Source organism: Eptesicus fuscus, chromosome 15 (assembly GCF_027574615.1).
Source record: "Eptesicus fuscus isolate TK198812 chromosome 15, DD_ASM_mEF_20220401, whole genome shotgun sequence".
Lineage (NCBI taxonomy): Eukaryota > Metazoa > Chordata > Mammalia > Chiroptera > Vespertilionidae > Eptesicus > Eptesicus fuscus.
The window spans coordinates 4,029,769-4,101,857 of record NC_072487.1 but is presented as its reverse complement, the minus strand read 5'-3'; the positions used below and the strand labels follow the sequence as shown (position 1 = coordinate 4,101,857).

The following is a 72,089-nucleotide window of genomic DNA, read 5'->3' as shown; positions in this document are numbered from 1 at the left end:
TGAAGAAGGTGCTGCAGTGACTGGTGGGAAACCTTTTAAGCCTGGGAAAGCGGGAAGGTATTGACTAGTCATACCAGCTCCTGCGAGACTCATTGGACCTGTACCTGGCGATGTACCTGGACCAGGTGCAGCTCTTCCTCCTCCAAGCCAGGCTCTATTTCTACCTGGGGATCTGGCCAGAGAAGTCTTTTTGTCTTGTCTTGGAGGTGCTTGACATCTTCCAGCACATTCATACCCTCGACCCTAGGCAGCACGGGGTCGTGGGTTACCTGGTGCAGCACACTAGAGCACATTGAGCACGAGAAGGAGGATGTGGGCGTGGAGGTGAAGCTCCGTTCCCATGAGAAGCACAGGGGTGTCTGCTACTCCATCGGGCTCGTTATGAAGCATAAGAGGTATGGCTATAACTGTGTTATCTATGGCTAGGACCCACCTGATGATGGGACATGAGAGGATTCAAAACATGAACGTCCACAGCCTGCCTCACGGCCATCATCAGCCTTTCTACAATGTTCTGGTGGAGGATGGTTCTTGCCGATATGCAGCCCAAGAAAACTTGGAATATAATGTGGAGCCTCAAGAAATCTCGCACCCTGACGTCGGACGCTATTTCTCAGAGTTTACTGGCACCCACTAGATCCTGAATGCAGAGCTAGAGCTCCAATACCCAGAGGATCTGGAGTCTGTCTACGAAACGGTGCAGAACATTTACAGTGCAAAGAAAGAGAACATAAAGTCCAGTAGAGGACATTGTGCCTTTGCTGTTGTTGCTGCCTTCCAGGAGAACAGGACTCCAGGAGTCCCCGGACCCCTTTGGACACGACCACCAGGAAGCCACTTGGCCTGGATTGCTGGTTGCCTCCCACCAGTTTAAGTGGCCCATGCTCTCCTCAGCTGCAAAGACAATGTCGCTCTATGCCTCCACTAGTGAATCCTTGGGAAGGCACTGTTCAGTCTGCTTGTCTGTGGTGACAGTCTGTCCTCATGAGGGCTCACAGTCAACACTCGTCTAATCATTCCTTAATTCCCTGCTCAGGAGTCTGTCTCGCACTTATCTCAGACATTTCATTTGCTGGGCGATGGGCTCATAAGTTTGCAACGATTTCTCCCTGATTTCTCTGTGGCCCAGCTGCAGTCCTGAGTCAGGGTCATTGGTCTTTTCAGACTGAATTTAGCTGCTTATTCAGAGGTGAAGCTAAGTGAACTTGGCAGCATTTTGGAGATGAGCTAAGTAGTGCTAATCAGAGTCATTTGCATTTATTTTTTCTAATGTGTGAAACTGATTTCAGGCACTTGTCTTCATCTGTATTTGAGTTAGAAGAATAATACAATTTTCCGTCTTGGACTTACGCTCCTATTGCTATGAATCATTAGTTTTCCACTTTGTTACATGGAATTCTTTGAGGAAATGCATAATAATGGCCTTGGTGATGGATTTTTCCATGTTCATCTACTGTTCCTCCTTTTAAAGTAACTTCTTTTATGTTAACATTCTCCAGTAGCATGAGTAGATCTTAAATCAGTGATGGCTTCTCTTCATAGTCGGAAGTACAATCTGATGTTAAAATGTTTGCTTTTAGATATTATACTTCGAGCCTAAGAATGTCTTTCTTGCTATGCTAGCAGTCATCAGCTGTGCGGTAATATTACCTGGGGCAAATGGGGAAGTATTTTGGACTTATGTTCCTGACCCTTCATGGGTAAGAGCCCTTGCGTGGGCTGATCCCCAGCCTAATGTAGTCACCAATAATACCAAACACCTTGGTCATCCAGGAGGACCATGGGTGGGGCAAGGAAGTATAATTACCCAGGGGCCTTTAATCACCACCCAGCTTCCCTTTTGTATGACACAAAATCAAACCACTGCTCCTTTGTGTGTAAAATTAAAGAGAAGTTTCTGGCTTGCATGGACACCAAAGGAAGGGACTATCACTACTTACTCCTGGGAGAGGTGCAGAAAATGTAACTAAGACCTTGTCAATACAGAAAGAAATTGACAGCCAGTTTAAAATGGAATTGCCATGGCCTAGAGCAAAGAATATCCTTATATGATATTATTCTACAAGGTCATTATAATTTTTCCCAGATTTGTGTTACCCCCATTACCTGTAATAGTACCTCGCACCATTGGGAATCAATAAAAAATCATTTTTTTGGTGCTTGGAGACAAAGGAAACACATCTCTTGATAGTCTAGAATTACAAAAGCATAATGTACAATTATCCCAAACAAACTTACAAACTAATTCTTTGAATGTCTGGCAGCAATTTAAAAAGGACATGAAAGGATTTAATACCTTCCACTGTGTAAAGGGCCCCCTGGGAAGGCACCTGAGCATTCTATATTGGCCCCTCTTGCCCTTTTGGCCAAGAGGGACCCTCTTCTCAAAATCTAATTGCCCACAGCTGTTGCCTGAGCTTTCTGTTCATGCCGAGGTTGAAGCCTCGTGGTGGCTGGTACCATGGATCTGTCTCTCACCCAGTGGGGTGAGCTGGGCCCTCCCTGGAGAAGAAACCTGGGTTCCCCAAGATATGTGATCAGTGCCAAGTCCCCGCCAGCAGGCAAGGGGATCTCAAGGCAGGTGCTGGGCGTGGAGGCCATGGGGGCATAGGCTACCAAGGAGACAGAACTGAACCTCACATCACCCTGCTTAGCCCCGGAGGATGGCTGGTTAGCCAGAGATGGGTAAGATTCCTCAGGGAAGGAACAACCTAAGACAGGCACAGTCTCAGAGGGAACATCAAGAGAGAACTTGGGGGTCAACAGAGGTGGGGCACAGACCCTCACCCCCCCAACTTTGCAGGGGCCTGAACCCTCACCCCTTCTGAGGGAGGTCTCCTGCCCCCATGGCTGCTTCGCTTCCCATGCCCAGCTCTAATCGGGACCCAGGTAATAGACAGAGACATGGCCGACAGCAGCTGCCCTCTCACTGCAACAAGACTTGTTTGAGTTGTCTTGTACGCATGGTGTGGGAAAGTGGGTTTTTGATATCTAAATCCAGCCTAGCACCAGGAATGCTCAGGGCCTACTCAAGAAGGCAAATAATTCTTTCCACTAATATTTACAGGGTAAAATAAGATTGTTGTTAGAGTATTAAATTTGACAGTAAAATAGTAATCAAGTTTTCAGACTAATTTAAATTGGCTAATTGAAATAAGTGAATATTCTAGAAAAATTAATTGTACTGGACAAAAAGCTGTTCCTAAAGTGTTAACTAAAATTTTTATTGGTAGTTCATCTCATGGTAAAATTGTGTAACATGTAATGAACCTAAAGCAGTCATATTTTAGTGCAAAAAATTAAAATTTAAAAGCTATCAAGACTACATTATAAAATTTCCAAAAGCCTCCTAATATTTAAATAAAAAAGGGGGGGATAGTAGAAGAATATCATGTAAGGAAAAATATCCTGTAAGTAAATTACATCTAGAAAATTTTTCTTTAGGAAATTAACTTTCATTTGTAATGCTAACAACAAGACACCCATGAAAAACACACATGGTGTCAAAACAAGCCAAAGGAAAATCGTTTGGGCAAAAAATGAAAAAGGATCCCAAGTCAAATTTATAGAAAAGATTCCTTTATTAACTTTTGGTCGAGAATATGTTTGTATATTTTCAGAAAACAACTCCAAGACCATGTGGATTCCTACAACAGAGAGGAATTGACAGGACTGCTCTAACCATGAAGACAAAAGAGAAACAATCCAGAGATGGAAGACGCTGATGACGCCTTGCCATACTAGTAGTCAGCCGCTGTGCATCACTGTAGGTTGCCCAGGACCAAACCAGAGAGGGTCGGACCTGCATTACCACCTTTTGTCCACCATCCAGAACTGAAATATAATTGCTGACATGTACAAATAAGGAACTGTTTGACATTGAAATTGGGACTCAAAAGAACTGTTGGCCCAGAAAGAAACTCACTACAGACTGATTCATTTGCCTCTCAGCATAACCATTATTGCTTGTCTCATTTTCGGTTCCTATAAGTGTATTCCCCATGATCTCACTCATCTAGGGGAAATAATGAACAACATAAACTGATGAACAAAAACAGACCCAGAGACAGGGACGCATCGATCAGACTGTCAGGCCTCAGAGGGAAGGTAGGGGAGGGTGGGGGTAAGGGGGAGAGATCAACCAAAGGACTTGTATGCATGCATATAAGCCTAACCAATGGTCATGAACAACAGGGGGGTGGGGGCATGTGTGGGGAGAGGTTTGGGATGGGAATGGGGGGATGAGGACAAATATGTGATACCTTAATCAATAAAGAAATTTTTTAAAAAAGAAATTATACTTCGAGGTCTCCAAAGACCTAAAAATGAGATTTCACTTCTGTAACCAAAAGAAAAATGAACCTTAAAAATGAAAGAGGAGGTCCCATGCCCCCCGTCATTCCTGAGAATCACTTGAAGACCTTTTTGAGTGTGGCAGGGTAGAGCAAATAACACATCTTTCATCTTAGAGTGTCTGATCCATGGGAAAAGAAACGAGTATAGTCTGCTTTCTCGAGCCGCCATGGCCATGACTGCACCAGGTGAAGCCTGCACTCGAGTCCCCTGGGGTATCTGACTGCTCACTCAGCCCGCACTGGCCCTTCTCCCATGTTCTTAGTAACCGAGTGCTGACAGTTCCACTCTGTGTACACATTCCCTCTGAGATTCCACAGCCTGTTTCATGCTTTTTTGTCTCTGGATCTATTTGTATATTAGTTTATTTTCTTCATTAGATTCCACATATGAGTGAGATCATATGATACTTATCCATCTCTGACTGGCTTACTTCGCTTAGCATAATACTCTCCAGGTCCATTCATGCTGTTTCAAATGGGAAGATTTCTTTCTTTTTCACAACAGCATAGTATTCCATCGTGTAGATGTACCACAGTTTTTTTTTATCCACTCATGCTGGAATTTATTCATTGTCTACACTACCATGAAAGTGTAACAGGGAATTCAGAAGGCTGATGGACATTGAGCTTTAGCAAGGGCTAAAAGATATGCACCAATTGTTCTGTCAAGACAATGGTGGCTCAAGCAATTTCCTGACCTAATAATCTCAAAGTAAATATTTACTGACCTTTATGATAGCCTGTCTGCTACCGGATTGCCTGCCTGACTAACGGCAAGATGTGTATTCTAAAATTGAATAAAAGCTAACAGGGTCTAGGCCCCAGTGAAGCCTTTCCACTAGAGAAGGGTTTTCCGCCTGGCCCTCATGATTTCTAAATTCATATTTCTTGTCTAGTGTCTTCATTTGTGCACGGTCCTTTTCCAGATCCTGAAACCTAGCCGTGCTGGTTGCTGCTTCACAACTTATCTGCTGATGACCACTTAGGCCGTTTCCAAATCTTAGCTATTTAAATTGTGCTGCTATGAACATAGGGGTGCATATGTTCTTTCTATTGGTTTTCTTAGGATATATTCCTAGATATGGGATCACTGGGTCAAATGATAGCTCCATTTTTAATTTTTGAGGAAACTCCATGCTGTTTTCCACAGAGGCTGCACCAGTCTGCAGTCCCACCAGCAGTGAATAGGGTTCCCATTTCTCCACATCCTTGCCAGCACTGTCATTTGTTGTTTTACTGGTGGTAGCCATTCTGACAGGTGTGAGGTGATATGTCATTTTTGTGTTAATTTGCACCTCTCTGATGATCAGTAACTTTGAACATTTTGTCATATATCTTAGCCTTCTTTATGTACTTTGGAGAAGTGCCTATTTTAGTCCTTTGCCCATTTTTTAGTTGGATTGTTTGTCTTCTTTTTGTTACATTCTATAAGTTCCCTATATGTTTTGGAAATTAATCCCTTTTCAGATGTATCACTGGCAAATATGTTCTCCCATTCAGTGGGCTCTCTTCACTTTGATGATGGTTTCTTTTGCTGTGCAGAAGCTTTTTATTTTGATGCAGTCCTATTTGTTCATTTTCTCCTTAGTTTCTTTTGCCTTAGGAGATGTATCAGTAAACATATTGGTACTCGAGATATCTGAGATTTTGCTGCCAATGGTTTCTTCTAGGATTTTTATGGTTTCACAACTTATATTTAAGTCTTTTATTGATTTTGAGTTTATTTTTGTGTATGGTGTAAGTTGGTGGCCTACTTTCATGTTTTTGCATGTGTCTGTCCAATTTTCCCAGCACCATTTATTGAAGAAACTGTCTTGGCTCCATTGTATGCTCTTGCCTCCTTTGTCAAATATTAATTGAGCATAATGGTTTGGGTTGATTTCTGGGTTCTCTATTCTATTCCATTGATGTATATGCCTGTTCTGGTGCCAGTACCAAGCTGTTTTTATTACAGTGGGTTTGTATTATAACTTGAAATCTGGTATTGTGATTATTCCAAGTTTGTTCTTCTTTCTCAAGATTGCTGTGGCTATTCGGGGTCTCTTTGGTTCCATATAAATTTTTGGAATGTTTGCTCTAGGTTTATGACATATGCTATCAGTATTTTAATAGGGATTGCATTGAATCTATACATTGGTTTGGGTGGTATGGACATTTTAATGATGTTGATTCTACCAATTGATGAATACAGTATATTCTTCCACTTGTGTATATCTTCCTCTATCTCTTTTCCTAATGTCCTGTAGTTTTCCAAGTACAGGTCTTTTACCTCCTTGGTTAAGTTTATTCGTAAGTATCTTAATTTTTTTTGTGGCAATGGTAAATGCAATTGTTTTCTTTGTTTTTATTTTTCTGAGAGTTCATTATTTATGTATAAAAACGCCATAGATATCTGTATGTTTATTTTGTATTCTACTACATTGCCAAATTCATTTATTAAATCTACTAGTTTTTTTGTGGAGTCTTTAAGGCTTTCTATGTACAATAATATCATGTCATCTGCAAATGATGACAGTTTTACTTTCTCCTTTCCAATTTGGATGCCTTTTCTTTTTTCTTCTTGTCTGATCGCTATGGCTAGGACTTCCAGTATTATGTTGAATAAGAATGGTGAAACTGGGAAATGGTTTTAGTTTTTGCTCATTGAGTATGATGTTGGCTGTAGGTTTGTCATATAAGGCTTTTATTATGTTGCAGTATGATCCCTCTGTTCCCATTTTGCTGAGAGTTTTTATCAAAAAAGGGCTTTGGATTTTGTCAAATGCTTTTTCTGCATCAATTGATGTAATCATGAGAGTTTTGTCCTGCAATCTGTTTATGTGATGTATCACATTTATTGATTTGCAAATATTGTACTTGAATCCCTAGAATAAATCCAACTTAGTCATAGTGTATGATCTTTTTAACATATTTCTGGAACCAATTTGCTAAAATTTTGTTGAGGATTTTAGTATCTATGTTCATCAGGGATATTTACGTATAATTCTCTTTTTTTGTAGCATCTTTATCTAGTTTTGGAATTAGGGTAATTCTGGCCTCATAGAACGAGCTTGGAAGTATTCTTTCCTCTTAAATTATTTGGAATAGTTTGAGGAGTATAGATGTTAATTCTTATTTGAATGTTTGGTAAACTCCCCTGTGAAGCCATCGGGACTGGGGCTTTTTTTGTTTCCTGGAAGTTTTTTGGTTTGTGTTTTTGTTTGTTTGTTTGTTTGTTGTTACTGCTTCCATTTTATCAGTAGTTATCAGCCTATTTCCTAATTTTTCCTGATTGAATTTTGGAACATTGTATTTTTCTAGGAATATTTCCATTTCATCCAGGTTGTCCAGTTTTTTGGAATATAGTCATTCATAATATCTTTTTTACGATCCTTTATATTTCTGTGGTTTCAGTTGTTACTGCACCACTTTTGTTTCTGATTTTATTTATTTGGGTCCTCTCTCTTTGTTTCTTGACGAGTCTGGCTAAAGATTCATCAGTCTTGTTTCTCTTTTCAAAGAACAAGCTCTTGGTTTCACTGATCTTTTGTATTTTTTTTTTTTTTTTGTCTCTATGTCGTTTATTTCTGCTCTGATCTTTATTATTTCCTTCCTTCTACTCACTCTGGGCTTTCCTTTTTGTTCTCTTTCTAATTCTTTAAGTTGTAGGGTTAGATAAATTATTTTAAAATGTTCTTGTTTTTTTGCGATAGGCCTATAGTGCTATGAACTTCCCTCTCAGAACTGCTTTCACTGTGTCCCATACATTTGAAGTTGTGTTCGTTTTCATTTGTTCCCAGGATGGTTTTTAATTCTTCTTTCATCTCTTTGGTAACCCATTCATAGTTTAATAACATGCTATCTAGCCTCCCTGTGTTTGAATGTTTTTGAGGGTTTTTATTGTAGTTGATTTCTAATTTTATTCCATTGTCATCTGAAAAAATGCTTGATATGATTTCAATCTTCTTGAACTTGTAGAGACTTAGTTTGTGTCCTAACATGTGGTCTATCCTTGAAACTGTCCCATATGCACTTGAGAAGAATGTATATTCTGTAGCTTTGGGGTAAAATGTTCTGAAAATATCAATTAATTCTATCTGATCTAGTGTGTCATTTAGGATTGCTGTTTCCTTGTTGATTTTTTTGTCTAGAAGAACTATCCAGTGATGTCAGTGGGGTGTTAAAGTCCCCTACTATGATTTCATTGCTGTTGATATCTCCCTTAAAATCCTCCAGAATGTTTTTATATATTTTGATGTTACTGTATTGGGTGCATATATGTTTACCAGAGTTAATATCCTCTTGTTGTATTTATCCCTTTAGTATTATGAAGTGGTCTTCCTTATCTCTTGTTATGGCCTTCACTTTGAGGTCTATTTTGTAAGATATGAGTATTACTACCCCAGCTTTTTTTCTTTTTTTTCCATTTGCCTGGAAAATTTTTTCCCATCCCTTTACTTTCTTTCTGTGTGAGTCCTTTGTTCTGTGGTGGGTCCCTTATAGACAGCAGATATATGAATCATGTTTTCTTATCCATTCAGCTGCACTATGTCTTTTGATTGGAGCATTTAAGCCATTTACATTGAAGTTTATTATTGATAAGTAATGATTTAGTGTCATTATTATTCTTTATGCCTGTGTTCTTCTCTTTCTATTTCTTCTTCATACAACAGACCCTTTAGCATTTTTTGCAATGCTGATTTGGTGGTAATAAATTCTTTTAGCTTTTTTTTTTGGTCTGCAAAGCTCTTTATTTCACCTTCAATTTTGAATGATAGCCTTGTTGGGTAAAGTAGTCTTGGGTTCAGTCTCTTAGTTTTCATTATCTTATATACTTTGTGCCATTCCCTTCTGGCCTGAAGTGTTTCTTTTGAGAAATCATCTGATAGTCTAATGGTAGTCCCTTGTAGGTAACTTTCTGTTTCTCTCTTGGAGCCTTTAAGAGTCTTTCTTTGCCTTTAATGTTTGCCATTTTAATTAATATGTGCTTAGGTGTTGGTCTTTTGGGGTTCATCTTGATTCGGATTCTGTGTGTTTCCTTAACTTGAGTGACTTTTTCCTTCACCAGGTTAGGGGCATTTTCTGCCATTATTTCTTCAAATAGGTTCTCCATTCTTTCTCAGGTTCTGCTCATTTTGGTACCCCTATAATGAGGATGTTGTTACATTTCATGTTGTCCCAAAGCTCCCTTAGACTCTCCTCATGCTTTTTAATTTTGTTTTTCCATTTGCTGCTCTGAATGGGTATTTTTTTCCATCTTGTCTCCTTTAGCTGATTTGGCCCTCAGTTTATTCTAATCTGCTGTTGAATTCTTCCTGGGTGTTCTTTATTTCAGCTATGTCACTCCTCATTTCAAATTGATTCTTATTTATTATTTCAAGCTCTCTTTGCATGTTGGTGTAGCTCTGATTAAGACCCTTATAATTCTCATTAAGTTGCTTGTAGTTCTCACTGATTGTTTGAGCACCCTTATTACCATTGTTCTGAATTCTTTATCTGACAAATTGTTTACCTCCATTTCATTTAGGTTATTTTCTGTTGATTCCTCATTTCTTTAATTTGGGGGTTGTTTCTTTGTCCCTCCATTTTTTGCTGTTCCTTTGTTTTTGTTTCTATATATTAGATCAGACTACTATACCTCCCAGATTTTGTGGGGTGGTCTTATGTAGTAGGTGTTTTGTGGGACCCAGTGGTGCAGTCTCTTAGATCTCCTGAGCTGGGTGCTCTAGGAAAGCCCCTGACTTGAGTTATTTGGTTTCTCTTGTTGTAGTTGCGTCTTGAATGTTATTGTCTCCTTTGTGGATGGAGTCTCCTCTCAGACTGGCTGACTATGTGGCTCACCCCTGACCATGTCATGCAAGCTGCTGTGGAAGTGCTGACCAAACATAACAAAATACAACACAATAAAACATAAAATAGAAGAAACAAAACCAAAATGTACTCAAGACCTCTAGAGCCCCAACAAAAGCAACCACCAGAGAAGAGAGAATTAGGAAAGAGGAAAGAGAGTAAAAATGATAGGGGGAAAAAAGAAAGAAAGAAAAAATACAAGGAGAAAGCAAAATACAACAAATAAAACACACACAAACAAAATACAATAAGAAAAGGGTGGACAGAATGTATAGATACAGAGTAGAAATAAAGAAAAAGAGAATAAAGAATTAGAGGAAGAGGGAAAGGAAAACAGTTTAAAATAAAGAAGGAAGAAAAGAAATGAAAAGATGGACAAGGGGGGGGGGGGTTGAAAAGGAAAATAGAGGAGAAAGCAGATAGACCTAAAATAAGAAAAAGAAAAAAGATGAAAAAGCAGGAGAAAAGAAAATGGGGGTGGGGGGTGAGTAGTGAAAAAAAGAAACAAGAAAAAAATTTTGAGTAGGAAAAGGGAAGAGGAAAATTAGATATATGACTGAAACAACAGAGACTAGAACAATAACAAATCAATAAAGCAGAGAGGTAAAAAAGATAAATTTTAAAAGGGATAAAAAGAAAGGAAAGAGAAAACATAAAAAAGAAAAGAGAAGGAAAAGGGGAGGGAAAAGTGAAAAGCAAAAAGGGAGAAAGTAAAGTGAAGGGGCGCTTGTTCCGGTGGAGTTCCGTGCCCCTGGGAGCTTGCTCTGGACCCACTCCTCTGCTCTGGCTGCGGGTTCTGGGCTTCCTGCGAGGAGCTCGGTGCTAACCCTGTCCTTCGGCTCTCAGCAGCCTGCCTGAAGCTCCAAGCCATCCGGACCCCGTGGGCGTCTGTCTCCACGGGCCTTGGTGGCCAGCGGGAGGCCCACTGCCCTCTGGAGTCGGTTAGCCACCCCCGGGCCCAGGGCCTGGTCAGCAGAGTTCCTCTGGTTCCCCTGGTTCTGCCCTGCCCGCCCGGCCGTCAGGCAGCTGTCAGCCTCTCACTGGGCTGTCTGTTTCTGACGGGGCTTCAGGCGGGAGGTGCTGCTCGGCTTGCAGGGAATGCGGTGGGCGTGTGTCCTGTCCCGGAGCTGCTCCTCCATGCGGCCCACAGCGTTCCTCTGCCCTCGGCTGGACAGGGTCCTCCCGTGGAGCCCGGCGGGGTCGCTGGAGACCTGCAGTGTGTATCGGTCCTCCCATCGGGGCGATCACCGGTCTGGTGCCCGGGGTGGAGGGGCGGACGGCCCGCCCGATCCAGGCACGAGGGCTCCTGAGGCAGTTCAAACCCTCGAGCTCGGCCCCCGCTTGTTTCCTCTGGAAAGCTCCACAGCAGGGGTGGCGGGCAGGGCTCCGGTGGGCGGCTGTGTCCCCGCGGCGGGGTTCTCTGCCTGCCCTGTGGCTGCTGGGAGCGGCTCCTCCTCCGGGGGAATGGCCAATGTGTGGGCCCGGGTCTGGGCTCCGGTGCTCGGGGTACGGCACCCAGGGTCCCGGGCCTCTGCCTGTGGAGCCCCCGCTCCCTCCTGTCTTGGCCTGCGGCCTCTTGGAGCTGGGTCAGCCCCTCCCACAACCTCGCCCTTCCTGCCGGTCTCCCCGGCTCTCTGCCCTCCTGGCTAAGCCTCCTCCAACGCTGAGCCTCAGTTGTGAATTCCAGGTGGATATTCTCCAAGTTAGTTGCATCTGCAATCTGGCCCTGGGACGAGGTGCCTGACAGGTCTGCCTGTTCGGCCGCCATTCTCTTCTCTCCACTTTTATTCTTGGGCTGGTGGGTGTCCTGGGACATTTGCCAAGTGGGGCACCACGTGGGATGATGGGGTGGGGCATAGGGTGCACAGGCCTGGAACCCGTGACACCACTGTGCTAAGCCCATCCCTCCTCTGTTTCAGGGAAGTGCTCCTTTCCCTCCTCCTGTTTCCCCCAGGATTCCCCCCTCACACCCCCCCCCCCCCCACACACACACACACACACCTTCTGATTCTCCCTAATCAGGAAAGACCTTTTTACGACCTATTAAATCCAGCCCCCCTTCCCAGATGATGGCCATGGCTTTATTTTCTCATCTTCCCGGGGGTGAGAGGAAGTATTTACATCCCATTTCTCTCAAGCAGCAAAACCATCGGTTTCCAAACAGGAGTCCGGATGCCACATTCAGCTGCACCTCGGAGACTCCGGATTCTAGAAACATCTTCCAAAGGGATGGGGGGCTCAGCAATGCTGAGATCCACAAACATTCCAACACTCACGGAATGCTGCTACACGGGATGCAGGGAAGAGGTAGCAGCTGTGCGGACCACAACTGCTCCAGCTGCAGAGAAGAGAGAGAAGACAACTCGGCCACAAGACCGCCCTGTGGAGACCACCTCTGTCCCCTGACCCATGAGGGTGACGCCATGAGGCGCAGACACGCAGTGGGACATGGTACAGAGAAGGAAAGCCTGCAGGTGCTGCGGCATGGAGCCAGTCGCTCGCAGAATGACAAACACCGCGTGATCCACTACGTGAGGGCCCGAGAGCAGTCACCTTCATAGAAGCAGAAAGTCCAGTGGTGAGTGCCCAGGGCTGGGGGGGGGGGGGGAGGCATGCTGTCCAGTGGATATGACGTGTCAGTTAGGCAAGAGGAATAAGTACTAGAGACTGTGCCTGTAGACAATGGCACTGTACGGACAGATCACGAGAATTCTCGTGTTTTCTGTTCTAAGGCTCGTGGCCAATCATGAGAACTCTGTGAAAAGGTATTAGCTTGTAAGAACATGTAATAAATAACTTCAAAATGCAATGGGTATTTCATTTTAAAGAGTGCCTTTATCATTTATGTAAAACGTTTTTGTGCTCATTCAATAGAAGCTTATCTGGCCACTGGATAAAGCTAGCAATAAAACTTCTGGTCCGCAATGTGTTAACATTGGTTAAGTTCTCACGTTAAGTGTGCTTATCAAAATGAAGTTAAAATTTAAAAATAAATGAAGTTGGGGAGGAACCAAGATGGCGGCATAGTTAAACAACTAATCTGCTGCCTCACACAACAATTTCAAAAATACAACTAAAAGACAAAAACGTCTACCACCCAGAACCACGGGAAAGCTGGCTGAGTGGAAGATTTACAACTAAGAAGAGAAAGGAGCACAATCACTGAAAAGCTGAGGTACGGAGGCACGCAAATCGGGCCGGCGGCGGGCGGCTGGGTGCGCGGCTTTTCTTCAACCCGCAGGGAGACAAGCTCCCGATCACTCTGAAATCCAGTTTCTGGGGACACTCGGGGGACCCAGGCACCTACGGGGAGAAGCTGGACTCTCGGCCATCGGGTCGGAAAGTGAGAGTGACTTTTTTTCAGAGGTGCGCCCAGCAATCATTGTTTACTGCGCTGGAGCGCAGGGCGCAGGGACTTGGAAAAGTGGAAAGGCAGAGACAGCTGACGGCAGCCATCGCCGTTGGCCACGCCCCAGCCTAGTGACGCCCTGAGACCCCGCCCCGCACATTCTACAAACCCGCCCAGGCTCCACACAGCGGCTTTTGCATATAAATGGCCTGTTCTGGGGCAGCTCAACCAAATTAACTGCAGCTCCAGTCAGACTGCTCCAAAACCGCCCAAGCAAAGGAGGAGAAAACTAGCCCTTGCTGTAGCTCCTGCTGGGGGACACACAGTACACAAGGGTACACCAAGAGTGACCACCTCAAGTAACTGGGAGGCTGACCCGTTGAACCAATAGGACACCTAGTACACAAAACTACCCTACCAACTTAGGGAAGCAGAGAATATGAGAAGGCAAGGAAACAGATCACAAACCAAAGAAATGGAGGAGAACAAGCGACTAGACATAGAGTTCAAAACCACGGTTATAAGGTTTTTCAAGAATTTCATGGAAAAGACCAATAAATTCAATGAGGACCAACTAGAAATTAAACATACACTGACTGAGATAAAAAATATTATACAGAGACCCAAAAGCAGACTAGAGGATTGCAAGAATCAACTCAAAGATTTGGAATACAAAGAGGTCAAGGACACTCCTCCAGAGAAGCATGAAGAGAAGAGAATTCAGAAAGTTGAAGATAGTGTAAGAAGCCTCTGGGACAACTTCAAGCGAACCAACATCAGAATTATGGGGGTACCAGAAGAAGAGAGAGAGCAAGATGCTGAAAACCTATTTGAAGAAATAATGACAGAAAACTTCCCCCACCTGATGAAAGAAATAGACTTACAAGTCCAGGAAGCGCACAGAACCCCAAACAAAAGGAATCCAAAGAGGACCACACCAAGACACATCATAATTAAAATGCCAAGAGCAAAAGACAAAGAGAGAATCTTACAAGCAGCAAGAGAAAAACAGTTAGTTACCTACAAGGGAGCTCCCATACGATTATCAGCTAATTTCTCAACAGAAACTATGCAGGCCAGACGGGAGTGGCAAGAAATATTTAAAGTGATGAATAGCAGGAACCTACAACCAAGACTACTCTACCCAGCAAAGTTATCATTCAGAATTGAAGGTCAGATAAAGAGCTTCACAGATAAGAAAAAGCTAAAGGAGTTCATCACCACCAAACCAGCATTATATGAAATGCTGAAAGGTATTATTTAAAAAGAGGAAAAAGAAGAAGAAAGATAAAAATTATGAACAACAAATACATACCTATCAACAAGTGAATCTAAAAGTCAAGTGAATTAAAAATCTGAGGAACAGAATAAACTGGTGAACTTAATAGAATCAGGCATAGAATGGGAGTGGATTGATAATTCTCAGGGGGAAAGGGGTGTCTGTGTGGGGAGTATGGGAAGAGACTGGACAAAAATCATACACCTATGGATAAGGACAGCGGGGGGTGGGGGGGAGGTAAGGGCAGAGGGGGGTAGGAACTGGGTGGTGGGGAGATATGTGGGGAAAAAGGAGAAACAATTGTAATCTGAACAATAAAGATTCATTAAAATATATATATATATATATATATTTTAAATAATAATAATAAAAAAAATAAAAATAAATGAAGTTGATTGAATAAATAATACAAATGATAAAGGAAAGTAAAAGCTCGGTCATGGCGATCATCCCGAGAGACAGGACCAGCTGACAGGCCCTGCAAGGCTCCGTCAGGCACGTCTGAGCTTGAGAAGGCCTCGTTGTTTCTGGGCAGTTTTCAGAAGAACGTGTCATGCCTGGTCAGAAGCCTTTCTCCTCCTTCCGGGAGGAGATGACCACCCTCTGCTCTCGGGCATGGGCCCACGTGGCATTGGCCCGGCTCCTAGCCCAGGCCCAGGCCCAGGCTGTGCGGAAACCCCACGCACAACCCCTGCCCTGGCCACCGGGGAAGTCTAGGAGGGCATGTGCCAGCTGCGCAGGAGCCCTGAGAGGAGCTGCCTTCTGACAGCAAGAGCAGGGAGGGACCAGCCCCAGGAGGAAGGCTCTCCAGACCCAGAGTCCGAATCGCGGGCGCCACCTACCGGCGAACCCGCGCCTTGTCAGCGGCTTGAGCCAATGCACTCCCCCTGAGAGTGAGGTTTCTGTCACTTGTGCCCAGGTTTCTGACACACTTTACGAAAAGTAGCATTTTAATTAAGACAGAACATGAGGGCATTTACCATATTTGCTGATAAATTACTAAATGTAATTTAAAAACCAGCTATTTTCTGAGATGTAACCATCATAGTCCCTTGTTCAGTCAGTATCTCTTCCATCAGGTAGCTGGTGACCAGCCTGTCATGATGAATTAAGTTCTGTCCCGCAGTGTGTTCCGGTCACTTAGGGTGCAATGTATGTGCTACGTGTAAGGGGTGTTATTTATGAAGCTTCACAATCCATGTAAAGTGCCCAGGATCCTCAGGAGGAAAAGAAGAAGAAATAAATAAAACCCTTTGCATCTGCAGATGGGAGACATTTTTTTTTTCCTTTTTCTTTTTTGTCTCAAAATGATCTACATGTATTTATTACAACCCAGGAGTTAATTTTTTTAGTATGTGTTAGGATGAGATTCATATGCCCTTATACATAAAGATGTAGTATTCTTCTTATTCTTCTTTTCCTGTAAGTATATTATTTCAAAGTAATGCTCAGATTGGTATATGAAAAAAAAAATTATGAAAATTTAAATCTAGAATTTTTAATTGCATTCATTCAAAAATACTCAAAAAGGTTAATATTATAGTTTCTTAGGAGTCATAAAAACCACTTCTTAAAAATACTGCAATGAGCCCTGGCCAGTGTTGCTCAGTGGTTAGAGCATCAACCCACACACCAAAGGGTCCTGGGTTCAATTCCCAGTCAAGGGCACATTACCTCAGATGCAGGTTCGATCCCCGGCCCCAGTTGGGTGTATGTGGGAGGCAACCAATCAATGTGTCTCTCTCACATCAATGTCTCTCTCTCTCTCTCTCTCTCTCTCTCTCTCTCTCTCTCTCTCTCTCTGTCTTTCTCTCTCTCTCCTCCTCCTCCCCCTCCCTCCCATTCTCTCTAAAAATTAATGGAAAAATATCTTCAGGTGAGGATTAACAAAAAAATGCTGCAATGAACAAATATATACCATCAAAAGTGAATGTATAATTTATTTTTGGAAAAAATAGTTAAAACTAAGGTTTTCCAATAAAGGGGAGAAATAACAATAGGAGATCATACCATTGTTACATGTTAATTACCATGTTCTGTACAATGTGGATGTGCTTATTACCATGTATTCATTAACAATATGAACCTTTTGAGATTTAAAAACCACAAACCCTTGTCAATGTTGTAAATTCATAAATGTTGAAATAAATACCTAGAAATAGGTAAATTTTAAAAACTGAAGCTTTTGACAGTGTTTATAGATCAACCTGAATGTTAGGTAGAAATAGTACATTGACATTACTACTAGTTTCCACTTAATTTCTTCATAGTATGCCTGTCTGGTGTTGCATTCATAAAGGCACTGCCTACAACCACATGGGTACCCCAGAGATGGTGACGAATCACTTACAGAGCCAAGATCATCAACAGGGTATCCTAAATGTCAATAGCATTGATCTGTTTCAAAAAGAATGTTGTTTCCAGCCCTAGCCGGTTTGGCTCAGTGGATAGAGCGTCGGCCTGCCGACTGAAGAGTCCCAGGTTCGATGCCAGTCAAGGGCACATGCCCGGGTTGTGGGCTTGATCCCCGGTGGGGGGTGTGCAGAAGGCAGCCAATCAATGATTCTCTCTCATCATTGATGTTTCTATCTCTCTCTCCCTCTCCCTTCCTCTCTGAAATCAATAAAAAAATATATTTTAAAAAGAGTGAATATGTGTGTGTGTTGTTTCTATAGGGTCCAAAAAATGCCAAACCAGATGATGGGTCAATAGAGTCAGCCCATAACCTTCGGCTCAGAGAGCGCAGCATTCTCCCCAGCACCACTGATGAACTTCCTCAGAGCATTTCTCTTTCATGTGTACCACCTCACTCCAAACAGTCCTACCATTCTTAGTTTTCTGTGTTACAGTCAGAATCATTAGTTTGTTGGTGGCCATTTCTGCAAACAGTCACATGAGACTCATCAGAACCTGAAGGTCCTGCCGTTGAAAAGTCTTTGGGACTGACATCCCTTTTAACTAGAGAGTAAAATCCTGGGAGATAGGAAAACAGTTACAGAGCACAGTGGCCGTTTCTAGCAGAAAGGGCAGACGCAAAATAGCTTTCCTTGCGTGAAGTTGTTCCAGCCACCACCACCGCCTCCAGTTGTCTGAGACCCTGACTCTTCCCGCTGTCGATGGAAGACATTTTCAATGATGTTTCCACTTGTCTGAAGTGAAAAATAACTGGAAATTAAAAGTTAAATTTACATTTTTCTTTATTCTTGTTTTCTGAATACTTCACATGAAAAAACTTTTTTTTTCTAATTGTTGGGTGGGAGGGATAAGGAGTGGAATGGCCTCATGCTGCTGCTCCAAGCTCTGTCTGTAGGTCAATTTTTGCAAGAAAGTCACTTCTTGTCTCCTGTTACCTCAGAACCTTGGTTGCCCATGCAGGTGTAAAAACGCTATGGTTCCCAGGAAAGGAAACAGTCCCAGTTAAAATTTGCAATGAAACTTAAGAATTAAAAATCCACACAGTTTTGGACCAGCCAGCATGGCTCAGTGGTTGAACATCGACCTATGAACCAGGAGGCCAAGGTTTGATTCCCGGTCAGGGCACATGCCCGGGTTGCAGGCTTGATCCATCCCCCAAAGTGGACCTTGGCTGCAGGAGACAGCCAATCAATGATTCTCTCTCATCATTGATGTTTCTATCTCTCTCCCTCTCCCTTCCTCTCTGAAACCAATAAAAATATATATGTTTTTTTTTTAATCCATACAGTTTTGAAGTCTTATAACACACTCATTCTTAACCTTTGTATACCATCTTAAAATCCAGTTTCTTCTGGATCGTGTAAGAACAAAGTTGACACTGTGAAATTTTAACGGTCCCACATATGCTCCCATGTACAGTGGCCCAAGTGCCCACTAAGATCTTCTTCCGTTAACAACCTCCGAGCCTGGAGTCCAACGTCCCCATCAGGGCACACGGGCTCCGGGTAAGGCGGGCAGGGCATGCACTGGTCACAGAAAGCAGACCCATTGCTCCGAGGCCCACTGGAGTTTTTCACACGTATTTGTTGAACTGACTGGTTGTCTCTTTACATCAGTTTTAGAATTTAATTATGGCAACAACTTTGCCTCCTCTGAGGGACATTACGTGTTTTTGTCATGTGGTAACAAGAATAGCATGGCTTATGGTTCTGGTGTGGATTCTCAGCACAGGGACCCAGACAAACTTTAAACTCAGTAATTATTTTGGCCTTTACTGTTGGCATATTGGCATTCTCCTTTTGCTTGGTTTGATTTTATATTTTTAAATTGACTATCCTGTTCAGCATACGTTTTTATATAAACCATCTATGTATTTTTAAAAGGCTATATGAAAACAAATTTTTAATTATTTTTCAGGGAAAATGACCAAACCAATTGGATGGATAACTATACACCTTTGAGACTTTGCCTTAATAATATCTCCTCTTGCCCTAGCTGGTTTGGCTCAGTGGATAGAGCGTCAGCCTGTGGACTGAAGGGTCCCAGGTTCAATTCCTGTCAAGGGCACATGCCCACATTTGCAGGCTCAATCCCCAGTAGGGGGCATGCAGGAGCCAGCCAATCAAGGATTCTCTCTCATCATTGATATTTTTATCTCTCTCTCCCTCTCTTTTCCTCTCTGAAATCAATAAAAAGAAAAAAAAATAATATCTCCTCTTCTGCATAAAATCTCTCTAGTTTACTGAGCACTACAAAAATTTCTGCAGACCACTCTTGTACATGAGCATGGAGAAATGCTGAAAAAGCATCCTTCTTGTCCACTTCCCCTGGGAGCCTGTTAGCTGTCTCGGTTTCTGAGTGTGTGTGTGTGTGTGTGTGTGTGTGTGTGTGTGTGTGTGTGTGTGTGTGTGATCCTGTGACATTCCTCTACATCAGCATTTTCCAAACTATGACCTGAAAAGCACCAGGGTCAGGCACCAACCCAAATGTCCACCAACAGGAAAATAGTTAAGCCAAGGACGGCCTATTCATATAATGAAATACTATTCAGCAATAAAAATGATCAACTGCTGATTCAAGATGTGCGTAGATCTCAAATACGTCATGTAGCATGAAAGAAGCCAGACACACAGGACCGTGTGCTGTGTGGCTCTACTGAGACCAAGTTCTAGGACAGGAAAAACCACCCACCCACAGTCCTGGAGGTCAGAGGAGTGGTGGCCCAGCTGGGGAGGGTGATGGAGATGGAGACCTCCGTGGTGATGGCGTTGTTGTCTGTCTTGATGGGGACGTTGGTTTCACAACTGTGTGCCTTTGTGGAAATGAATCGAAGGGGCACCCTTAAAAACGATATGTCTTATTTATGTAAATTGTACCTTATATTTGTTAACTTATTAAAAATGAGCGTCCTCGAGGATGCGGAGAAAAAGGAACCCTCGTGCACTGCTGGTGGGAATGCAGACTGGTGCAGCCACTGTGGAGAACAGTATGGAGTTTCCTCAAAAAACTAAAAATGGAACTCCCATTTGACCCAGTAATCCCACTCCTGGGAATATATCCCAAGAAACCAGAAACACCAATCAGAAAGGATATATGCACCCCTATGTTCATAGCAGCACAATTTACAATAGCTAAGATTTGGAAACAGCCTAGGTGCCCGTCAGCAGATGACTGGATCAGAAAACTGTGGTACATCTACACAATGGAATACTATGCTGCCATAAAAAAGAAGGAATTCTTACCATTTGCAGCAACCTGGATGGAACTGGAAAACATTATGCTAAGTGAAATAAGCCAGTCAATGAAAGAAAAATACCACATGATCTCACTCATTTATGGATAATAAAGAACATTATAAACTGATGAACAAAAATATAGATACAGAGACAGTAAAGCATCAAACAGACTGTCAAATTACAGTGGGACAGTTAGGGAAAGGTGAGGGAGATAAGAGATCAACCAAAGGACTTGTATGCATGCATATAAGCATAACCAATGGATTCAAAACACCGCGGGTGAGGGCATGTATGGGAGTGGAGTGGGGGGGGGGGAATGGTAAAATATGTACACATATAATACCTTAATAAAAAATGGGGGGAAAAAATGAGCGTCCTCTGACATGTTCAAATGTGTTCCCTTTAAGGGTGAGATCCTGGTAAACTGACTTTGGGAAACAGGAGCATAAAAACAGCCGAACTGGCTCTCTGGTGCAGGGCTTCTCGGGACCTATGCTAATGGGACTGAAGTAAAGGTGCGCCAATGGTCCTTAAGAACAGAGCAGAAGGTGTCCCGTTAGGTCAACACCTGCTCGGAATGGCTTTAAGTACAACTCTGTCCGGTGGTCCCTCCACTGCTGGTGCAGCCACAGACCCTATGCACAAAGATCCTTCCTCCTGGGGCCACAAAAACACAACAAATGACAACTGATGAGAACTAAACGGAAAAATAAATCTAAAGCCAAAAGTCTGGTATTGTTAGGTGTTTGGGATACTTGTCAAAAAAGTTCAGTCTCTTAATGGGAAGCACCTTCAAGTCCTTAACATCCTTCATGCTTGCTTGTTTATCTAGTTTTTCATTGTTACAATCAGACCATCAGGTCAAACATTCCTTGAACTGTCACCACGTTATTTCTCAGCCTGAGAAAACCAGCTTTCCTCTTCAGTTAGGAATGAAAGCTGGGGAAATGCCATTGCTCACAGGGACAGGAGTCTCTCTAAATGTCATTTTAATATGAACATTTTCTGTTGGGGAAACCAATTTCATTTCCATGAGGTACCTTTCTGGAATTCTGTAAATTACAATGCAAATGACGGCTGAGCATTGCTGGGGAGACGATTTGAAGCTGCCAGCAAGTAAGGGGGCAGGTGAGGCCTGAGGCTGGGGACACAGACAAGCTTCACGTGACACCTGCTCTTCCAGGCTTGGTGGGTGGCACCCAGAGCCCAGGCCTGCCTACTCTTGCATCCCCTGGACACTGAGGCAGAATAGAGCTTCTAGAATCCACACCCCTCCCAGAGAGCACTAACTTCATAATTGCTCAGCTTTAAAAAAACAAAAAAACAAGGAGCCACCAAATGCTTAGACATATGAAAAACCAAATCCAAGTTCACATGTTTTGGAGTTTGTAGATGGAAATGTGATATAGAAGTTATCCAAATGTGTCTTTGGAGAGGTTAACAATTAGCTCCAGTGATTTTAGTGAGAAAAGCAGTTAATGCTAAAATCCTCAACAAAATATTAGCAAATTGGGTCCAACAATATATTAAAAAGATCATACACCATGACCAAGTGAGATTTATTCCAGGAATGCAATATTTGCAAATCAATAAATGTGACACATTACATAAACAAATTGAAAGACAAAAATCACATCATCATATCAATAGACACCAAAAAAAGCATTTGACAAAATCCAACAACCATATTTGATAAAAATTCTCAACAAAGTGGGATTAGAGGGATCATATCGCAACATAGTAAAAAGCCATATATGACAAACCTACAGTGAACATCATACTCAATGGACAAAAACTAAAACCATTTCCCCTAAGAACAGGAACAAGACAGGGATGTCTGCTTTCACCACTCTTATTCAATACTAGAGGCCCGGTGCATGAAAATTCATGCACTGGAGGTGGGAGTCCATCAGCCCAGCCTGCCCCCCTCACAGTCTGGGAGCCCTCAGGGGCGGGAGGCAACCCAGCAATCAGGGAAAGGTGATACCTCATCACACCTCTGCTGCTGCCACTGCCGGCAGCGCAAGCCTCGGCCAGCCCTGGTTACCTGAGCCTTGGGCGGTCCTGGGCAGCTGGGCAGCCACCATCCAAGGCTTGCCTGTGCCTCGGGCTGGCCCTGGGCAGCTGGGTGGCTGAGGGGACTGGGGGACTCCAGAGGCAGGTGCCCCAGCGGGACTGAGGGGACTGGGCACCACCATCTTGTAGCTGTGGGTGCCGCCATCTTTGAGGGTGTGGCAGTCAATTAGCATATTCCCTCCTTATTGGCTATAGGTGCCACCATCTTTGCGATGGCATGAGGGTCAATTACCATATTCCCTCTTTATTAGATAGGATAGTACTGGACATCCTAGCCACAGTGATCAGATAAGGAGAAGAAATAAGCCCTAGCCATTTTGGCCCAGTGGATAGAGCGATGTCCTGTGGACCAAAGAGTCCCTGGTTCAATTCCGGTCAAAGGCATGTACCTGGGTTGCAAGCTCCTCCTTGGCCTGGGATCTGAGCTCATGCAGAAGGCAACCAATCAATGTGTTTCTCTCACATCAATATTTCTCTCTGTCTTTCCCTCTCTCTTTCACTCTCTCTAAAATCAATGGAAAAATATCCTCAGGTGAGGATTTAAAAAAGAAGAATAAAAAGAAATAAAAGGCATCCAAATTGGAAAGAAGGAAGTAAACTCTCATTATTCGCAGATGACATGATATAAAATGTAGAAAACCCTAAAGACTCCACCAAAAAACTACTAGATTTAATAAATGCATTCGGCATGTAGCAGGATACAAATTAACACCCAGAAATCAATGGCATTTTTATACACCAGTAATGAACTATCAGAAAGATAATCTAAACAAACAATCCCATTTACCATAACAACAACAAAATTAAGATACTTAGGAATAAAATTAACCAAGGAGGTAAAATACTTGTACTCAGAAAACTACAGGACAGACCTGTTTAATGGAGGCAGACAGACTGATATTGAACCTGGACATGATTACAAGCCTGCAATGTGGTTTGGCTGCCATAGGGAAAATTCACACTTTCTAAGGAGAGAGAGAACTATATAACCAGACATCCGGAGAAAAGAGACCATAGGGAGACAAAGAAACAGCTCCCATAGGAAAGAAAAGCAGGCATCACCAGAAAAGGAAGTAAACGAATACGAGGCAAGCAACCTATCAGAGAAAGAATTCAGAGAAATGGTCATAATGTGGCTGAAAACAATGGAAGATAAATTCGACAATATGAGTAAGAACCAAGCGGAAATGAAGAAGAACCAAGAAGAAATGAGAAATGACATCGCTGCTGTAAAGAACTCAATAGAAAGCATCAAGAGTAGACTAGAAGAAGCAGAGGACTGCATAAGTGAGCTAGAAGACAAGATGGAAAAAAATACCCAAATAGAACAGCTTCTAGAAAAAAAAAATTAGAAAGCATGAGGAGAGCCTAAGGGAACTTCGGGACAACATGAAACAAAACAACATCTGAATAATAGGGGTACCAGAAGGAATGGAAACTGAGCAAGGAATTGAAAACCTGTTTGAAGAAATAATAACAGAAAACTTCCCTGATATAGGGAAGAAAAAATCCACACAAATCTAAGAAGCTCACAGAGTCCCAAGCAAAATGAACCCCAAAAGACTGACGTCAAGGCACATTATAATTAAATTGGCAAACACCAACGACAAAATAAGAATCTTAAAAGAGGCCAGAGGGAGACAGAAAGTTACATACAAAGGAACCCCCATCAGACTAGCAACTGATTTCTCAACAGAAACTCATCAGGCCAGAAGGGAATGGAATGAAATATACAAAGTCATGCAAAGGAAGGGTCTGAATCCAAGAACACTGTACCCAGCAAGGCTATCAATCAAAATTGAAGGTGAAATCAGGAGCTTCACATACAAAAAAGGACTAAGGGAATTTATCACCACCAAACCAGCAATGCAAGAAATGCTAAAGGATCTGCTGTAAAAAAAAAGAAAAGAAAAGAAATAGGAAGCAAAGAAGGAACACAGGGGTATAGAATAAAAATGACAACAAATAAGTACCTATCAATAATAACTTTAAATGTAAATGGATTGAATGCTCCAATCAAAAGACACAGGGTAACAGACTGGATAAGAAAACAAAACCCAGATATCTGCTGTCTACAGGAAACCCACCTCAAAAAAAAGATGCATACAAATTGAGAATGAAGGGATGGAAAAAGGTTTTCCAGGCGAATGGAAATGAAAAAAAAGCTGGGGTAGCAATACTTATATCTGACAAATTAGATCTCAAAGTGAAGGACATAACAAGAGATAATGAAGGCCACTTCATAATACTAAAGGGAGCAATCCAACAAGAAGAAATAACTCTTGTAAACATATACACACCCAATACAGGAGCACTCAAATACATAAAAAAACTCCTGGAAGATATCAAAGGAGAGATTGACAGCAATACAATCATAGTAGGAGACTTTAATACCCCACTATCACCATTGGACAAATCCTCTAAACAAAAAATCAGCAAAGAAACATCAATCCTAAATGACTCACTAGACCAGATGGAATTAATCGACATCTTCAGAACATTTCACCCCAAAGCCACAGAATATACATTCTTCTCAAGTGCACATGGGTCATTTTCAAAGATAGACCATATGTTAGGACATAGGCAAAGTCTCTCCAAATTTAAGAAGATAGAAATCATATCAAGTATCTTCTCAGATCACAGCGGCATAAAACCGGAAATCAACTACAATAAAAACAATCCAAAGAAATCAAACACATGGAGACTAAACAACATTCTATTAAACAATTACTGGGTTACCAAAGACATCAAGGAAGAAATAAAAAACATCATGGCAACAAATGACAATGAAAACACAACAATCCAAAATCTATGGGACACAGTGAAAGCAGTCCTGAGAGGGAAGTTCATAGCTCTACAAGCCTACTGCAAAAAACAAGAAACAATGGTAATAAATTACCTAACCCAACAACTCAAAGAGTTAGAGAGAGAGCAACAAGAAAAGCCCAGTGTAAGCAGAAGGAAGGAAATAATAAAGATCAGAGCGGAGATAAACGACATAGAGACCAAAGAAACAATACAAAAGATCAACAAAACCAAGAGTTGGTTCTTTGAAAGGATAAACAAGATTAATGAACCTCTAGCCAGGCTCACCAAGAAGCAAAGAGAGAGGACCCAAATAAACAAAATCAGAAATGAAAGTGGTGAAATAACAACAGACCCCGCCGAAATACAAAGGATTGTTACAAAATACTACGAACAACTCTATTCCAACAAACTGGACAACCTGGAGGAAATGGACATATTCCTAGAAAAATATAACCTTCCAAAACTCAATCAGGAAGAATCTAAACAGCTCAACAGGCCAGTAACTATGGAAGAAATTGAAGCAGTCATCAAAAAGCTTCTGGCAAACAAAAGCCCGGGGCCAGACGGCTTCACAGGAGAGTTTTACCAAACATTCAAGGAAGAACTAAAACATATCCTCCTCAGACTATTCCAAAAAATTCAAGAGGAAGGAACACTTCCAAACCCCTTCTATGAAGCCAGCATCACCCTAATATCAAAACCAGATTAAAGACAACACAATGAAAGAGAATTACAGACCAATATCCCTCATGAACATAGATGCCAAAATCCTCAACAAAATTCTAGCAAATCGGCTCCAGCAGTACATCAGAAAGATCATACACCATGACCAAGTAGGATTTATCCCAGGAATGCAATGATGGTACAATATCCACAAATCAATAAACGTGATACATCACATAAACAAATTGAGAGGAAAAAATCACATAGTCATATCAATAGATGCAGAAAAAGCATTTGACAAAATCCAACACTTTTTCTTGATAAAAACTCTCAACAAAGTGGGAATAGAAGGGTCATACCTCAACATAATAAAAGCTATATATGATAAACCCACAGCAAACATCATACTCAATGGGCAAAAACTAAAACCATTTCCCCTAAGAACAGGAACAAGACAGGGATGCCCTCTCTCACCACTCCTGTTTGACATAGTACTGGAAGTATTAGCCATTGCAATTAGACAAGAAGAAGAAATAAGAGGCATCCAAATTGGAAAAGAAGAAGTAAAGCTGTCCTTATTTGCAGATGACATGATATTGTACATAAAAAACCCAAAAGACTCCATCAAAAAACTAATAGACTTCATAAATGAATTCGGCAATGTAGCAGGATACAAAATTAGCACCAAGAAATCTATGGCATTTCTATACACCAATAGTGAACTTACAGAAAGAGAGACTAAAAAAGCAATCCCATTTACCATCACACCAAAAAAACTAAGATACCTAGGAATAAACTTAACTAAGGAGGTAAAAGACCTATACATGGAAAACTACAGGACACTGAAAAAAGAGATAGAGGAAGATGTAAACAGATGGAAGAACATACCATGTTCATGGATTGGTAGAATCAACATCATTAAAATGTCCATACTACCCAAAGCAATCTACAGATTCAATGCACTCCCCATCAAAATACCAACAGCATATTTCACAGACCTAGAAAGAACTCTCCAAAAATTCATCTGGAATAAAAAAAAAAAAAGACCCCAAATAGCCACAGCAATCCTGAGAAAAAATAATAAAGTAGGAGGGATCTCAATACCAGACCTCAGATGTATTACAAAGCCACAGTTCTCAAAACAGCCTGGTACTGGCACAAGAACAGACATATAGATCAATGGAACAGAATAGAGAATCCAGATATCAACCCAAACCACTATGCTCAATTAATATTTGAAAAATGAGGCATGAACATACAATGGAGTCAAGACAGTCTTTTTAATAAATGGTGTTGGGAAAATTGGACAGATACATGCAAAAAAATGAAACTAGATCACCAACTTACACCATACACAAAAATCAACTCAAAATGGATACAGGACTTAAACATAAGACGGGAAACCATAAAAATACTAGAGGAATCCACAGGCAACAAAATCTCAGACATATGCCAAAAGAACTTCTTCACTGACACTGCCCCTAGGGCAATGGAAGCTAAAGAGAAAATAAACAAATGGGACTACATCAAAATAAAAAGCTTTTTTACAGCAAAAGAAACCATCAACAAAACAACAAGAAAGCCCACTGCATGGGAGAACATATTTGCAAATGCTATCACTGATAAAGGTTTAATCTCCAACATCTATAGGCAGCTTATGCAACTTAATAAAAGGAAGATAAATGATCCAATAAAAAAATGGGCAACTTGCCAAAACCTGTTTGGCTCAGTGGATAGAGCGTCGGTCTGAGGACTGAAGGGTCCCAGGTTCGATTCCGGTCAAGGGCATGTACCTTGGTTGCAGGCACATCCCCAGTGGGGGATGTGCAGGAGGCAGCTGGTCGATATTTCTCTCTCATCGATGTTTCTAGCTCTCTATCCCTCTCTCTTCCTCTCTGTAAAAAATCAATAAAATATATATTTTTTTAAAAATGGGCAACGGGGAGAAACCAAGATGGCGGCATAGGTGAAACACCTAACCTGCAACCGGGCACAACAATTTCAAAGGCACAACTAGAGGACAGAACGGACATCGTCCAGAACCACAGGAGAGCTGGCGGACTGAAATGCCCACAGCTGGGGGGAAGGAGAAGGCCACGGGGACAATCGGGGGAGCCGTAAAAGCCTGAGGTATAGAGAAACTGGCGGAGACACGAGCACGCGCGCCTGCGGGGAGGATGGAGCCGGAGAGGAGGGGGCGGCTGACGGCCTGGCCGGCGTTCACTGGCAGGAAGGAGATAGAGGCTCCGGAGTGCGCTAAGTGCCGGCTCCGACTGCACTGAGCGCCAGTTCCGGGCGAAACCCTGGGAAGCCGGGCGCAGGCTGGGGGAATGAATCTGGGCTGTGGGGCGCGGGCACGGAGGAGCGGGGGAAGGCAGAGCTCCAGAGGCGCGCACGGGAAGGTGCGCAGAGGACGGACTTTTGCCTGCGCCACTGGGTGGCCCTGCTGAGAAGGAGACGGGGACGCCGGGCTGCGCTGGGACCCAGTTCCAACTGCACTGAGGCCCAGTTCCAGGCGAGAATCTGGGAGTCCAGATTCATTGGGGGAGGGACTGGACTGTTTGGCGGTGGGCGAAACTCCAGGGCGCGTTTCTCTCAGAGGTGTTTGCAAGGAATACAGAGGGACACAGACACAGGAGCCTCATAGGGCGGGGCTGACAGGAAGCCAAGGTTGTAGGCTCCACCCTGTGGCTCCGCCCCAGCCAAGCTGAGCAGAAGCTTTTCCCTGCTGAGTGCCTCAGGTAGTGGCTGACCCACACTGCATTGGAGACCCAGAAACGAGGGCATCTAGTGGTTGGTGGGAGATGACACCAGATTTCAATCACTTGCATAAGGGAGGCATTCTAGAGGCAGACTCAGTGAGCGCCAAGGCATTGCTGCATCAAGACCCGGCCCACAAACATGTCTCCTGCACAGCAACTCTTCCTATATGGACAAAGAGGGTCCTCACAGCCAATTGGCCTGGAGGACAATTCCTCCCAGTGACACCAACAACAATCAAGACTTAACTGTACAAAGGAGGACCAAGATGGAGACATAGGGCGGCAGCCTGATTGTTGCCTACCACAACAATATTGAGACTACGACGGGAGAGCAGAGCAGACACCAGCCAGAAAGACCGGGGGGCTGGCTGAGCAGATGCTCTACAACTAGAATAAAAGAGAGGGGTACGCAGGATGATGCTGATGCCGGTGACCCAAAGTCCACACTTTAAGAACTATGGCTCAGGCTACACAATGGTGGCCAGGAACGTGCTCGGCGCAGTTCCCCCGGCGGTCTCCGGCTGAGGGGACGGCTCCACTCGCTGCCGAGCACGGACAGACGAGCCCCTGGGAGACATGGGGTGGGAGACTCCGTGCTTGCTGACCTCCGAGTCCTTCAAGAATCTCAATGCCCCGAAGTGGCCAGGTGCGCACGCTCAGCGACTGGCCACCGTTGCAGACCCAAGGGCCGACGCAGCGACACCGGACCAGCCCACCGCCGGGCACCGGGCACACCGGAGCCTTGCCGAGCCCGCCGCCCAACGAGTTCTGCGGCAGCCGCCCTGGAGCTCTGAGAAAATGACCGAAGGAATTGCTGAGAGGGAATTGACCAACAGGAATTGGGATCAAGAAGACGAAACCCCGCTGAGACCCGAGTCCAGGCGAGCCTGCGAGCCTCTGGGCTCAGATGTGGTCACACGCCTCTGGGTCTAGGTGAGGCCTCACGCCCCTGGGTTTGGGTGAGGCCACGCGCCCCTGGGTCCAGGTGAAGCTGGATTCCGGGTTCGGGTGAGGCCATGTGCCCCTGGGTCCGGGCGAATCTGAACCCTGGGTCCGGGTGAGGCCGTGGGCCCCTGGATCCGGGTAAGGCTGGGTCCCGAGTACGGGTGAGGCCGTGAGCCCCTGGATCCGGGTGAGACCACGCGACCAGGGGTCGGAGAGAGGAAACGCGCCCCTGGGTACGGGTGGCTTCGTGCACCTAGGTCCAGGTGAGGCCACGTGCCCCTGGGTCTGAGAGAGGCCACGCACCCCTAGGTCCGGGCGAGACCATGTGTCCCTGGATCCGGGTGGGGCCTCGTGCACCTAGGCCCGGGTGGGGCCGCGTGCCCCTGGGTCTGGGGGAGGCCAGGCGTCCCTGGGTCCGGGTGAGACCGTGTGTCCCTGGATCCGGGTGAGGCCTCGTGCGCCTAGGCCCGGGTGAGGCCACGTGCCCCTGGGTCTGGGGGAGGCCAGGCGTCCCTGGGTCCGGGTGAGACCGTGTGTCCCTGGATCCGGGTGAGGCCTCGTGCGCCTAGGCCCGGGTGAGGCCACGTGCCCCTGGGTCTGGGGGAGGCCAGGCGTCCCTGGGTCCGGGTGAGACCGTGGGTCCCTGGATCCGGGTGAGACCTCGTGCACCTAGGCATGGGTGAGGTCACGTGCCCCGGGGTCTGAGAGGCCAAGCGTCCCTGGGTCCGGGTGCGACCATGTGTCCCTGGATCCGGGTGAGGCCTCGTGCACCTAGGCCCGGGTGAGCCCAAGTGGCCCTGGGTCTGGGAGAGGCCAAGCGTCCCTGGGTCCGGGTGCGACCATGTGTCCCTGGATCCGGGTGAGGCCTCGTGCACCTAGGCCCGGGTGAGCCCAAGTGGCCCTGGGTCTGGGAGAGGCCAAGCATCCCTGGGTCCGGGTGAGACCATGTGTCCCTGGATCCGGGTGAGGCCGCGTGCACCTAGGCCCGGGTGAGCCCAAGTGGCCCTGGGTCTGGGAGAGGCCAAGCGTCCCTGGGTCCGGGTGCGACCATGTGTCCCTGGATCCGGATGAGGCCTCGTGCACCTAGGCCCGGGTGAGCCCAAGTGGCCCTGGGTCTGGGAGAGGCCAAGCGTCCCTGGGTCCGGGTGAGACCATGTGTCCCTGGATCCGGGTGAGGCCTCGTACACCTAGGCCCGGGTGAGCCCAAGTGGCCCTGGGTCTGGGAGAGGCCAAGCGTCCCTGGGTCCGGGTGCGACCATGTGTCCCTGGATCCGGATGAGGCCTCGTGCACCTAGGCCCGGGTGAGGCCACGTGCCCCTGGGTCTGGGAGAGGCCAAGCGTCCCTGGGTACGGGTGAAGCCAGATCCTGGGTCCAGGTGAGGCCGTGCGCCCCTGGATCCATCCGGGTGAGGCTGGGTCCCAGGCCCGGGTGAGACCACGCGCCCCTCGGGTAGGGGTGAGGCCACGTGCCCCTTAGTCTGGGTGACGCCGTGCCCCTGGGTTCGGCCGAGACCAAACCAGAGGGAGTCGGACCTCCATTACCACCATTTGTCCACCATCCAGAGCTGAGGGGTCAGTGCTGACATGTACACATAAGGAACTACTGGACATTGAAATTGGGTCTCAAAAGAACTGTTGGTCCAGGGGGAAGCTCGCTACAGATTGATTCATTTGCCTGTCAGCATAACTATTATTGCTCGTCTCACATTCAGTTCTTATTAGTATATATCTAGTGACATATGATCTCGCTCATCTAGGGGAAATGATGAACAACATAGACTGAGGAACAAGAACAGAACCAGAAGCAAGGAGGCATCGATCGGACTATCGGGCCTCAGAGGGAGGATAGGGGAGGGTAGGGGGAGGGTGGGGGGAGGGGGAGAGTTCAACCAAAGGACCTGTATGCATGCATATAAGCCTATCCAACAGTTAAGTTCAACAGGGGATTGGGGCATGCGTGGGGAGAGGGGTGGGATGGGAATGGGGGGATGAGGACAAATATGTGACACCTTAATCAATAAAGAAATTAAAAATAAATAAATAAATAAAATAAAATAAATAAAAATAAAAATGGGCAACGGACCTAAACAGAATATTTTCAAAAGAAGACAGAAGTAAGGCCAAGAGACACATGAAAACATGCTCAAAGTCACTTATTATCCGAGAGATGCAAATCAAAACAACAATGCGGTACCATCTCACACCTGTCAGAATGGCTATCATCAACAAATCAACAAACGACAAGTGTTGGCGAGGATGCGGAGAAAAAGGAACCCTCGTGCACTGCTGGTGGGAATGCAGACTGGTGCAGCCACTGTGGAGAACAGTATGGAGTTTCCTCAAAAAACTGAAAATGGAACTCCCATTTGACCCAGTAATCCCACTCCTGGGTATATATCCAAAGAAACTAGAAACACCAATTAGAAAGGATATATGTACCCCTATGTTCATAGCAGCACAATTTACAATAGCTAAGATTTTGAAACAGCCTAGGTGCCCGTCAGCAGATGACTGTATCAGAAAACTGTGGTACATCTACACAATGGAATACTATGCGGCCATAAAAAAGAAGAAATTCTCATCATTTGCAGCAACCTGGATGGAATTGGAGAACATTATGCTAAGTGAAATAAGCCAGTCAATGAAAGAAAATTACCACATGATCTCACTCATTTATGGATAATAAAGAACATTATAAACTGATGAACAAAAATATAGATACAGAGACAGTAAAGCATCAAACAGACTGTCAAATTACAGGGGGAAGGTTAGGGAGAGGTGGGGGAGATAAGAGATCAACCGAAGGACTTGTGTGCATGCATATAAGCACAACCAATGGACACAAAACTCTGGGGGGTGAAGGCATGTATGGGTGTGGGGTGCGGGGACAATGGTAAGATATGTACACATATAATACCTAAATTAAAAACAGTGAAAATAAAATAAAATAAATCACAAGTGAAAAAAACAACAAAACTACAGGACATAGAAAATGAGATAGAGGAAGATATAAACAAGTGGAAAATGATACCATGTTCATGAATTGACAGAATTAACATAATTAAAATGTCCATACTACCCAAAGCAATATACAGATTCAATGTAATCCCTATTAAAATACCAATGGCATATTTCACAGATCTACAACAAACACTCCAAAAATTTATATGGAACCAAAAAGACCCCGAATAGCTACAGCAATCCTGAGAAAGAAGAACAAACTTGGAGGGATCACAATACCAGATGTCAAGTTATAATTACAAAGCCAGTGTACTCAAAACAGCCTGGTACTGGTACAAGAACAGGCATATAGATCAATAGAACAGAACAGAGAACCTAGAAATTGACCCAAGCCATTATGCTCATTTAATATTTGACAAAGGAGACAAGAGCATACAATGGAGTCAAGACAGTCTCTTCAATAAATGGTGCTGGGAAAATTGGACAGATACATGCAAAGAATGAAACCAGACCACCAACTTACACCATACACAAAAATAAACTCAAAATGGATAAAAGACTTAAATGTAAAGATGTGAAACCATAAAAATCTGGAAGAAATCATAGGAAGCAAAATCTCAGATATCTCGCATAGCAATGTTTATGAGTACATCTCTTAGAGCAAAAATAAATGGGATTACATCAAAATAAAAAGTTTTTACACAGCAAAAGAAACCATCAACAAAATGAAAAGGGAGCCCACTGCATGGAAGAACATATTTGCCAATGATACATCTGATAATGGGTTAATATCCAAAATATATAAGGAACTCATACAACTTAACGAAAGGAAGGCAAGCAATCCAATTAAAAAATGGGCAAAAGACCTAAATAGACACTTCTCCAAAGTGGACATACAGATGGCCAAGAGACACATGAAAAAAATGTTCAAAGGCACTGATCATCAGAGAAATGTAGATTAAAACAAAAATGACATATCACCTCACACCTGTCAGAATGGCTATTATCAACAAGTCAACAAATGACAAGTTCTGGCGAGGATGTGGAGAAAAGGGAACCCTAGTGCACTACTGGTGGGAATGCAGACTGTTGCAGCCACTGTGGGAAATAGTATAGAGTTTCCTCAAAAAATTAAAAATGGAACTGCTGTTTGACCCAGTGATTCCACTTCTAGGACTATATCCTAAGAAACCTGAAATACCAATCAGAAAGTATGTATACACCCCTATGTTCATAGCCACACAATTTACACTAGGTAAGACTTGGAAATAGCCCAAGTACTCATCAGCAGATGAATGGATAAAAAGCTGCAGTACATTTGCACCGTGGAATACTATGCAGCAGTAAAAAAGAAAGGAAGGAAGGAAGGGGAGAGAGAGAGAGAGAGAGAGAGGAATGAAGAAAGGAAGGAAGGAAGGAAGGAAGGAAGGAAGGAAGGAAGGAAGGAAGGAAGGAAGGAAGGAAGGAAGGAAGAAAAAACTCTTACCCTTTGAGACAGCATGGAGGGACCTGGAGAGTATTATGCTAAGAGAAATAAGCCAGTCAGAGAAAGACAAGTATCACATGATCTCACCCATATGTGGAATCTAATTAACAAAATAAATTGATGAACAAAATAGATCCAGAGACATAGAAGCATAGAACAGACTGCAGAATCTCAGAGGGAAGGCGAGGGAGGGTGGGTGAGTGGGAAGTAATCAACCAAAGAAGTTGTATGGATAATCCATGGACACAGACAATAAGATGCTGAAGGCCTGGGGTGGGGATGGTGGGGGGGTCACCAGAAGGGATCAATGGGGGGAAAAGAAGGAAATATGTAATACTTTCAACAATAAATATTTATTTAATATATGTGTGTGCATATATACACAAAGTAATAAAAACCTTAATAGATAAAAAATATATCTTATAATTAAAAATTTTAAAACTTCTCCTGCAGGAGAAACCAAGATGGCGGCATAGGTAAACACCTAAACTGCTGCCTCACACAACAATATCAAAACTACAACTAAAAGACAAAATGGACACCATCCAGAACCACAGAAAAGCTGGCTGAGTGGAAATTCTACAACTAGAAGGAGAGAGGAAACACATTGAGACTCAGAGTAGCTGCAACAGGCTGAGGTACCCGCGTAGAGGACAGGCAGCTGACTACATGGGCGGCTGAGTGTGCGGCTGGCTTTCTAAAGTGGGAGGGAGATGGAAGCTCCAGACTGTGCTGAACTCCAGTCCTGGGCGAGACTCTGGGAACCCTAACTCATTTTGGGGGGAATCTGGACTGTCAGGAAAAGAGAAAGCACACTGAGACTCAGGGGAGCTGCGGAAGGCAGAGGTCCAGAGGCGCGCGCATGCAGAGAGGATTGACTGCTGAGTGCACGGGCAGCTGAGTGTGCGACTGGCTTTCTAAAGCAGGAGGGAGACCGAAGCTCCCAACTACACGGAACTCCAGTTCTGGGCGAGTTTCTGGGAAACCAGACTCATTCAGGGAGAAACTGGACTGTCTGGCAGCGGATGAAACTTGAGGGTGGCCTTCTCTCAGAGGTTCTTGCAGTGATTACCAAGGGACACTGAGACCCAGGGGCCTCATAGGGCAGGGCTGACAGGAAGCCAAGGCTGTCTGCTCCACCCTGAGACTCCGCGCCATCCAAGCTGAGCTCAGAGGCTTTTGCAAGTCTTCTCCCATAAGGGTGTCTCCAGCACAGAAGTTCTCCCAGCGTAGACACAGCTGATCCTCACAGCCAATTGGCCTGGAGGTCAATTCTTCCCAGTGATACCAACAACAATCAAGACTTAACTGCAACAAGGCTGTGCACACAGTCCACAAAAGGGTGCACCAAAAGTGTCCACCTCAAGTAACTGGGGGAGGCTGAGCCACTGGGCCCTATAGGACACCTACCACACAAAGCTATTCTACCAACTCAGGGAAGCAGCCAAAATGCGGAGACAAAGAAACAGATCAAAAATGAAAGAAATGGAGGAAAGCAAATGACTGGATATAGAGTTCAAAACCACGGTTATAAGGTTTTTCAAGAATTTCCTAGAAAAGGCCGATAAATTTAGCAAGACCCTTGAGGATATGGAAAAGGACCAACTAGAAATTAAAATACACTGACTGAGCCCTGGCTAGTTTGGCTCAGTGAGTAGAGCATCGGTCTGTGGATTGAAGGGTCCCAGGTTCGATTCCGGCCAAGGGCACATGCCTGGGTTGCGGGCTTGATCCCCAGTGTGGGGCGTGCAGGAGGCAGCCAGTCAGTGATTCTCTCTCATCATTGATGTTTCTATCTCTCTATCCCTTCCTCTCTGAAATCAATAAAAATATATTAAAAATAAAATAAAATACACTGACTGAAATAAAAAATATTATACAGGACCTAACAGCAGACTAGAGGACCACAAGAATCAAGTCAAAGATTTGAAATACAAAGAAGCAAAAAACACTCAACCAGCCGAAACCGGTTTGGCTCAGTGGATAGAGCGTCGGTCTGCGGACTGAAGGGTCCCAGGTTCGATTCCGGTCAAGGGCATGTACATTGGTTGCGGGCATATCCCCGGTGGGGGGTGTGCAGGAGGCAGCTGGTTGATGTATCTCTCTCATCGATGTTTCTAGCTCTCTATCCCTCTCCCTTTCTCTCTGTGAAAAAGCAATAAAATATATTAAAAAAAAAAAACACTCAACCAGAAAAGCAAAAAGAAAAAAGAATCCAAAAATTTGAAGATAGTGTAAGGAGCCTCTGGGACAACCTCAAGCGTACCAACATCCGAATTATGGGGGGGTGCCAGAAGAAGAGAGAGAGCAAGATACTGAAAACCTATTTGAAGAAATAATGACAGAAAACTCCCCCCACCTGGTAAAAGAAATAGATTTACAAGTCCAGGAAGCACACAGAACCCCAAACAAAAGGAATCCAAAGAGGACCACACCAAGACACATCATAATTAAAATGCCAAGGGCAAAAGACAAAGAGAGAATATTAAAAGCAGCAAGAGAAAAACAGTTAATTACTTATAAGGGAGCACCCATACGACTGTCAGCAGATTTCTCAACAGAAACTATGCAGGCCAGAAAGGAGTGGCAAGAAATATTCAAAGTGATGAATAGCAAGAACTTACAACCAAGATTACTCTACCCAGCAAAGCTATCATTCAGAATTGAAGGGCAGATAAAGAGCTTCACAGATAAGAAAAAGCTAAAGGAGTTCATCACCCCCAAACCAGTATTACATGAAATGCTGAAAGGTATTCTTTAAGAAGAGGAAGAAGAAGAAAAAGGTAAAGATAAAAATTATGAACAACAAATACATGTCTATCAACAAGTAAATCTAAAAATCAAGTGAATAAAAAATCTGATGAACAGAATAAACTGGTGAATATAATAGAATCAGGGGCATAGAAAGGGAGTGGACTGACAATTCTCGGGGGGAAAGGGGTGTGGGGGTGCGGGAAGAGACTGGACAAAAATTGTACACCTATGGATGAGGACAGTGCAGGGGAGGTAAGGGCAAAGGATGGGGTGGGAACCTGGTGGAGGGGAGCTATGGGGGTAAAAAGAGGAACAATTGTAATAATCTGAACAATAAAGATTTATTAAATTAAAAAAATAATAATAAAATAATAAAAACTTCTCCTGCAGACCACAGCTCCATCCTGCCAACTCTTTCACTATGTCTTCCTACAGCTATTGCTTGCCAGTCCTCAGCCTCCTTGTCCTGTGGGGGCCTGGGCGGTGTCGTGGTGTGCTTTGGAGCAGGAGGTGCCTACCACGCACCCAGCATCCACAGAGGCTCTGTGGCCCTGGCATGTCAGTGTCCTCTACCCGCCGTGTGTTCTCATCCTCTGGGGACTATGGCAGTGGCTCCGTGGGCTCCCTGGCCCAGTCCTACGGGCTTCTAGTGGGCAAGAGAAGGTGACCAAGCAGAACCTCAATGACTGTCTGGCCTCCTACCTGAAGAAGGTGTGCACCCCTGGAGAGGGCCAATGGAGACCTGGAGGTGAAGATCCGTGACTAGCACCAGAAGATGGGCCCACCTGTCCACACCTCCAGCCACTATTACCAGACCCTGGAGGAGCTATGGGACAAGATTCTGGGGGCCATCACGGAGAACTCCAAGATTGTCCTGTGCAGGGAGCGGCTATAGGGCTAAGCCTCGGACTGACCTGTGGCAGAGCCACATACAAGTCCCAGCTTGGAGGGCAGAGCCCCCCAGCACAATTAAGCTTGACCTTATAGTCCTCCCTTGTTCCTAGGTAGCTAATGGGCTGTGGGAGGTGCAGCAAGTGCTGCCAAAACAAGGCTTGAGTAACAAAATAGATTTGAAACTCCCAAGAACATGTAAGCATGTTGACCACTCCCCTTGTTTTGCTTTGTGTCATCTGACTATAAAATAAAGCTTTGGGCCCTAACCGGTTTGGCTCAGTGGATAGAGCATCGGCCTGCGGACTCAGGGGTCCCAGGTTCGATTCGGGTAAAGGGCATGTACCTTGGTTGCAGATACATCCCCAGTGGGGGGGGTGCAAGAGGCAGCTTATCGATGTTTCTCTCTCATTGATGTTTCTAACTCTCTATCCCTCTTCCTTCCTCTCTGTAAAAAAATCAATAAAATATAAAAAATAATAAAAATAAAATAAAATAAAGCTTCAGCTTACAGGCTGTGTCACTGTTTCCTCATCCAGGCACAAGTGGCCCACCTAGCCCCAACTGTGTTCTCTTGTCTGTCTTCTTTAATCTCTCACCGCCCCTCCTCAGGCTCACCCCTGGCCATGCCGGACATGGTTCAGAACTGCAGATGGGCAATGCCCGTCTGGCTGCGCATAACTTCCGAATCAAGTTCAAGAAGGAGCAGGCCCCACGCATGAGCATGGAGGTGAACATGAGCAGCCTGCACGAGGTGCTGGACCAGTTGAGCCTGGCCAGAGCCTGTCTGGATATGCAGGCAGCGGCCTGGGGAAGAGCTGGCCGACCTGAAGAAGAACCACACGGAGGACATCATTGCTCTGAGGGGCCAGGTGGCATTGACCTAGCCAAGATCCTAAGTGATGTGAGAAGCCAATATGAGGTCATGGCTGAGAAGAACCGGAAGGATGCTAAAGCCTGGGTCACCAGCCAGACTGAGGAGCTGAACCGGGACGTCACTGGCCCCACAGAGCAACTGCAGCTTAGCAAGACTCCGACCTGTGCCACACCCTCCAGGGCCTGGAGACCAAGCTGCAATCTCCGCTCAGCGTAAAAGCCAGGCTGGCAGACATCGAGGCTCGCTCAGAGCCCAGCTGTCACAGACCCAGGCGCTGGTCAGCAGAATCAAGGCCCGGCCCAGTGACGTTTGTGCTGACACTGAGCGGCAGAACCTAGAGCAGGAAAGAGAATGCCACCTACCCAGCCTGCGCAAGGGCCAGGATGCCTATTACAACAACCTGCCCACAGCCTCCTGGGCTTCCTGCTGTAGCAGAGGGATGGAGGCTCCTGGGTAAGGGCAGCGGCGGGAGGGACCCTTTCCCTGGCTCTTCCTCTGACCTGTCAATAAAAGTTTATGGCCCAGCCTGGCCAGAGTGGCTCAGCGGTTGAGCGTCGAACTATGAACCAGAAGGTGAAGGTGCAATTCCTGGTCAGGGCACATCCCCAGGTTGCTGGGCTTGATCCCCGGTGCGGGGTGTGCAGGAGGCAGCCAATCAATGATTCTCTATCATCATCGATGTTTCTATCTCTCTGTCCCTCTCCCTTCCTCTCTGAAATCAATAAAAATATTTTTTTTATTTTAAAAAATGTTATGGCCCAAAGGAGGAAAAACATTTTTTAAGTAGTAAAGATTTTGCTTATTATTGATTGTCCCAATAAAGTCCTTTATATGGTCCTTTTTCCCCTGGTCTGTGCTCAAACCCAGGAGCACACAATGCATGCAGTTTCCTGTCCCTTTGGTCCCCATTAATCTGGAACAGTTCCTCAACATGAGCATTTCATGACCTTGTGATTTCTAAATTACAATGATTTTTAATTGCAATTATTTTGTAGAGTGCCCCTCAATTTGGGTTTATCTGATGTTTTCTCATAATTGGGTTTTAGAAGGGATACTATCATAGAGATACTTTGCCTTTGTCAGGAGGCACGTGCTATTCGTTTTTCCCAATTCTAGTGATGTTATCTTTGATCCCTCGGCGAAGGTGGTTCCTACCAGATTTCTGTGTGGAAAGCCACCCCTCTGTCCTTAGTAATTTAGAAGCTCATCGAACATTCACTCCCTCGTTTGAGTGCCATTGATAATGTCCTCACTCCTTATTCTTCACAAGAATAATGTCCTTATTCTTCACATAGCGTTCCTTAGTAGGCATTCCTCCATGTCAATATTTTGTAATCCATTCTTGTTGTTATTATATTCTGATGTTCAATCATTCCAAAATTGGTGTTGGTCCCTTTTGACATTCTCATCATTCTTTAAAAACACAGAAATATTTATGAGTGCAACAGAATGTTGGCTTTGACTTATTCTGAAATGGTTGCTAAAACATACAATGAAACTGTGTGTATACTCACAAATGAGAGAGACGGGGAGAGAGAGAGAGAGAGAAAGAGAGAGAGAGAGAGAGAGAGAGAGAGAGAGAGAGAGAGAGAGAGAGAAAGTTTACAAACCAAGTGGCATGAAACAACAGAGAGCTGTTCTCTCGGAGTTTGGGAGGCCCGAAGAAACTCAGTATCAGAAGAGCCCCCCCCCAAAGGCACCGGGGAAGGGCCCCTCCTTGTGTCTTGCAGCTCCCGGCAGCTCCGGCCTCCCGGGGCTGTGCCTGCATCACTCCAACCTTGGCCTCCCTCTTGGCATGGCTTCCCCTTTGTGTGTGTGTCTGTGTCCTCTCCTCTTCTTGTAAGGACACTGGCCATTGGGTTAGGGCCTAACCTAAATCCTGGATGATTTCATCTTAAGATCCTTAACTAACTACACCTGCAAAGATCCTATTGCCAAACGAGATCACAGTGTGAGACTCTAAGTGGACATGAATTTGGAGGTCACGCATAGAGGCCTTCACAGATGAGAGAGTGGAACCACACATTTAGCTCCTGGCAGCCAATGAGAAAAAAGCAATACCGTTGCATAGTTCCTATTGTTAATAAGGAGAGAGCTAGCAGACCTAAGAGGGCAGCAAAGCTGTTCCTGACTCTAAGGTCTGAAACATCTTACGTGAGAGCCCCTGACCAACAGCACCAGGGTCACCTGGGAACTCCTTAGACAGGCAACTTCACCGCACACCTACCGAGTCTGAAATCCTGGAGTGGAGCCCATGAAGCCTTCAACAAACCCTCCAAAGTGATTCTATGGCTCTCTCAAGCTCAAGAAGCCCTATGACAGACAATGTGCTCGGAGATAATGCAAAAGTAACGGGTTCCATACAACTGTTCTTATAGCACCTTCTGTGTGTTACATCCTTAAATAGAAGCAACGTTATGACAGCAAACACAATAACCCTCCTGGTTGGGGGCAGGGGAGCAAAATTCAGACAGTTCCATTATGCTCTGGGGATCGGTGCACCTCAGCTCCCATTGGCATCCGGGACAGCTGCTCAGAAGCCAGATCCACATCCCCCCACAGCACGGAGGCTCAGGCCCCAAGGCACAAGCCCCAGGCAGCAGCTGTGTCACCATTTCTAACGCAGCCTCGTCGACCACGGAGGTCACTCCTACAGCATCACAAAGTTCTCAGGTCCGAGGGGAAAGAACAGACACACAGCCTCTTGGTGGATAAGGCTCAGAAGAGTCCATGGGACTAGAATGCCATTGTGGCAGGTGTGAGAAAGCAGGATCTGTCACTGAGACATGAAGGAAATCCACAGGCAAGCATGAGCCGCAACGCTCCCGCTCAGACTGCATTGTTCTCAATAAAAGGACCACCCCCCCCACCAAGTCCTCAAAGCAACTGGAAGTCGACCTCACCCTCAGCGGACCTCACTCCCAGGCTGCCTCTGGGATCTGGGCCCCTTTGGCCATCACAGGAGGCATTTGTGCATCATCCCACCTAAATCCCAGCGGCCACATAAACCAGGGGTGACCACCACGTTCAATTGCTTCTCAAAGGACACTACTCAATGCGTCATTTCTTTCTTTGTTGGCTGCAAATAATTTTCCTTTGATTATGCTTTGAAATATGGCAGAATATGATCCTTTCGTTTTCAAAAGCTAGCAGCAGTGATTAAAAAAATAAAGTAAAATAAAGTGAAGGATAAGACAGGGATTTCCATGTCCACACACTGGGAGGTGGCTCTGCGTTTAGCCTCATAGTTAGTCTCCAGACTTCAAATGTGCATGAGCAGTCCGTCCAAACGTCACTCTCCCCGTGTTAGTCAGTCTTCGCCAAGCCAGCATTTCTGGAGTAATCCATTCTTCGCCCGGCCAAGAACAACCCGGAGTGCAGGCAGATCCCGTAGACGGAGTGGTGGGTAAGGTACAGAGGGTGCTGGCCGCTCCCCACCCGGAGCTGAGACCCATAGCCTGGGCCAGGTCCAACCCCCACCAAACCGAAGGCTGTCTATTCTGTAAACCCCTTCATTCACACCCACACACCCCTCCAAGTTACTCCCCTCCTTTCCAGCCCTCCTCTCTGATTCCAGGTCCTCTGATTCTTGTTGGGCACATGGCACTAGGTCAGTGGTCGGCAAACTGCGGCTCGCGAGCCACATGCGGCTCTTTGGCCCCTTGAGTGTGGCTCTTCCACAGAATACCACGGCCTGGGCTAGTCTATTTTGAAGAAGTGGCGTTAGAAGAAGTTTAAGTTTAAAAAATGTGGCTCTCAAAAGAAATTTCAATCGTTGTACTGTTGATATTTGGCTCTGTTGACTAATGAGTTTGCCGACCACTGCACTGCATTAGGTCATCTCTTCCTGACAGTCTCACCCCATTAAGTGACCCATCAGGTGGGTTCCACTCCTTCCTATGCCTTCCACCATCTCCCCTCAGATCTATTAATGACTAAATCAATCTCCATTGAACAGATGGGTCCTCCTGTAGGAGAGGAAAACTTTAGGTTCATGGACTAAGGTCATGCAAATTAACCAAAGACAGATCAACAGAGAAGCAGTTTATTAGCCCATGCAGCACACACACACACATCAGAGACAATGATGAGTTACTCAAAGAGGTGGTTACACCTTGAGGCTTCTATAATACAAGGGGCCCAGTGCACGAATTCATGCACCTTGAAAGGAACTGTGGGCTGTGAGGCTGCGGTGGGCACAGGAGTGGGTCTCAGCCCATCCTCCATGCCCCCACCAGGCCCCTTTCACCACGGCCTCCAGTCCCCTGTCTGCTGGCAGCCCTGTTCATACCCACTAATGGCATGGAGCGATTGAGGCCAGCCAGCTCCAGCAGCAGGTGCAAGCAGGGCCGGTGCCCCAATCGCCCCTCGGGAGCAGGAGGAGGTGGAGAAGCTCTGAGGGCCTTGGTTTGGCACCCCCCACTCAGCTGCTCCACCATCCTGCCGTGGCCAACTCCCACCATGTTCCGTACGCACCCCCTGGTGGTCAGCACATATCATAGCCACTGGTTGTTCGGTTGTTTGGTTGTTCGGTCTATTTGCATATTAGCCTTTTATTATATAGGATAATGCATATATCAAATACATTCATTTAAAGTGTACAAATCAGTGGTGTGTGTCACTTATTCTGAAGCTTGTCTTAGTTTGTCACTAGTTATTATTTACACCATGCTGAGTAACCCTGAACTTTGAGGCCAGCCCTGCGGAACTTGTTTTCCAGTGCAGGGTCAGAGAATTATTAGATTAGACACGGAAATCTCAGCTGGGCCACCGAATGGGCCACACACCAGCCCTAAGGAGCCCTTTAATCAGCGAGTGATGCCTTACCTACAACCCTACTCTGAGAAAAATCATGACCTTTGACTTACTTCTCTCTGAACAAACATTCTTTTCATTAAGTGACTAATGAAGATGAGGTTTAAAGTAGTTATTCTATCGCTTTGAATGGTTTCTAAAGCTGCTTAAAAGTTTGCCAGTGGTAGACATGCTTGGAGTAAGTGCAAACGTTGTCATTGTTCAAGGGGCCTGGCTCTCAGGAAGTAAAGAGAGCTCTGAAGCGTGGCGCGCCAGGGAGTTTCAAGGGGCTGCCAAGCAACTGTGTGAGTCACAAGGGAGGAAAACCTTTCCCTCCTTCCCTTCTAGGTTCTCCGGCTGGTCTCACAATTAAATTGACATAAGACAGATTAACAGGAGCACTGGCCGAGTAGCTCAGTTGGTTAGAAAATCGTCCCAATGTGCCAAGGTTGTGGGTTCAATCCCTGGTCAGGACACATTCAAGAAGCAACCAATGAGTGCGTAAAGAAGTGGAGCGACAAATCAATGTTTTTCTCTCTCTCTCTCTCTAAAAAGTCAATCAATAAAAAAAAAATTTTAGAAAGAAAGCCATATTTGGGTTTTTATACTATAGCAAATGTGCTAGCTAATATAACTTCCTTTTTCACCCCGGTGCTTCAACATTCATTTTACAAAGGAGATGGACCTCTGGCCACTCAGCGGTGATGCACTCTCAAGTTACAACTGTCTGTCCCTCTGCGACTGTCACATCAAATCCAATATCCCTAAAACAAAGGCTTTAGTCTTCAAAGAAAATTTTAAAACACATTAACAGGAGAAAACCAATTTAATTTTGTACTTATGGGAGCCCTACTAAAAATATGAAACTCAAAGAAGTGACCAAAGCAGGCAGCTTTTGTTCCTTTTAGACAAGGAAACAACAAATGTGTGAAGAATTGAGAGGACAGAGAAGGGGGTGTAGGGTAGTACATTAGTGAGGACGTAACCAGATTTGTCCATACAGCCTTCTCAGCCCTAAATTCCCTGCCTCTGCTGTAAGGCTGGCTCTCCCTCCTGGCACAGGGAGGGTACCTTTCGCAGGGAGAGTTATTTCCTGCTTTCGGGGACAAAGGCGGGTCAGGGTGCCCTTCTTGCCTCAATGGACTTTAATGGAAAAGAATCAGTATTCTACGGCGGCATAACTTGGGGTGACATATTCCGAACCCCGACAGCGAGTGTAGGTTTCTCAGACATAACATATCGAGAGGAGCACCCCTGAGGAGGGCCCCATCCTTGCCTCGCTCCCTTTCCTCCATCTCAGTAAGTGGCCATGCTATGCACCTGCTAGTCAGATCGAAACCTTCCTCTCCTCGCCTCAAGCTTACGCCCATCCCATCAACACTCAAACCTGTAACACAATTCAACACAGCAAATGTGTGCGTTTGCAGCCAGACACTCACCAGAACTTTCCTGCTTCTCTCTTGTCTCGCCATGTCCTGGGATCTCCGTGTCTGCTACGCTGTGCACTGGGAGTCACCGCAGGCACCCGTGAGCAGGAGTGAAGGTGTAATGAGCACCTGGCAGCAAACACGGGTAGAGTGAGCAATGCTGATGGACAGGCGGAGGGAAATCCCAGCCCATTTCTGGAACACTGAGTGCAGGCAGGAGAGCACTGATGGAGGACGCAGCAGAGAAAACCGCAGGTGGACCAGGAGGTACAGTTCAGGGGGGCGGGGTGCAAGGACTGTCTCGTGTTGGAATGCAGTTGTGAGGGGCAGAGCCCCAAGTGAGCCTCAGCCACTTCTCTGCCCACTCCTGCTGAAAGCAATCCAATCCCAGAGTTCCCGTGAGCCTGTGTGGGCGGGCCAGAGATGAGAGAGAACTTGTGCCATGAAAGAATGCAACCAGGACTCTGAAGACAGACAGAAGGACGGAGGCAGAAACTTAACCTCAGAGGAAACAACAGGAGTGGGCCATATGTTCAAAAATAAGTTTTCTAGGCTGTAGTTTATTTTTTTTAACTACCTGTAAAACTTGAAGTAGTGTATTTGATGTTTGACAATGCCCTGCTCTACCACCAGGGGGTGTGAGTCTCCACTATTTCATGTCTTTAAGGCCTGCCTTTATTGCCAAAATTATAAACTCCTTAGATGTAGGGAAGAAAATGCATCATCCTACAGAGAGTAAATGAGATAATTGATGAATTACATATAAATAACTTGAACAGGATGTTGCCAAGCCAAAGAATATTTAGGAAACTCAGGAATGGAATGTATCCATTTACTCCCTACGCATATCGGGCTGGATGTGGACTGAGGAACTGGGAGCACACAGCTTCCATCCTGGGGAAGGCCACGAGCTGTGAGCAGCAACAAAAGGAATGTGAAGTAGAGAGAGCTGCAGGTTTCCCGGGGGCTTCATGACCCAGCAAAAGTGATGGGAACATAGTGTAATGATTTCATGTGATTTAAATCCACTTTGTGACTTCAGTGAAGTTGTTTCAATCCACTTGTTTATAACAAAGACCCCAAAAATTGTTTTTATTTTATTTTCTACTTTTATTGATTTTTAGAAAAAGAGGAAGGGAGAGAGAGAAACATCAATCCGATCCCTCCTGCACATCCCCTACCATAGGTAGAGCCCACAACCTGGGCATATGACCTGACCAGGAATCCAACTGGCATCTTTCAATACATGGAATGGGGCCCAAACAACTTTTTTGCCATACCAGCCAGGGCAAAAAAGTTTTTTCTGTTTTTGTTTTTTTGATTATTTTTTAATCTTTATTGTTGAAAGTATTACATAGGTCCTCCTCTTTCCCCCATTAACCTCCTGTCCCCACCCTCAGACCTGCACCACCCCCTTGGCTGTGTCCACGGGTTATGCATATATGCATACAAGTTCATTGGTTGATCTCTTCCCACCCATCCTCCCTTGCCTTCCCTTTGAGGTTCAACAGTCTTTCATGCTTCTATGTCTCTGGGTCTATTTTATTATTATTATTATTAATTTATTTTTTAATAAATCTTTATTGTTCAGATTATTACAGTAGTTCCTCTTTTTTCCCCCTATAGATCCCCTCCACCTGGTTCCCACCCCACCCTCTACCCTTACCCCCTCCCCCCCGCCACTGTCCTCATCCATACGATTTTTGTCCAGTCTCTTCCCACACCCCCTTCCCCTGAGAATTGTCAGGCCACTCCCTTTCTATGCCCCTGATTCTATTATATTCACAAGTTTATTCTGTTCATCAGATTTTTTATTCACTTGATTTTTAGATTCACTTGATAGATATGTATTCGCTGTCACTTTGTTGTTCATAATTTTTATCTTTTTTTTTTAATATATTTTATTGTTTTTTGTTTTTGTTTTTGTGGGTTTTTTTTACAGAGAGGAAGGGAGAGTGATAGAGAGTCAGAAACATCGATGAGAGAGAAACATCTATCAGCTGCCTCCTGCACGCCCCCCACTGGGGATGTGCCCGCAACCAAGGTACATGCCCTTGGCCAGAATCAAACCTGGGACCTTTCAATTCGCAGGCCGACGCTCTATCCACTGAGCCAAACCGGTTAGGGCCATAATTTTTATCTTTACCTTTTTCTTCTTCTTCCTCTTCTTACAGAATACCCTTCAGCATTTCATGTAATCCTGGTTTGGTGGTGATGAACTCCTTTAGCTTTTTCTTGTCTGTGAAGCTCTTTATCTCACCTTCAATTCTAAATGATAGTTTTGCTGGGTAGAGTAATCTTGGTTGTAGGTTCTTACTATTCATCACTTTGAATATTTCTTGCCACTCCCTTCTGGCCTGCATAGTTTCTGTTGAGAAATCAGCTGACAATAGTATGGGTACTCCCTTGTAGGTAACTAACTGTTTTTCTCTTGCTGCTTTCAAGATTCTCTCTTTGTCTTTTGCCCTTGGCATTTTAATTATGATGTGTCTTGGTGTGGTCCTCTTTGGATTCCTCTTGTTTGGGGTTCTGTGCGCTTCCTGGACTTGTAAGTCTATTTCTTTCACCAGGTAGGGGAAGTTTTCTGTCATTATTTCTTCAAATAGGTTTTCAGTATCTTGCTCTCTCTCTTCTTCTGGCACCCTCATAATTCGGATGTTGGTATGCTTGAAGTTGTCCCAGAGGCTCCTTACACTATCTTCATATTTTTGGATTCTTTTTGCTTTTTTCTTTTCTGGTTGGGTGTTTTTTGCTTCTTCGTATTTCAAATCTTTGACTTGATTCTTGCAATCCTCTAGTCTGCTGTTGGATTTCTGTATATTTCTTTATTTCAGTCAGTGTACACTTAATTTCTAGTTGGTCCTTTTTCATATCCTTGAGGGTCACACTAAATTTCTCAAAGGTTTCTAGACGATTCTTGAGTAACCTTATAACCATGGTTTTGAACTCTATATCCAGTAGTTTGCTTTCCTCCATTTCTGTCATTTGTGACCTGTTTCTTTGTCTCCCCAGTTTGGCTGCTTCCCTGTGTTGACAGAGTGGCTTTGTGTGCTAGGTGTCCTATAGGGCCCAGTGGCTCAGCCTCCCTAATTACTTGAGGTGGACACTGTTGGTGCACCCCTTTGTGGGCTGTGTGCACAGTCTTGTTGTAGTTAGGCCTTGATTGTTGTTGGTATCACTGGAGGAATTGACCTCCAGGCCAATTGGCTGTGAGGACCAGTTGTGTCTACGATGGGAGAGCTTCTGTGCTGGAGACACCCTTATGGGGCAGGATTTGCTTCATTGGGACTTTGGCGCTCACTGAGTCTGCTCCCTGAGTGTGTCTCTTATGGATCTGAAGAGTTGTAATCTGGATGATATCACTCTGACCACTAGGTACACTGGCTCTTGGATCTCCAAGGAGGTGCAAAGTCAGCCACTGCCTGAGGCCACTCAGCAGGAGCTACAGAGAGATCTACAGATTCCTCCTCTTTGTTTGGGGTTTGGAGGTGCCCAGATGAGGCCCACCTGTGAAGCAATGCAAGCTGCTGTCCAGCTTTGGGCCTTCTTTTGGATGCTCTGGGGCTCTCGGACCCAGCTGCAGTATGTTAGGTTTAATATTGCAAAAGGCCAGGCCATTCATATGCAAAAGGCTCTGCGCACAGCTTGGGTAGGGTTGTAAATTGGGTGGGGCAGGGTCTCAGGGAATCACCTGGGAGGAGCAAACAGCAATGGCTGACCATCAGCCCTTCCCCAAAGAGGTCCCCAGGTCTCTGTGTCCCGCGGCACTGTGCAGGAACAATGATCACTGCAAGCACCTCTGAGAGAAAGCTGCCTTCGAGTTCTTCCCAATGCCATACAGTCCAGTTTCTCCCCATATGAGTCTGGGTCCCCAGAGTCTCACCCGGAACTGGAGTTCAGAGCAGTTGGGAGCTTGTATCTCCCTCCTGATTGAAAAAGACAACAGCGTACTCAGTTGCCAGCCCTTTTCCGCGCACACATCTCCGTACCTCCGCACCTCCTCCCAGTTTTAGTGTGTGTTTTTTCTTTCCTTCTAGTTGTATAAATTCCACTCAGCCAGCCTTCCCGTGGTTCCTGATGATATCTGTTTTGTCTTTTAGTTGTAGTCTCTGGGTCTATTTTTGATCATCAGTTTATTTGGTTCATTAGATTTCACATATAAGTGAGATCATGTGATACTTACCTTTCTCTGACTGGTTTATTTCACTTAGCAAAATACTCTCCAGGTCTATCCATGCTATTAGAAATTGTAAGAGTTCTTTCTTTTTTATTGCCATCTAGTATTCCATTGTGTCAATGTATCACGGCTTTTTTATCCACTCATCTGCTGATGGGCACTTAGGCTGTTTCCAAATCTTAGCTATTATAAATTGCACTGCTATGAACATGGGGGTGCATATATTCTTTCTGACTGGTGTTTTGAGTTTCTTAGGATATATTTCTAGAAGTGGGATCATTGTGTCAACTGGCAGTTCCATAATTAATTTTCTGAGGAAACTCCATACTGTTTTCCACAGTGGCTGCACCAGTCTGCATTCCCACCAGCAGTGTACTAGGGTTCCCTTTTCTCTACAACCTCACTAACACTTGTCGTTTGTTGATTTGTTGATGGTAGCCATTCTGACAGATGTGAGGTGATATCTCATTGTCGTTTTGATTTGCATCTTTCAGATGATTAGTGACTTTGAGCATGTTTTCATATGTCTCTTGCTTTCTGTATGTCCACTTTGGAGAAGTGTCTATTTAGGGCCTTTGCCCAGTTTTTAATTGGATTGTTTGTTTTCCTTTTGTTAATTTGTAGGAGTTCCTTATATATTTTAGAGAATAACCCCTAATCGGATGTATCCTTGGTGAATATATTCTCCCATGCAGTGGGATCTCTTTTTATTTTGTTCTTGGTTTCTTTTGCAGTGCAGAAGCTTTTTATTCTGATGTGGTCCCATTTGTTTATTTTCTCCTTAGTTCCCATTATCCTAGGATATGTATCTGTAAACATATTGTTACAAGAGATGTCTGAGATTTTGCTGCCTATGGTTTTTTCTAGGACTTTTATGGTTTTACATCTTTAGGTCTTTTATCCATTTTGAGTTTATATTTGTGTATGGTGTAAGAAGGTAGTCTAGTTTTATTTTTTGCATGTTAACTGTGCAATTTTCCCAACACCACTTATTGAAAAGACTGTATTGATTCCATTGTATGCTCTTGCCTCCTTTGTCAAATATTAATTGAGAATAGGGGCTTGGATCGATTTCTGGGTTCTCTGTTCTGTTTCATTGATATATGCCTGTTCTGGTGCTAGTACCAGGCTGTTTTGAGCACAGAGGCTTTGTAGTATAACTTGATATCTAGTATTTGGCTGACCGTCCAAAGTTTGTTATTTCTCAAGATTGCTGTGGCTATTCAGAGTCTTTTTTGGAGTGTTTGTTCTAGGTCTGTGAAATATGCCCTTGGTGTTTTAATAGGGATTGCATTGAATCTGTAGATTGCTTTGGGTAATATAAACATGTTAATGATGTTGATTCTACCAATCCATGAACATGGTATATTCTTCCACTTGTTTATATCTTCCTTTATCTCTTTTTCAACATCTTATAGTTTTCCGAGTACAGGTCTTTTACTTCCTTGGTTAAGTTTATTCCTAAGTATCTTAATTTTGCTGTTGCAATGATAAATGGGAGTGGTTATCTTTTAAATGTCCCTTTCTGAGAGTTCACTAGTGGTGTATAAAAATGCTATGGATTTGGGGGTGTTAATTTTTTATCCTACTACATTTCTGAATTCATTTATTAAATCTAGTAGATTTTGATGGAGTCTTTAGGGTTTCTAGGTACAATATCATGTTATCTGCAAAGAATGAGAGTTTTACTTCCTCCTTTCCAATATGGATGTCTATCATTTCTTCTTCTTGTCCAATCGCTGTGTTTAGTACTTATCAAAAAAAGGTGTTGATGCACCTAGGCCCGGGTGAGGCCACGTGCCCCTGGGTCTGGGAGAGCCCAAGCGTCCCTGGGTCCGGGTGAGACCATGAGTCCCTGGATCCGGGTGGGGCCTCGTGCACCTAGGCCCGGGTGAGGCCACGTGCCCCTGGGTCTGGGAGAGCCCAAGCGTCCCTGGGTCCGGGTGAGACCATGAGTCCCTGGATCCGGGTGGGGCCTCGTGCACCTAGGCCCGGGTGAGGCCACGTGCCCCTGGGTCTGGGAGAGCCCAAGCGTCCCTGGGTCCGGGTGAGACCATGTGTCCCTAGATCCGGGTGAGGCCACGTGCCCCTTAGTCCGGGTGAAGCCGTGCCCCTGGGTCCGGCCAAGACCAAACCAGAGGGAGTCGGACCTCCGTTACCACCATTTGTCCACCATCCAGAGCTGAGGGGTCAGTGCTGACATGTACACATAAGGAACTGGTGGACATTGAAATTGGGTCTCAAAAGAACTGTTGGTCCAGAAAGAAACTCACTACAGACTGATCCATCTGCCTGTCAGCATAACTATTATTGCTCGTCTCACATTCAGTTCTCATAAGTATATATCTAGTGACATATGATCTCGCTCATCTAGGGGAAATGAAGAACAACATAGACTGAGGAACAAGAACAGAACCAGAAGCAAGGAGGCATCGATCGGACTATCGGGCCTCAGAGGGAGGAAAGGGGAGGGTGGGGGGAGGGGGAGAGTTCAACCAAAGGACTTGTGTGCATGCATATGAGCCTATCCAACGGTTAAGTTCAACAGGGGGTTGGGGCATGCGTGGGGAGGGGGGGGTGGGAATGGGGGAATGAGGACAAATATGTGACACCTTAATCAATAAAGAAATTTAAAAAAAAAAAGGTGTTGAATTTTATTGAATGCTTTTTCTGCATCAATTGGTATGATCATGTGATTTTTGTCTTGCAATCTGTTTTTGTGCTATATCACATTTATTGATTTGTGAATATTGTATCAGCCTTGCATCCCCAGAATAAATCCCTTTATTATTTTCTTCCTCCTACTTATGCTGGGCTTTTCTTGTTGTTCTCTTTCTAATTATTTAACTTACAGGGTTAGATAACTTATTACCAGATTTTCTTTTTCTGTTTCTTTTTCTTTTTCTTTTCTTTTTCGAGGTAAGCCTGTAGTGCTATGAACTTCCCTTTCAGGAATGCTTTCACTGGGTCCCATAGATTTTAGATAACAATCTATGAGAGAGATGTCTGTGTTCATTTTCAATTGTTTCCAGGATGTTTTCTATTTATTCTTTGATCTCTTTGGTAACCCATTCATTGTTTGATACCATACTATTTAGCCTCCATGTATTTGATTATTTTTTAGTGTTTTTATTGTAGTTGATTTCTAATTTCATGTCACTGTGGTCTGAGAAGATGCTAGATATGATTTCAATCTTCTTGAATTTGTAGAGACTTAGCTTGTGTCCTAACATGTGGTCTAGCTTTGAAAATGTCCCATGTGCACTTGAGAAGAATGTATATTCTGTAGCTTTGGTGTGGAATGTTCTAAAGATGTCAATTAGTTCCACCTGTTCTAGAGTATCATTTAGGATTACTGTTTCCTTATTGATTTTTTGTCTAGATGATTTATGCAATGATGTCAGTGGGGTATTAAAGTCTCTACTATGATTGTTGATCTCTCCCTTGATATCCTCCAGAAGTTTTTTTTAATATATTTAGATCCACCTGAATTGGGTGCATATATGTTTACCAGAGTTATGGCCTCTTTTTGTATCAGTTCCTTTCGTATTATGAAGTGGTATTCCTTATCTCTTGTTATGGCCTTCAATTTGAGGTCTATTTTGTCAGATATAAGTATTGCCACTCCAGGTTTTTGTTGTTGTTGGTGGTGGTGGTTTTGTGGTGGTTTGTTTTTTCATTTCCATTTGCCTGAAAAACCATTTTCCATCCCTTCACCACCAGTCTGTGTGAGTCCTTGGTTCTGAAGTAGGTTTCTTGTAGACAACAAATATATGGGTCATGTTTTCTTATCTATCCAGCTACCCTATGTCTTTTGATTGGAGCATTTAATCCATTTATGTTTAAGGTTATTATTGACAGATATTTGTTTGCTGCCATTTTTATTCTTTATGCCTGTGTTCTTTCCTCCCTTTATATATATATTTTTACAACATTCCCTTTGGCATTTTTTGCATTGCTGGTTTAGTGGTAATAAACTCTCTTAGCCTTTTTTTTTGTCTGCAAACCTCCTGGCTTCACCTTCAATTTTGAATTATATCCTTACTGGATAGAGTAGTCTTGGAATTCAGTCCCTGGATTTTCATCACTTTGTATGTTTTATGCCACTCTCTTCTGGCCTGATGTGTTTCTGTTGAGAAATCAGTTGATATTCTAATGGTAGATCCCTTGTAGGTAACTTTCTGTCTCTCTCTTAAAGCCTTGAAAATTCTTTCTTTGTCTTTTATGCTTGCCAATTTAATTATGATGTATCTTGGTGTAGGTCTTTTTGGGTTAATCTTGATTGGGACCTTCTATGCTTCCTGGACTTATGTGACTTTTTTCTTCCCAAAGTCAGGGAAGTTTTCTGTCATTATTTCTTCAAACAGGTTTGCTATCCCTTGCTCCGCTTCCTCTCCTTCTGGCATCCCTATTATGTGGATGTTGTTTCATGTTGTCCCAAAGCTCCCTTAGACTCTCCTCCTGTATTTTAAAAAAATTTTTCTAGTTGCTGTGCTGCATGGATGTTTTTTCCTATCTTATTTTCTAACTCACTGATTCGGTCCTCAGCTTCTTCTAGTCTACTGTCAAAACCTTCCATTGTGTTCTTTATTGCAGCTATGTCATTCTTCATTTTCTCTTGATTCTTACTCATGTTGTGTTATTTCTCATTCAGCTCCTTATAATTCTTGAGTTGCATGTATTTCTCATCCAGATGTTTGAACATCCTTATAACCATTACTCTGAATTCTTTCTCTGACAAATTACTTACTTTATTTTATTTAATTCCATTTTATTTAATTCCTTTTATAGTGATTCCTCCTTTTCTTTCATTTGAGTGTTGTTTCTTTGCCACTCATTTTTGCTGTTTCTTTGTATTTGTTTCTATGTGTTAGATAAAATGGCTATGCCACCCAGATTTTTAGGGTTGGTCTTATGTAGTAGATGTTTTGTGGGACCAGTGGTGCTGTCTCCCAGGTGTCCTGGGCTGAGTGTTCTAGAGAGGCTCCCTACTTGAGATATTTGGGTTCTCCTGATGTAGTTGGGTCTTGAATGTTATTGTCCGATTCGTGGATGGAGTCTCCTCTCAGGGTGTCTGATTATGTGGCTCGCTCCCTGTCACATCATACCAGCTGTTGTGGAGGTGCTGGCCAAATAGCACAAAATACAACAAGACAAGACACAACACAGAAGGAACAGAACACGAACGTACACAAAACCCTTATAACCCCAACAAAAGTGACCACCAGCAAAAAGAGAATTAGGAAACAGAAAAGTGAGCAAGGATGATAGAAAAGAAAATAGAGTAAAAATATGGGGAGAAAACACAAGAAAACAAACAAATAAACCAAAAAGCATAAACAAAAAAATACCCAAAAAGGAGGGGGGGGTGTCATAATCTGTAGATGCAGAGCTTAAATAAAGAAAATAACATTACAGAATTAAAGGAATAGGGTAAGGACCACGGTTTAGAATAAAGAAGACAAGAATGAAAAAAAATTCAAGAGGACAGAGCAGATAATCCTGAATTTAGGAAATGAAACAAGTTAATCATTTAGGAGAAGAAGAAAAGAAAATGAGAAGAGAGGGGAAAAAATAATTCTGTAGTAAAAAAAAAGAAAAGGGAAATTGAGTAGGAGCAGGGAAGAGTGGATTAGATATATGAACAAAACAACAGAGAGTAGAATAATAACAACTCAACAAAGCAGACAGATAAGAAAGATCAATTATTAAAAAGGGGGGGAAGAAAGAAAAGAGAAAACTTAACAAGGAGAAAAGAGAAGAAAAACAGGAGGAAGAAAAGAGAAGAGAGGAATAAAAAGGTGTAAAAAATAAAATAAAATAAAATATATAAAAATGAAGTGAAATGTCATTTGCTTCAGTTGAATTTTTTGTGTGTGTTTTTTTGTTTGTTTTTTTAAATATTTTATTGATTTTTTACAGAGAGGAAGGGAAAGGGATAGAGAGCTAGAAACATCGATCAGCTGCCTCCTGCACACCCCCCACTGGGGATGTGCCCGCAACCAAGGTACATGCCCTTGACCGGAATCGAACCTGGGACCCTTCAGTCCACAGGCTGACGCTCTATCCACTGAGCCAAACTGGTTTTGGCTTCAGTTGAATTTTAATGCCCCGTGGGACCAGGCGTAGGACCCCACTCTTCTCTTCTCTCTGCCAATCCTGGGCTTCCTGTGAGGTACGTAGGTGCTAACCACTGTCAGGCCCTGTCTTTTGTCTTTTAGCACCTGCCTGAAGCTCCAAGCAGCCTACCGGTCCACTGCTTGTGTCTGTCTCCACAGGCCTTGGCTTCAAGAAGGAGGGGCCAATCTGCCTTTTTTGCTTATCTGCCAGCTGTCAATCTTAATCACTCAAGAGTCTGTTTCTGACAGGGCTTTAGTGGAGTTGGGTTTTGTTTCCCTTTCAGAGAATGAGATGGGTGTTTCTTCCTGTCCCAGAGCTCCTCCTCCAGGAGTGGCCCAAAATATTACCCTGCTCTTGGCTGGGTCCTATGGAGACCAATGGGGTCAGCGGGGTCCCTGGAGTTTCTGTCAGTCTGTTTCCTAGAATAGTGAGGCGGGTGGCCCTCCTCCACTTCGGTCACTGTGGGCTCCTTGAGACTGTTCTACCCGTAAGCTTGGCCTCTGCCTTTGTTTCCTCAGTAAAGCTCAAAATGCAGGGTGTGGCAGGCTGTATCACCTAGGGTGGGGTTTTCCCCCAGGTAGCTCGTCCCAGGGAAAATGGCCATTTAGGTTTGGAAGCACATAAACAACCCAATGCAGGACTCCTGGCTACTGCTCTTCCAAGTCTCCCTGACCGGCTCACCACACCCGCCTGTCCTCAGGCACCTCAAATCCATGCCTCCCTCCCGCACCAATGCCTCGGATATGCAGTTGCAAATGAAAACTCCTGTGCTCTAGGTTTAGAGATTTTTTTAAAAAGGCAATTGACACCACAGCTCTCCACCCACTGGCTCTGGGCTGCTGAGTCTAGACTCCACTGCTGCCCACAGCCTTGCTGCCTTTCGTAGCTGCTGGGATGGTACGGGCGCTGCGGATGGTGCTGCCACAGGTCTGGAGGTGCAGCTGGTAGGTCGCCACCACCTTGGGCTTGGGTGTGTGCTCTGGGCAACCCCCCTCTCAGGATCTTGCTCTTCCTACTGGTCTCCAAGTGTCCCCTATTCTTCCTGGTTCTAAGTCACCTCCTCAGTTGGACCTCAGTTGTAATTCCAGGTGAATTCCCTCCAATTTAGTTGTATTTCTAGTCTGGCCCTTGGGATGAGGTGCCTGACAGGTCTGCCTATTCAGCCACCATTTTCTCCTCTCGCCCAAAAAAGTATTTTTAGAAGTAAGTTTTGTGATGTAAGAATAAGCTAAGTTGTGTCAAGATGTCGTCATCTGCTGTCCTAGATAAGCAACCAGCAGCTCAGTTAACAAGGTAAAGAGGAACAAAAGAATATTCCAGGTGAAGGCAGCTCAGATATGAAGCCAGCTGAGAAGTTATGGACTAAAATGAGAAACTGTGATTCCAAATTGTCACTCAAGAATTACCAATGCCATACTTACCTGGCAGGGGAGATACCATGATCACGAAGGTGGTTTTCCCAGGGCGAGGCTTATCCATTGCACTCCGGATGTGCTGACCCCTGCGATTTCCCCAAATGTGGGAAACTCGACTGCATAATTTGTGGTAGTGGGGGTAAAATAAAAAATAAAAAATAAAAATAAAAAAAGAATTACCAATGCCATTTCCAGGCACAGGGACTTTGTTCCTAGGCCTGGGAACAAGACACTGATTGAGTTTCATCCTCGCCATAAGCAATCTGGCAGATCTCACGGTTCCACTATTCTGAAATAGAACCATAGTCAGCTACGTTCCATGTTGACGTAAGAAACATCCAAACCTGGCCGAAATCGGTTTGGCTCAGTGGATAGAGCGTCAGCCTGCAGAGTGTAAGGTCCTAGGTTCAGTTCCGGTCAAGGGCACATCCCCAGTGGGGGGCGTGCAGGAGGCAGCTGATCAATGTTTCTCTTTCATCGATGTTTCTAACTATCTCTCTCCCTTTCTCTCTGTAAAAAATCAATTTTATATATATATATATATATATATATATATATATATATATATGTGTGTGTGTGTGTGTATATATATGTATGTATATATCCATATATATGTGTATATATATATGTATGTATATATCCATATATATGTATATATATATATGTATATATATATATATATATATATATATATATATATAAACATCCAAACTTGTAGAAACTTTTTATGAATTTATCTGAGCCAAACTGAAAGCACTTGTTGAGAAGCAAAATCTAAAGGGATTGAGAAAATGGCAGTTTCACCACTTATTTTACACATCAGAATCAAAGGAGAAGACATGAGGGGTTTACATAAAATCCATTGTGATAGATTAGAGAGGCGGGAGAAAGCCAAGCAGGGAAAGCTCTGAGATTGGATAAAAGTGAAGTGATAGACACGTGCTTCTTTTACACCGGTGGGTATAGGATAGTTAACATTTACAGCTCATGGAGATGGTATGTGGGGAACACGATAACAAGGAGGGTCTCATGCTTTGGGAGGAGATTATGCCCTGAGGAGTTCAGAAAAGGGGAATTTAAAAAAAAGGGGGGGATCCTTTCCCCCTCTCCACGTGGGAGTCTGTTCTGTGGGACTCTTTCCCCCTCCCCACGTGGGAGTCTGTACTTATTCTTCAATAAATCTTCACCTTTGCTATACCAAGAGAGAGAGAGAGAGAGAGAGAGAGAGAGAGAGAGAGAGAGAGAGAGAGAGAGAAAGAAAGAAAGAAAGAAAGAAAGAAAGAAAGAAAGAAAGAAAGAAAGAAAGAAAGAAAAGGGGGATTACTCTGACATTCCAAAGGTATGTTATCATAGATGCAAAAAGACAATAGTCAGGCTCAGTTAAGGTAAAGATTCCTTTGTCAGGGAAGATACCAGCCTAGGACATGACTACCCACCACGAGTTGCTTTTTGTTAGGAAGTTTTATTTCAGACCAACCTATGTGGTTACTTTAGGTCTCTGAGTTTCTAAGGACCACCAATCAGCTCACCCCCAACCCCACTCCTGCCCCCGAGCGTGTCAGGTTTAGCATGTGGCCGTTTTCTAGTCCACATCTATCTAAAATTGGTGTTCTCTTTGCAATTGCAAAACCACAACATTCAACTGCTTTGTACAGCTGTGTAGTAGCATCACACAAGATAAATGTCCCATATCCCAATATGTTGACTGATTTTTCTACCTTACCAAAATATTTTGTCCCCTAGGATACTATGGATTCTTTTTTTTCCATTCAGAATTTAGAATGTTGGACACGGGGTGGGGATGGGGAGCAGGAGGAGTTAGAGGCCTTTAACTACTGAGGAGAAATTTCATGATGTTTTATATTTGAATATGTAAATTTCATTAGTGATTTTTTTTCTTTCTTTGTTCTTTTTGCTGTTTGCAGTGACTATTTCACAACTTAAAACTACAAATTTTATTTTGAAGATGTAAAAATAAATTTCTCTACTTTAATCTATAATTTTGAATTTTCAAATAAAATAAGAAAACATAGTGGTTGCCTTAACCGGTTTGGCCCAGTGGATAGAGCATCGGCCTGCAGACTCAAGGGTCCCAGGTTCGATTCTGGTCAAGGGCATATACCTTGGTTGTGGGCACATCCCCAATAGGGGATGTGCAGGAGACAGCTGATTGATGTTTCTCTCTCATCGATGTTTCTAACTCTCTCTCATCGATGTTTCTAACTCTCTCTCCCTCTCCCTTCCTCTCTGTAAAAAATTAATAATATATATATATTTTTAAAAGAATACATAGTGGTTGAGGTCCTAGCCAATGTAATAAGATAAGACAAAAAAATAAGGAGGTATAAATAATGAAATTATGACTGTCTTACACACAAAATTCAAAATAATCAATGAGAAAACTAGTGAAAGTAGTAGGAGAGTTTCATTAGCGGGGCAGATATGGTTTCAACAAACAATAATCACTAGCTTTTCTATACATGAGAAACATTGAATTAGAAAATGTAATGCAAAATAATACCCCAAAACTTAGAAACCAAACTTAATCAGTAAATTCGACCAATCCTAATGGGACTTGAAAAGTTAATCCAAAGTTCTTCTGCAGATAAGAGAAATAAAATCTGCATAGAAAATGATGAAGGAGCAGAATAATGAGATGTACTGTCCTATCACATGTAAAACACTAGTGGCTCTCGCCTTGCCATACTAGCAGTTAGCAGCTGTGCGTCACTGCAGGTTGCCCAGGACCAAACCAGAGAGGGTTGGACCTGTATTACCACCATTTGTCCACCATCCAGAACTGAAATATCATTGCTGACATGTACCCATAAGGAACTGTTTGACATTGAAATTGCGTCTCAAAAGAACTGTTGGCCCAGAAAGAAACTCACTACAGACTGATTCATTTGCCTTTCAGCATAACTATTATTGCTTGTCTCATTTTCGGTTCTTATAAGTATATTTCTAGTAACACATGATCTCACTCATCTAGGGGAAATGGTAAACAACATAGACTGATGAACAAGAACAGACCCAGAAACAAGGAGGCATGCATCAGACTGTCAGGCCTCAGAGGGAGGGGAGGGGAGGGTGGGGATAAAGGGGAGAGATCAACCAAAGGACTTGAGTGCAGGCATATGAGCCTAATATGTTAAGGACAACAGGGGGGTGGGGGCATGCATGGGGAGGGGTGTGGGATGGGAATGGGGGGATGAGGACAAATATGTGATAGCTTAATCAATAAAGAAATTTAAAAAAATAAGTAAATAAAATAAAACACTAGTGGCTCTGAAATGAAACAGTGTGGCTTTGGCACTTCTGGAGGCAACTTGACCAGTGAGAATTGAGCACATGACCAAGGTCATAGTTCAAAAAAGTAGAAAAATAATGGATAATGTTTTTTTTTCCAAAACAACTATTTTTGCCACATGTTTTTATTTTTTACTTTATTTTTTTTTCTTTATTGATTAAGGTATTACATATGTGTCCTTATCGCCCCATTGCCTCCCTCCCCCCTCTCCCCTCCCTCCTCCCCCCGACCTCATGCCCTCACCCCCCTGGTGCCCATGTCCATTGGTTAGGCTTATATGCATGCATACAAGTCCTTTGGTTGATCTCTCCCTCTTACCCCCACCCTCCCCTATCTTCCCTCTGAGGTTTGATGATCTGATCAATGCTTCTCTGTCTCTGGATCTGTTTTTGTTCATCAGTTTATGTTGTTCATTATAATCCACAAATGAGTGAGATCATGTGTTATTTATCTTTCTCTGACTGGCAAGAATAGATAATGTTTTAAATGGTTTTGAGACAACTGTCCATACAAAGAAACTACTATGTCTTTCTAGTTTAAGAATTACATATTCTTTACTTTTTTGTATTGAGAACCCAAATTTAAGAAGGTAAAATTATAAAAGTACAGTTGACCCTTGTACAATAAGGGTTTGAACTGCACAGGTCCACTTACACATGATTCTTTTCAATTGACCATAATTCAATTTGAGGCAGGTTTGTAATAAACTAGAAAATTCCCTGGCAAGTGGAAAGAGGAAGCATCTATCAAAATTTAAAGTGTATGTATACATTATATAGAATTACATTTCTAAAAAGCTGTCCTAGACAAGTACTCATGCATGTCTGTGATGTTTAGGGAAGTACTGTTCATCATCCTATCCTATATAATAAAAGTCTAATATGCTAAGCGTCCGATCAACCTTTCAACGAATCAAAGCATAATATGCTAATGATACGCTAAGGCCGCTCAAGCACTCGCTCTGATGTGCACTGACCACCAGGGGGCAAATAGTCGACTGGTTGACCAGTTGCTATGACAAGCACTGACCACCAGGGGACAGATGCTCTGACTGGTATGTTAGCTTGCTGCTGGGGTCCAGCTGATAGGGACTAGGCAAGATGGGCCGGACACTCCCTGGAGCCCTCCAGTGGTCCCTCCCCAGCTGGCCAACCTCCTGCATCCCTCACCAGCCCCGATCCTGCACCGGTTCGGTCCCTCAGCCTGGCCTGCACCCTCTCACAATCCAGGACCATTCAGGGGATGTTGGAGAGCTGGTTTCAGCCCAATCCTGCAGGCCAGGCCTAGAGACCCCACTGGTGCATGAATTCATGCACTGGGCCTCTAGTAAGAAATAAAACCCTAAATGTCCATCAGAAGGGGAATTTAAATAAACTGTGGCACCGCAACACTGCAGAAAATGATGTAGTCGTTAAACAGAATGAGAACATTCCAGGTCAGCACAGAAGACCAACAGCACCTCCCACCTCTCTGAGACCTCAAGCCTAGAGCAATGGCATCTTCCTCCTGGGCCCCTTGCCAACACACCCTAAGGTGGAGTCTGCTGGTCCAGGGCCATCCCCTGAGCTGTGGAAAGATCCCTGGGGGCATGACCTCCTCCAAACTCCAGTACAAAGTTCCATTGGCCACTGAGCCCTCCTGCAACATCCAGAGCCACTGTGCAGAAAAAATGAGCCTAGCTCCCCAGCACAACGCTTGCCTCGCCGATGGCTGGGCAGGGGTAGAAAAGTAACCGGGGACAGGAGATACACTAGGAAGTCTCCAACGGACTTGGAGAGATTTCAGAAGATTTTCACCATAAAATAGTTCCAGCTAAATGGGGAGTTGGTGTCCAATGGGGAAAGTTTCAGTTTTGCAAGAGGAACATGGAACATGGAATGAATGTCCTTCATGCCACTGAGCAGCACACTTACAAGTGGTTAAGATGGCAAATTTATGTTACCCGTATTTTACTACAATATGAAAACTAAAACCAAGGTATTATGGAAAATGAATACCCACTACTTGGCACTGTGCTCCTTGCAGGTGGTGGTAGCAAAGGAGATGTGATTGGAAGCTGTGGGCTTGACATCTGCAATGCTCCTGGGGACGTGTCTGCTGCAGACCCACAGCCGTCTTGGGACCAGAGAGGAGGCAGGCAGGAGACCAGCCCCTCTCTGCCTTTCTCAGCCCTGGTGAGGCAAGCCCCTCTTATTTGGGGTTATGTGCAGCCAAATGCAAACCCTGATGATGCTTCCCTGTGGCACCATATGACTGTTTCCCATCCCCAGCAGCACCTGTGAGAGAGTTTGGCAGAGCAGTCCCTTCACACATACCGGTTGGGTGATAAGCATAGACTCCTCTATTGATCACTAGACGTTATATCAAACTGAGCACAAGCCAGCAAAGGCATCACTGCCTTGAAGGCCTCACAAAGGAAGACAGGAGCCTCCCGCAGGAGGAGGTGAGGACTAACAACTCTGCCCCCGCAACCAAGGCCCCTTCCACCAGCCCAGCCTAGGGGGAAGGTGCATGGGGGATGCCCCAGCAGATGAGGCCCGAAGACAAAGCCCTCACAGCAGATTCACGTGCTCCAGCCCCTTGGGAAGTCAGCCACCTGAAGCCAATCAACTTGTGGGCGTCAGTGCCGGGAGCAGGTGAGAAGCCCCTGCCCTCTGCAGCCCCTCAGCTCTCAGGGAGAGAGGTGCTCGCCCACCATCTGCTCCAGGACGGGGCCCTTCAGGAACATAGAGGAGAAATGTTGCCTTTATTCTTGGCCGCCAACAGGGATCATTATTCCATGGGCACAGGGGATGAAAGAATTCTAGCCATCCTCATTAAAAAAAGATGATTAGCCCTAACTAGTTTAGCTCAGTGGATAGAGCGTTGGCCTGCAGATTGAAGAGTCCCAGGTTCGATTCCGGTCAAGGGCATGTACCTTGGTTGTGGGCACATCCCCAGTAGGAGGTGTGCAGGAGGCAGCTATTGATGTTTCTCTCTCATCGATGTTTCTAACTCTCTATCCCTCTCTCTTCCTCTCTGTAAAAAACAAATAAAAAATATATATTTTTTAATATATTTTATTGATTTTTTCTAACTCTCTATCCCTCTCTCTTTCTCTCTGTAAAAAATCAATAATAGAAAGAAACATCGGAGGAGGAGAAAAAAGATGGCGGCGGAGGTGAAAGGCTGATCTGTTGCCTCGCATGGCAGTTTCGGAAATACAACTGAAACATGGGCTGGTGAGGGTGGCGACTGCTGCTCATGTCTCCCCAGACCGGGCAGCTGCTCCTCTCAGTCAGTACCGCAGCCAGGGCCATGGACTCGTGGGCGCCGCGGGGGCTGCTGTGGCGGCGGCCGCGGACTCGGGGCAGCGGCTCTTGGTGAAGGAAGAGACCATCTTTCTGCAGGAGGGGCTAATCCGCGCCACCGACCTGGCCGAGCTGCGCACTGAGATCCTCGGGGCCCCGGACGCCGCCAACACCGATTTGGAGGATTCTTAGGAGTTCTCATCTTACATTCAAGTCCTCTAGCCATTTTGACGGAGGAGAATCAAGAGGACGGCTGGGCTAAACAGGACGGCTGGGCTAAACAAAGGAACTGCGAACTGCGCCGCGCGCAGCGGTTTCAGGGGCGCGACTGGAGGACGGAGCGTCTGCAGCCCAGAACTACAGGAGAGATGGCTGAACGGCAGATTTACAGCTAAGAGGGAAGAGGAAACCAGCGAAATCGGAGGGGACGAGGTGCGGAGGCGCGTGGGTCGGGCTGGTGGCGGGGGAAAGGGGCTTTTGTTCCAAACCTAGGGGAGATTAGCTCTCTATCACCCTGAAATCCAGCTTCTGGGGACCCGCGGGAGACCCAGATGCCTGCGGGGAGAGGCGGGACTCTTGCGGAGGTGCGCCCAGCAATCAGTGTTTGCTGCGCTAGAGCGCGGAACGAGGGGACTTAGAAACTTGGAAGGCAGAAGGAGCAGACTCGCACCCATTGCAGCTCGCCGCACCATGGCCTGTTGGCGCCCTGAGACCCCGCCCCACCCTGGGACCCGACCCGCCCTGAGACCCGCCCCGCCCTGGGACCCGCCCCGCACATTTTGAAGACCCACCCCGCAAGTCTTGCAGGCGCATCTACGCTCCAAGCAACGGCTTATGCATGTGGGTGGCCTGCCCTCTGGCAGCGGACCAGATGAACTGCTGTTCTAGTCGGACTGCTCCAGGGCCACTCAGACAGGAGGAGGAAACTAGAGTTTTTGCTGTAATCCCTGCTGAGTGCCTAAGGCAGTGGCTGATCTACGCCCCATTGGGGACCCAGAAACGAGGGCATCTAGTGGTCTGTGGGAGATGACACCAGACTTCAACCACGCGCATAAGGGACACATCCAACAGGCAGATTCAGTGAGCGCCAAGGCCTTGCTGCACCAAGACCCGGCCCATAGGAGTGTCTCCTGCACAGCAACTCTTCCTTTATAGACAAAGAGAGCCCTCCCGGTGACACCAGCAACAATCAAGACTTAACTATACAAGGGAGGACCGGGATGGAGGCATAGGGCGGAGGCCTGGATGTTGCCTGCCACAACAACTTTGAGGCTGCGACGGGAGAACGGAGCAGACACCACCCAAGACCACCGTAGGGCTGGCTGAGTGGATGCTCTGCAGCTAGAATAAAAGAGGGGTATGCGGGATGATGCTGATGCAGATGACCCAAGGACCACACTTTGGGAACTGCAGCTTGGGCGACACAGTGGCGACCTGGAGCGTGCTCGGCGCGGTCCCCCCGGCGGTCTCCGGCTGAGGGGGCGGCTCCACTGGCTGCCGAGGACGGACAGACGGGCCCCTGTGAGACGTGGGGTGGGGGACTCCGCGCTTGCTGGCCTCCGAGTCCTTCAGGAATCTCGGTGCCCCGGGGGCGGACGGGTGCGCATGCTCGGCGACCGGCCGCCGCTGCGGACCCAGGGGCCGGCGCGGCGACACTGGACCGGCCCGCCGCCACACACTGGGCGCACCGGAGCTTCGCCGAGCAGCCGCCCGACGAGTTCTGCGGCGGCCGTCCTGGAGCTCTGGCAGGATGGCCGGGGGGGTTGCTGGGGGGGGATTGACCGGCGGGAATTGGGATCGGGAGGACGGGGCCCCGCTGGGACCCGGGTGCGGGCGGGGTTGCGCGCCTCTGGGCTCGGGAGTGGTCGCGCGCCTCCGGGTATGGGTGGGGCCTCGCGTCCCTGGGTCTGGGTGGGGCCCCGTGCCCCTGGGTCCAAGTGAGGCCGGATTCCGGGTCCGGGTGAGGCCAAGTGCCCCTGGACCCGGATGACGCTGGGTCCCGTGCCCGGGTGAGGCCAAGCGCCCCTGGGTCTGGGAGAGGCCAAGCGCCCCTGGGTCCGGGTGAGACCATGTGTCCCTGGATCCGGGGGAGGCCTCGTGCACCTAGGTCCAGGTGAGGCCACATGCCCCTGGGCCTGGGAGAGGCCACACACCCCTGGGTCCGGGCGAGACCATGTGTCCCTGGATCCGGGTGGGGCCTCGTCCACCTAGGCCCGGGTGGGGCCGCGTAACCCTGGGTCTGGGGGAGGCCAGGCGTCCCTGGGTCCGGGTGAGACCGTGTGTCCCTGGATCCGGGTGAGGCCACGTGCCCCTTAGTCCGGGTGAAGCCGTGCCCCTGGGTCCGGCCGAGACCAAACCATAGGGAGTCGGACCTCCGTTACCACCATTTGTCCACCATCCAGAGCTGAGGGGTCAGTGCTGACATGTACACATAAGGAACTGGTGGACATTGAAATTGGGTCTCAAAAGAACTGTTGGTCCAGAAAGAAACTCACTACAGACTGATCCATCTGCCTGTCAGCATAACTATTATTGCTCGTCTCACATTCAGTTTTCATAAGTATATATCTAGTGACATATGATCTCGCTCATCTAGGGGAAATGATGAACAACATAGACTGAGGAACAAGAACAGAACCAGAAGCAAGGAGGCATCGATCGGACTATCGGGCCTCAGGGGGAGGATAGGGGAGGGTGGGGGGAGGGGGAGAGTTCAACCAAAGGACTTGTGTGCATGCATATGAGCCTATCCAACGGTTAAGTTCAACAGGGGGTTGGGGCATGCGTGGGGAGGGGGGGGGATGGGAATGGGGGGATGAGGACAAATATGTGACACCTTAATCAATAAAGAAATTAAAAAAAAATCAATAAATATATATATATATTTTTAATATATTTTATTGATTTTTTTCAGAGAGGAAGAGAGAGGGATAGAGTTAGAAACATCGATGAGAGAGAAACATTGATCAGCTGCCTCTTGCACACCTCCTACTGGGGATGTGCCTGCAACCAAGGTACATGCCCTTGATCAGAATCGAATCTGGGACCTTTCAGTCCGCAGGCCGACACTCTATCCACTAAGCCAAACCGGTTTCGGCAATAAAATATATTTTTAAAAAATAATAAAATAGCCGAAACCGGTTTGGCTCAGTGGATAGAGCGTCGGCTTGCGGACTGAAGGGTCCCAGGTTCGATTCCGGTCAAGGACATGTACATTGGTTGCGGGCACATCCCCGGTAGGGGGTGTGCAGGAGGCAGCTGGTCGATGTTTCTCTATCATCGATGTTTCTAGCTCTCTATCCCTCTCCCTTCCTCTCTGTAAAAAATCAATAAAAATATATTTAAAAAATAATAATAAATAATAAAATAAAATGATAGTCCTAGCCGGTTTGGCTCAGTGGATAGAGCGTCGGCTTGCCAATTGGAGGGTCCTGGGTTCGATTCCAGTCAAGGGCCCATGCCCGATTGTGGGCTCAATCCCCTGTAGGGGGTGTGCAGGAGGCAACCAATCAATGATTCTCTCTCATCATTGATGTTTCTATCTCTCCCTCTCCCTTCCTCTCTGAAATCAATAAAAATATATTTTTTTAAAAAAGTAAAATGATACACACATACTTCTTTTACCCAGGTGGGTGCAGGATAGTGAACAGTCAACATTTAACTTGGTAACAATAACCGTGAAGGAATTTATGCTCAGTCCCAGGTCCCAGGCACATTTGGTTTTGCCCTGAAGGGTCTGGAAAAGGGATTTACAAGTTACCCTGACCTTTCACAGGCATGTTATCTTAGATACAAAAAGCCAATAGGCTCAGTTAAAGTAAAGATTGACCTTTATCCGGGAAGATACTGGTCTAGAACATGACTACCCTCTATAAACTGCTTTTAGTTGAAGTTTTAATTTCAGACCATCCTTTGCAGTTACTTTAGGTCTTTGGGTTAGCAAAACCACCATGCAGGCCGGCCCTGAGCCGGTCAGGTCAGCATGTGACCTTTGTTTCATCCACAGGTGGCCAAGCAGATTCTGTCCTGACTTAATATCTGCCTCTTCCTGCTTCAGAGAGGGAGACACCTCCCAACCCTCTAAAATGCAAGCGTCCCGCACACAGGGGACTGCCACTCTGCTTCTCCAAACCACGCAGGGCCAACGCGACTAGTCCTGGGCAGCGTGTAGTTTCCTCCAGCAAGCTCTGCACACCTGGGAGAAGAATGGATAACCTTGATGTTTCCCTCCAATAACTGCACGTTCACTGTCACCTAGAAAAAAGAAAATCCAGATGCTTGAGTATATTTTGTTTGGTTGAATTTTTTGTTGTTGTTAATCCTCACCTGAAAATATTTTTTCCATTGATTTTTTAGAAAGAGTGGAAGGAAGAGGAAGAGACAGAGAGAGAGAGAAACATCAATGTGAGAGAGACACAATCAATTGGTTACCTCCCTCATGCACCCCAACTAGAGCCTGGGATCAAGTCTGCAACCGAGGCACATGTCATTGACCAGAATGAACCCCTTGCCCCTTCGACGCTCTAACCATTGAGCAACCAGCTAGGGCTGAATTTTTAACTGATGTGGCATTTATATTTGCCCCTGCCTCCCACACCACTACTTCCCTTTCTCTTAATTAACCTTGACAGTTGGGCTCCAGGTCAAGAAGAAATCATAGTCTAGGAAGATGATCTAAAATGTTAATTTAAACTTTTATACATTTTCTATTCTGGGTTTTATATAGAGGCTTTAAAAATCATAATGTAAACTGTTGGATTATATTAACTCTTGGGTAAATTTTTTCTGTAAATCTTATTTGATATCTAGAAGATTTTTCCCCCTAGAATCCCAATTTATTTTTAGCTGTAGAGATAGCATACTCTCACCATATAAGCTGTAAAAAAAATGCAAACGAAGCCATTTTTAAATGGAGTCAGAGCTGCCATCCCAGAAGAACTGCCTTGTAGGTCTTTATCCTCAAATCTGGACAAAATCGCCTTTGAACTAGGTCTAAAAACCATTGTATCCCAAATTACTGCTTGCAAAGCTAACAAGAAAGTAGACATTATGACTACCAGATTGAAGATTAAAAACATTCTTTAGAATTAGCATTACTGTTCTGTTATCTGCACCAATAGAAATGCCTTCTTTCTAGTGATGTCATTGTTCCCTTCCCTTCCTCATAATACCCCTCGCTTTTTGCCTCCTAATCAGAACACTATTTGGGCTTCTGCCTGAATCAGTGCTACCTCAATAGCTATATGTTTGGATCTCACCCCAAAGTCACACTGGCTGTAGTCTGGTTACTGGACGAAGAAAACAAGAAGCAAGCACTAGGCGACTTCTGTTTCCTTCTAAAACAAGCTTAAAGAAAATTATTCTGACACTTGCTCAAACAGTAAGGAAGACTTTATTCAAGACCACCTTTACAATAGGGGCAAGAGACTGGCCCCAGGCCAAATGCAGCAAAGTTGGCTGTGGTTGATAGCCAAGGAGCAGGGAGGGGATGATGGGTGGAGAATCATTGAGAAAGAGGAGATATTTGGGGGGGGGGGTGGAATTCTGGCTAGAGGGACTCAATAGTATGCTTGCTGAACCCAGTGAGGGTGGTTAGACATCAAGGTGAGTCGGGTTGTTTTCCTGAGCAGGATGCTAGGGTGATTTCTTCCCCGGGTTCTTGTCCAGATGGGTTCGAAGAATGAAGCCATGGACAAAAGGCGGTAGATGAAAAGGGTGGAAATTTATTGGAAACCAGTACAGACTCCCACACAGGAAGGGTGTCCCAAGGGGGTACCCCACCAAGCTCCTTTTCTCCAAGGTTTATAAAGGCTGCAGTTCTTTGTCTCTTCATACGGATACCGAAATTTTGGACTGGAACTCGGATTCTTTGTCCACCGGAATCGAAGAAGGAATCCACGGACAGAAGAGTGGTATAGCAAAGATGGAGATTTATTGAAGAACAAGTACAGACTCCCACGTGTGGAGGGGGAAGAGTCCCACAGAATGGACTCCCAAGTAGGGAGGGGGAAAGAGTCCCACTGGGTTCCTTTCCCCTATGGCTTATAAAGGCTGCAGATCCGGTGCCTTGATATCCCCTCTGATTGGTCACTATTCCCTTAGACTGGTTACTATAGTAACTCCTGGGCCAAAGGTTGAACCTCACATGGCACATGTGAGGTTCTCCCCTGCATCTTTTCTTATTGTTTTCCTACTCCCTTTGGGCTTTCTCCTCCTTCTAAATGAAGGGCTTCCTTCTCTTTATTTTGTAAATATGACCTTTCTTGGCTACTTCCAGTTCACTTGTCTTATGTAAATACTAGAGGCCCGGTGCATGAAATTCGTGCACGGGGGTGGGGGGAGGTGTCCCTCAGCCCAGCCTGCACCCTCTCCAATCTGGAACTCTCACAATCCAGGACTGCTGGCTCCCAACTGCTCGCCTGCCTGCCTTCCTGATTGCCCCTAACTGCTTCTGCCTGCCAGCTTGATCACCCCCTAACCACTCCCCTGCCAGCCTGATTGATGCCTAACTGCCCTCCCCTGCAGGCCTGGTCACCCCTAACTGCCCTTCCCTGCTGGCCTGATTGCCCACAACTTCCCTCCCTTGCAGACCTGGTCCCTCCCCTGCTGGCCATCTTGTGGCAGCCATCTTGTGTCCACATGGGGGCAGCCATCTTGTGTGTTGGAGTGACAGTCAATTTGCATATTACTCTTTTATTAGATAGAAGCCTGGTGCACAGGTGGGGGCCGGCTGGTTTGCCCTGAATGGTGTCCCAGATCAGGGTGGGGGTTCCCTTGGGGCGTGGGGTGGCTTGTGTGAGGGGCTGTGGTTGTTTGCAGGCCGGCCACGCCCCCCAGCGACCCAAGCAGAGGCCCTGGTATCTGGGATTTATTTATCTTCTATAATTGAAACATTGTAGCCTTGAGCGGAGGCCAAGGCAGGCCAGGGTGGGCGGAAAGCTTGGCTTCCTCCATCGCCAGGGAAACCCAAGCCTCTTGCTCCCTCCATGGCCTCAGCCATATTGATTGGGTTAATTTTCATACTCACTCCTGATTGGCTGGTGGGCATGGCTTGTGGGTTTAGCAGAGGTATGGTCAATTTGCATATTACTTTTATTAGATGGGATACCTGTTGCTGCCTTCTTGTCTTATGGAGATGTAACTGCACCTGTCTTCCTTGTGTTATGGAAATGTACCTTCTCCCAGTCTGCAGCCCTGTGCCTCTTCCATGGACCCCAATTCTAAGAAATCCCTAAGCCTGCCTATATTCTCCTAAAATTCCTGCTTCAGTCCCCCCTCCGATTAGGAAACCCCAACTGCCGTTGGGGACAATGGATGCCGTGTCTTTCTGGCTGCTTCCTGCTGGCAAAGGGGTCGTTGTTTGGGGCTGCAGTCGGGGTCCCATCAGAAGTGGATAGTCTAAGGGCCCACAGAAGATGGATGTAGTGGCCTCCATTTGCTGTTCCATGCGGTTTCATGCGGAAGACCTTTTGAAGCTTTAGGGCTTCTAAATGGGAGAATATGAAACATAACAAGCAATGGTTCGAGACGAGCAATAATGAAACAGTATAAACCAAGGCCTGAAAGTGGTTTTGATTGGTGGCAGTGGTAGCATAGGTTGTCCTATAGACCAAGATGTAACACATTTTACTCTGAATTGGGCTGCTTATACTATACTTAGTAGTTAGGGATTTGGGGAGCCGGTCTGGCTTGAGAAATGTACTGTACCAGGGTTACAGAGAGGGGCTATCAGTAGGAGTATCTCGTGATGTTTCTGGGTCCCAGTAAGGACAGACAAGGTCTCCTCCAGGTACCAGCCTAGGATTCAGGTGACACTTATGAAAAGACAGAGTAAGTATTGTTAAAAAGATGAAAATACTGATTATTTAGAAATACCAGGGTATGTTACTTATCTGGCACTCATTGTCTTCCCGGGATCCCTTTGAAAGAGAAGTTTCAGGTCCTTTAGAGGCTCACATGAGGAGAAGGTTGGTGATCTAATTGGTGACAATGCAGCTTCGTCCTCCTCCTGTGCTGGCATTCAAGGCGCACTGGAGACGGACGGGTTTAGGAGTTGGCACTGCTGACCTATGGAGACTTAAGGACGGTGGCTGTGAAAGAGCCGTTGGGGCTGTTTAAAGGCCTGCCCAAATGAATGAGGGCTGTTCCCGAAAGCTCTGGGCAGTATTGTCTATGTTAGCTGACGGCTTTGGTTCTGCACTAGTCCTCCCTCTACTAGGCTCTTGTACCCCTAAGATGGGGTATTGTGAGGACTATGTCCAGGTTTCAATAAACCTTGGGCTTAGAATATTGAGTCCTTCTAGAGCAGTGGTTCTCAACCTTCCTAATGCTGCGACCCTTCAATACAGTTCCTCATGTTGTGGTGAGCCCCAACCATAAAATTATTTTCGTTGCTACTTCATAACTGTAATTTTGCTACTGTTATGAATCTTAATGTAAATATCTGTGTTTTCCGATGATCTTAGGCTCTACAGCAGCGGTTCTCAACCTGTGGGTCGACCCACAGGTTGAGAACCACTAGCAGGGTCGTCTTTAAGTCTCCACAGGTCAGCAGTTTCAACTCCTAAACCCGTCTGTCCCCAGTTAGCCTTGAATGCCAGCACAGGAGGAGGATGAAGCTGCTGTAGAGCCTAAGACCATCGGAAAACACAGATATTTATATTATGATTCATTAACAGTAGCAAAATTACAGTTATGAAGTAGCAACGAAAATAATTTTATGGTTGGGGGTCACCACAACATGAGGAACTGAATTAAAGGGTTGTGGCACTAAAAAGGTTGAGAACCACTGGTCTAGAGCCTCAGGGTGGAGGGGACAGTGTTTCTGGTGTGAATGTGAGGCTTTCTGCAGGGTCAGGAAGGATGGGAAA

At 45.2% G+C, this 72,089-nt stretch overlaps 3 pseudogenes; all 3 read left to right on the top strand.

Moving 5' to 3' along the window:
* LOC103304818 (F-box only protein 21-like) overlaps positions 1 to 874 on the top strand; it is a 2,507-nt pseudogene extending 1,633 nt beyond the window's left edge.
* A 32,086-nt stretch (positions 875 to 32,960) lies between these two features.
* On the top strand, positions 32,961 to 39,143 carry LOC129151721 (keratin, type I cytoskeletal 19-like; annotated as a pseudogene).
* A 17,474-nt stretch (positions 39,144 to 56,617) lies between these two features.
* On the top strand, positions 56,618 to 56,761 carry LOC129151800 (U1 spliceosomal RNA; annotated as a pseudogene).
* Positions 56,762 to 72,089: the final 15,328 nt, after the last annotated feature.